This window comes from Marmota flaviventris, chromosome 6, assembly GCF_047511675.1.
Source record: "Marmota flaviventris isolate mMarFla1 chromosome 6, mMarFla1.hap1, whole genome shotgun sequence".
Classification (NCBI taxonomy): domain Eukaryota; kingdom Metazoa; phylum Chordata; class Mammalia; order Rodentia; family Sciuridae; genus Marmota; species Marmota flaviventris.
Window position 1 is genome coordinate 134,030,548 of NC_092503.1, and position 62,554 is coordinate 134,093,101.

The following is a 62,554-nucleotide window of genomic DNA, read 5'->3' on the forward strand; positions in this document are numbered from 1 at the left end:
CCAGGGGCAGCCAAATGGCTGTGTACTCCCAGAAAGAACAGTTCCTCAGGGCTGTGTTATTGGGCAAGCCTCTTGGACCTCAGTGCTCTCAGGATCTCTTTCCTTATCTGTTCAACGGGGCTGAATTCTGGCCATCCTGCCCACAAAGCAGATACCATTGGGGGAATCAAATTAGATAAATTCTGTGACACTTCCCCAAGTGATGAAGTATGATGTAAGTGATAATAAGTATGATGTAAGTGATAAGTCCCGATTTGTTGAATACTCATAAGGCACTATGCAAGCATTACTTTAATACCATAAAACTGCTCGGAAGCAGGAACAATATCCCCCTCACTGAACAAGTAACCCATCCAAGGCCTCACTGGTCTGAACCAGCTCCTGATGACACTCAAGCTCCAATATTTAATCACCAGTAGTAGCACTACCTTCCTGCCATACATGATGTCCTGGTCAATGGTAATAATTAGCATTGCATACACAGATAACCAAAGAGCATTAGAGGAGACACTACCCTGTATGAATTTATTAAAACAGCAGAACATTTTTAGTATTTTCATAATTTTTTACAATAAATTAAAATGTCCTTTAAATTTCTTTTAATAATAGAGTTGCATTGTTTTTAACTATTAATTCCCTTCCCTTTTAAAGAATAAATTAATGAGAAAATAATATTATCCAAAACAAGGTTCCAGTTGTGTGTGTGTGTGTATGTGTGTGTGTGTGTGCTGGGGATGGAACCTCAGGGTCTTGCACATGCTACACAAGTGCTCTACCACTGAGCCACACCATCAGCTCAATCACTTATTTTTTATGTGTCTAATGTTTTTTTTTCTAAAGTATTCTTCTTACACATGAGAGTATAGTTTTAAAAGGTTGATTTTTTAAATGTTGAATTTGGGTACATTCATTTCTCTTACAGTCTAAGATATATGTGAATTGAAAATTGAAATATTCCTTTCTGATCAGGCTCTATTTTCAACAGCACTTCATCTGGATAACTCAATGAAATAACTTTCTTATGGAATATAAGAATCAGCCTTTGTTTGGGGGTAGACATTTAATTAACTGATTTTCCCATTTGTTTTCGTTTTCAGCAAGTTGTTGCATTTGAAGACAAAGGTCTAGTCTTTTACTATGGAACATGTTGATTTTCTCAAGTCTCAGTTTGGAGGTTAGTGTAAGAGGAAGCTCTAACTAAAAAAAAACTGTCATATTTTTGTTTCAACTATGACTAGGATATGTAAGTCCTTGGTGATCAATTAGCAGTACCTACCTGGTCATTCAATCCTCTCCTCCAGGGATAATGAGGACATCAAGAGTTTTAGTGATTCAAATAGCTTACACTTTGTATTCACCTCCTCCTCCTCATCATCAAAAAAAAAAAAAAAAAAAAATCCAGTCTAGGGGATCAATATGATAAACAAGTAAACCAGAAGATGGCGTTGAAGGTTAGCAATCACATTTTAAAGAATGTGGCTGTGTAGAGTCTCAGAAAGTTTCATCAAATGACTGTTGTGAACTTCTAAAAACAGAGGATGTGGATAAGTGAGGAAAATATTGAAACTGACTAAGCCCAATGCACAGCACACGTGTGGGAAAGTGCAAAAAGCTCTACTTTGCCATTTTTGTCCTTAGTGATCTCCTTCTGTCTGGTATGTTAGTGCATATTTTGGAAAAAGGTAATTCACTGATGAAAATGTAATGCAACCTGAAGGCAGCAATCTTTGCTTTGTTCACAGAGGTGTTCCAAGTGCCTAATAATAATTCCTAACAAATAGTAGGTACTCAAAAAAATATTTGGTGGGTGAATAATTCTGAAAGAAGAAAGGAAGCAAAACAGGTTATGACCAGAATTTTTTCTTTGAATGAAACCCTGTTGTTTATTACCTAGACTCTGATAATGGAAAACTTACTTGAGTGAAATAAAAACATGCCATCCTGTAAATTTCTGAGAAAGTCTTTTGGTTTTAGAAATAAGCATATCTATCTGTACCTCCCTCCCAGTCTTGCTCTGGCCTAAACTTAGTTTTTGCTTCAGTTAGGAGACATTGACCCAATACATAAGATTAAAAGAAAAACTGAGAAATAAGTGAAATTAAAAGCTTTTCAAAAGTTGCAAGCTGACCTGGAGTGGTGGTGATCTAAAATCATATAGAAAGTGGTGATCTGACGGTTTACCTGAAAATGCTAAGTAAATAAACATGCTCAGCGAATCCAAGACAATCTGGTGAAAGTTCAGTGGGTGAAAGCTCAGGGAGTGAGTTTTGGAAATCAAAGACAGCTTGGAAAATTAAGTAAAAGCCTAGATCCACTTAAATATTACTCTCATTTGGGGTATTTATACCCGACTATTAAACTGCTTTCCACCAGGCTGAGGTTTAAACTTTATCATTTTTATGTGGGTACTTGGATACTTCGGGGACCCCCCCCCCCCGCATGCTGCCATCTCTTTCATCTTACAGTAATTGAAACTTTGCGGGCCCTGCATGGTCTGAATCACCTCAATTCACCAGTTTAATAGACGAAAAAGTATGCAGGCATTTCAAAGATGTACACAGTATTTGAACCGCGGTTTATGGCTCCAAGGATCCTGGCCATTTCCTATTTTCTTTTAAAAGAGTGCGATGTTCTCTAACACCGCGGAGAGGCAGGGTTCTCCCTTGACAAAGATGCTCCTCCACCCCTCACTCCAGTCTTCAGTAAGTGGACAACCCGGTTACGTGCTCTGAAAACAAAAGTTCTCTTTTCACCAAATTCCTACCACTACACTCCCCCCCACTTCCCGCCCAAGCCACATTGCTGCCGTTTGGTTGTCACTAGTTATTGACGGGACTCGGGGCAGATCCTGGCGGGGAGGTGAGATCCCCATTTCGCGCCTCGCCCTTCGCGGGAAACGGTCCGCAGTGACAGTCCCAGAGATGGGACGCTCCAGGCTCCAAGTGCGCTCTCCGACTAGATGAACAGAGGGTCGCGGAGAGCCACCAGAGTCCCCAACCGGGTCACCAGCTGCCCCTCGCCTCCATCCAGAAGCTGGGGCTCGTCCTCCTAGGCTGCGTCTCCGTTAGCCAGGCGCCCCCCTCCGCGCCGCAGGCGGAGCCTCCCCCGTCCCGCCTCCGCCCCGCCCCCAGCGCGGCTTTCAAGCTCTATAAAGTTCCTCTTTCTCACCTCACTCTCTTAGTTTCACCACTTGAACTTGGGACACACCGCTGCCCTCAGCTCCTAGTACCGGGAGAGGTAAGGACTGGAGTGGGTCAAGAGAAGTGTGAGGCTGTCTTGAGAGGGCAGGGAGCACAAACTAGAAGTCCCGGGTTCCGTCTCAAGGCTACGCAGGGGACCCCAGCTTTGGAGGGGGAAGGGAGCGGGGCCAAGTTAGGGAGCTCAGATTCCCACCCCATCTGCACCGGACCCAGGGAGTTTGTACTGCCTGTCCTGCTGCGGGCTCTCTCAGATCCTGGACCCCACTGCCACTTAGCTGGTCAGCCCGACCTGCGCCCTGGAGGTGCCACGCGCGGCACCAGATGAGCTAACGGGACTGTCTGGGATCCAGGAATGGCTGAGGCCGGGCGGTCAAAGGAAACCACACGGAGCAGCAGGCTCCTCCGCGGGAGGACAACCCCTGACCCTATTGGCTCCTTCCCCTGAATCTCATTCTTAAGGGTCCCAAACTCAACTACCGTCAGCGTGTAACTACCGGGCTGATGAGGAAGGAGGAGCTCCAAATTTGGGCAGCTGGGAGGCCTGAGCGTTACCGCCTCAACCCCTGCTCAGTGCACTCCTTCGCTTCCCAGGCACAGGAGCTGGCCTCGCCTTCCCTGGGTCCCTTCTTGTCCCAACTCTCCCTCACTGGTTTGGGTATCATTCTGACTCTCAACGCGCGGGAATCTCCAGCTGCTGGGCTGCGCTCCTCCAATAGTACACATTTGTTGCTCAGAGGGCCCACTTAATCCTGGTTGGCTGAAGAGAGCTAGGGTTATTTAAAGGACAGAGTTAAAGGTTGCGGGAGAAGAGAACGGGGTGGGGGTGTGGAGCGGCGGGAGAAGTAGGTGCTATGCACCTGGAAACCCCAAACACGGGACAGCCACGTGCGAGGTCCTCCGCGCATGGGAACCACCAAGGGAGTGTGAATGGAGTGAAAAAGAGTGGAAACTAATAGTAAAGGGGAAAATGAGATGGTAATGGCTTTGGAGCGAGCAGAGAGGAGCGGAAACGACAGGTGAGCGGGCAAACGCAGTGTCAAGACTGGTGGCAACTGGATTTGGGAGCGTGCGAAAAGTTGTGTACCTGGGGAGCTTTGGGGATGTGAAATGAGTTAAATTAATAGAGTGCTGGAAGGTGGGGTGAGCAGACGGGCTTCACCGAGGGCGCGCTCAGGAAGCCGCAGAACTGTGCGCGCCAAGGGGATGCTCCGGGGCCTGTCGCAAAGGTACCTTCTCTCAGGGTACTTGGGTGACACTGACATTACATGCACGCGCTTCACAGCGTGGTCACTGCCAAAAGGGTTCAGGACTGGGTGTCCGAGCGCTGTGCAGCGGTGACTGAAGGGCAGCTTTCTTCTCCCCTGCAGCGTGGAGCCAGTACGGGAGGCGAATTCTGGGTGAGCTCCAGGGCGGTGGTCGGCAAACTGGGTATGAACCTAGAGGGCGGCGGCCGAGGTGGAGAGTTCGGCATGAGTGCGGTGAGCTGCGGCAACGGGAAACTCCGCCAGTGGCTGATTGACCAAATCGACAGCGGCAAGTACCCGGGGCTTGTGTGGGAGAACGAAGAGAAGAGCATCTTCCGTATCCCGTGGAAGCACGCGGGCAAGCAGGACTATAACCGCGAGGAGGACGCCGCCCTCTTCAAGGTCACCTGAACGCGGGAATCTTGTGGGCAGGCTTGGGGAGGGTGGCAAAGAGGCCAGTTAGTCTTTGGCCCAGACTCCATCGAGAGTCCAGTCAGTGGCCCCAGTGCAGCGGTTTTCAAAGAAAGGGACTGGCAGGGGCGACAGAATGGGATGAGCCCTGCGGGATAAGTGGCTGGAGCTTTGAAGTTCTCAGGTGATTGCTTAAATGGGGAACTTGGCCCCAATCCTGAGCAAGTGGCATGAGCAATTCCCAGGGAGTCGGTCAGAGGGCTCCAGAAGTAGGGATGTCTTTGAAGGAGGCAGCCTTTAGAGGGCTCTGGGTTGCTTCTCTGTGCCTTCCTCTGTTTTCATCCAAATCTCAGGCCCTATCTCCAAATCCCTGTCTCCTTTGGTCAGTGTAAGCCTCTGACTCTGTGCATCTGTGGGTGCTCTTATCTGTCTCCCTGTTTTTCTGTCTCTGTTTCACTTTTTTCTCTCTGAGTTTCTCTGGTTCCCACTCCCCCACCCCTTTGGTCTCTGCTCTCTGGTTCTAGCTGTCTTTGGATGCATCCATCTCTGTTTCTCACTTTCTGTCTCGGGGTATCTCTGTCTGGCTCTTTTATTCTGAGACTCTGGAAAATTCTCTCTCTCTCTCTCTCTCTCTCTCTCTCTCTCTCTCTCTCTCTCTCCTTCTTTCTGTGTGAGTGCCCCTGTTCATGACTGCTTTCCCCTAGAGCACTTTACTCGGTGAACTGTGAGACCCAGCCCCCACCTGTGGGCAGGGAGGGGAAGGGGACTTCCTCTGGGAATTTGTTCACAGAGTACTTCAGACCTTGTGACTGTCCAGATGTACCCTGTGGGGACTTAATCCTCCACAGCTCTGTCCCTAATCTCAGCCACACTAGCTTCTGGGGCCTCCAAGCCTCATCTCACCTTTTATAAACACCCAGAAATGTTGAAACCACTCACCTTCAATTTGACAATGGTAGGGTTCTAGGTGAGAATATTTTACCTGGAGGACACCTGGTGTCATTACCGTTCACATTTTGAGCAACAGTATAAACCTGAAGCACTAAGCACCTTTTTTTTTTTTCTTTTAGAAAGATTCTTTAAAAAAAAAAAAAAAGAAAGAAAGAAATTGACTTTTCATTCTCTTCATTCTTTCCCACCAGGCTTGGGCTCTATTTAAAGGAAAGTTCCGAGAAGGCATTGATAAACCAGACCCTCCTACCTGGAAGACACGTTTGCGATGCGCTTTGAACAAGAGCAATGACTTTGAGGAATTGGTTGAGAGGAGCCAGCTGGATATCTCTGACCCATACAAAGTGTACAGGATTGTTCCTGAGGGAGCCAAAAAAGGTAGGGGCTTTCCTGAATTTGGGTCACAGAATAGAGGCAGCCTGATACTTATAATGCCTTAATTCCATTCTGAAGGTCACTTTCTATTTCTGCTTTTATATAGCCTGCTGCCTCCTGTCCCATGGTCAAGCCCAGCAGGCTCCTTCCCCAAGTTCTCTGGGTTATAAGTTGAAAACCTTGTGATGTTACTAAGGGATAATTTCTCAGGCTCTAACCCTGTAACATAATGTGTGTGCGCACACTTCAACTGTGTGTTTACCAATTAGTCCATTCAATTATAGTATGAACCAAATTTCCAAACTTGAAGACCCATTAAAACTTTACTTATCTAATAGACTTTGGTAAGTGGCATTTTCCAGAAAGGAAAGCATATGGAACATCTTAAATTGTTACTGCTTACAGTAATAAAAAGGTCCACTTTTAGAGGATAATATAGTCAGCTGGGGTACTTACTGAGTCAGATTCCTGGACAATTCTTTTCAAGATTCTGACCAGTGTGTCCGGAGCAGAGCCCAGAAATCTGCAGTTTATACAAATCATGACCCCACCTGGGATATATCTCACCAGAAGAGCCCCTTAGCTGGTCACAAGGCATGTTAGCACATGGATCTCATTTATTTCTCTACCTGTCATAATATGTCAGATCTTGTTGACATCTGTTCAAATAATATGAACTGCCCAAGGGAATTGCTAAAAATGCCTTATTTGTCAACACTGTGTGCTATGCATTCTAAGAACTAAAGCCTCAGGTATTTTTCCAAGATTTGACGTTTAGTTGAATCAGTTCCTTTTTTCACTCTGTACCATTTCTCTTTTCCTCAAACACACAGGAGCAAAGCAGCTCACCCTGGAGGACCCACAGATGACCATGAGCCACCCCTACCCCATGCCGGCATCTTATACCCCACTCCCGGCCCAGGTACAGGGGAGGGCACTAAGCCTCTGGAAGTCCAGCCTGGGTCTGTGTGTTGGCCCCACACAAAGGGGAAGAAACACAAAACAGCAGGACTTCATGTTTTCCTTGAGAAGTCCAACAGCTAAACAGATTTCCTTGGTGGCTGAGTGAATGTCTCACCACACAGCCTAGATTACCAGTTAGTTTAAATAGGAGAGCTTGGGTGCATCTTGTCTGTTGGAATGTGCTTCTTCTATTGATTCTCAAATCTTCTGGGAACCAGACCTTTTGTAGTAGTTGAAGATTTTGGAAGTTGTGCTTTATCATGTGAAACCACAGGGCAGCTGATCTCTGTAGGCTTTTCTGATTTGAATTACAGCTCTGTTTTCTTCACTTTGGTGGGTAAAAGAAGGCAAGTTTCCTTGCAGTATTTTTGGTGCCAGTCTTAACCATATGATGAAGCCTTAGATAAATCATCGCTTTACAACACTGTCTTCATTGTGCTTTTTGAACTTCTGTGACTGTTTTCCACCTAGTGTAATGAACAGCTCACTCCAGTCTTTTCGAATGTTAAAATGAATTGGCTGCTGGCCGAAGAAGGGGTTCCCTGAGAGTTTGGGAGGATATAAAAACACCCCCTTTTCCCATGCCAATGTTTTTCATCTTAACTCCTCTTGTGTTCCTTTAGCAGGTTCATAACTACATGATGCCACCCCATGATAGAAGCTGGAGGGATTATGTCCCGGATCAGCCTCACCCAGAAATCCCGTATCAGTGTCCAATGACGTTTGGTCCCCGTAGCCATCACTGGCAAGGCCCAGCTTGTGAAAATGGTAAGGCATGTGCCAGGGCATTTGACAGAAGAGCAGACCTAGACATGTGTCCGTGGGGAATTCCGGGTGGTTGTCCTGAGCAACACCATAGGGCTTTCCCCTTCTCAGAGATTGCTAGAAAGATTTCACGTGTATCAGATAGGAGAGGGGGGCGATTTCTCTGTCCTATAGGATGCTAAGCTCCTCAGAACCAGATTTTTCAGGACCCATGTGGCATAACCCTATGTGAGGCCTTAAATACCCCAGAGATTATTCCAGGCAGCAAAAACTGCCCCCCCACACACTTTTTTAACAGAGAAGATCATGGAAACTCGTAGAATGTAAATAATGTGCCCAAGTCACTCAGTAAGAGTAAAGGGCTGGTGTTCAATGTCAGATATCCTAAGCCCAAATCCAACCTTGTACATAAGACAGGGGAGGTCATATATCAAAATGGTCTTCTATATATTTTTAAATTATCTGGTTAATGGGTTAACATTTTTTCATCCTGAGTAACCTTAAGTTTTATTTGTAAACTTAGGCAAAAAAAAAAAAGGGGGGGTGGAGGGATAGATTCTGGCCATCTTACCTCCTGAATTTTCTCTTAGCTGACTGAGGTCACATAATCTCACTAGTCTGTTTCTGTTTACCCATCTGTAAAGTGGGCATACTACAGTCATGCCCAGATCCTCTCCTCTGCAGGGACACTGGGAGATTACTCTATGTCCCTTGAAGAGTAATTATGTTCGTTGGAGCTGTTCTTGGTATTAAAGATGATAATAAGAAGGGAATGGATAAACACTACAAAAAAACAAACAAACAAACAAAAAAAACCCTAAAGGGTCTTTACAGGAGCCTGCTTAGTATTGGGTCCCAAAAGATTTGTGTAATTTGGATTAGATGTGTTCCTGTGACTACAGGGGTTCCTTGGGTATCAAAAGTGAAATCTTTCAGCAGAAGCACTCATTAGCTATGTGCAGAGAAAATTTCACAAAGTATGTTCAATGCAGCAAAATACTAGCTTTTAGGAATTTTGAGTTAGTTATTTAAGCAGAAGTCATGAGATGGGTCCACACACCGATCCTTTTGTGTTTTCTGGGAATATTTACTCTTTTACAATTTGGTCTTTCCCTCCCTGCTTTTTCAAGCGTGTTCAAGTCATTCTTGGCTTTTGGTACTGAATAAAGTCTGTTGAGTAGCATGTTCTTTAAAGAAAAACTTGGGATTCAATTATATTGGCTTTTTAAGAGTGATATTCAGCAAAGGTTGATTTTTCAAACTGTAAGTGAAGAATCCGCTAACATTAAACTGGTTTCTGAAATTCAGACTTGTATCCAATGCATCAGACTCTGTTGAACTAATAAGCATAGCAACACGAGGCAATGTTTTGAACTGGGCAAAAAAAAAAAAAAAAAAAATTGGAATGTCTAGACATATTTCTAAGCATGGGTAACAATAATTGAACTGCTAGCATAATTAGGTTCTGTGACATACTCTTTCTCTTTCTCTCTCTCTTTTTTTTCCCTTTGTATCTGTGGTGTTGGGATCTACTCAGTGACAGAGCACTTTACTAATGAGCTACATCCCTATCCCAGCATATTCTTTCTCTATATGTTTTTAATGTGACACATCGCTACTGGGCTGGCAGGAGATGGGTTCAGTTTTCTCATGAACCCAGAAGTAGCTAGTAAAATAAATATGAACTAAACATTTGTTAGTTTTTAATTGGGTCTTTGGTAATCAAAACTTAGGCAGACCTAATCTCTCAGTCAGCAGTGAACTTGCTTTGTGAACAGGGTCAAATCCTTTAATCTCCTTCTGAGCCTCACTTTCCCTGTTTATGAATAAGAGGGAGAGCTCTGAGTTTTCTTCCAAGGCTGTACAATGGCTCATACCTCCTTTGACTTGCTTTTTTTCTATTGGACTTTGGCTTGTCTTTGCCTCATGAGTATGTGCCCTGCATCAGAGGGTGCTTGCTTTGAGCCTGTTGGGTTTGGGTTAGAAGGTGACTCCATTCCATACTCCATTGCACACTCAGGTGGCCTCCTAATTATTGGACTCTGTGTTTAGACATCTGATTTTTATTTGCAAATGCAGGTTGCCAGGTGACAGGAACCTTTTATGCTTGTGCCCCACCTGAGTCCCAGGCTCCTGGAATCCCCATAGAGCCAAGCATAAGGTCTGCTGAAGCCTTGGCGCTCTCAGGTGAGTGCAATGTTGGGTTTTGGAGGCACCTGCAGGAGGCCAGTCTCTGCTGCTGGCTCCACTCACCTTTGGGTAGATTTGGTGGGGATTTAGACATTTGTTTGGGCCCTCTTGAGTCAGGAGTAGGTGTGGACACATGTTATCACCAGACATTGAGGACACTGAAGTGAATAAGGTACATTATTAGAAAGCCAGCTAGCTTGTCGTTCTGATACAGATCCAAACACAGGTTGAATGGAAGCATTTTAATTTCTCCAATGGCACCTCTCCAAATTTCCAGGAATATGCAAATGCTTGTTTTTCTTTACTGAGAGTCCCCTATCAGCTGACATTCTCACAATGTAGAATATTTTCTTAGGAAATATAAAAGCTTCTCATTTCAAAAAGCTGTTAATTTCTTTTATGTTTAGCTGCAAACTTGTTGTCCCTAACTTGCTTCCTGGGGACATTGGTTCTAGCCCCTGGTCTCATGATGTTTCGTATGTCCAGAAGGAATGCATATTTTGGTCTTCCTCTGAACTTTGATAGGACTTCCAAACAAATACGAATTCAATCTGATTTGTAAACTTCCATTTCTAAAGAATTCCTGCACCACAGAGAGTGTAGCTATTTAAGGAAGATGCTTCATGACTCTTTGTCTATGTTCATTCATTCTTTAGATAATATTTTAATTGTTTTTAAATGGAATTTGTACTTACATTAAAAATAAATAGCTTAAGCTTCAGAGTTCTCACCTTGCCCTCTGACATCTTTAAAAGTCAGTGACAGAAAATACAAACTAACTTCTAAAGATTCAGGAGACCAGAGTTGAGGCGCTTTCCTTGTTCACAGAAAAGCTGCAGTGTTACTGTCTAGTTCCTTGCAGTTCTGAAGTTCTCAGGGAGGTGTGTGCCTTTCTTCTGAGATGCTCATGAATAACTGAGGATCCCCTTTAGGAGGAGCCAGTTCTAAGCAGCAAGAGTTGTATTTGTTTTTAGAGTCTTTCAAAAATTTTTTTCTGAGCACCTCAGACTTGTGTGGGTGCCTGAGGAGTAGGAAATAAACAGCTATTTATATCTCTGCAACCTCGTGATTTCTGATGACATTAAATGAAATGAAACCTGCCCTGCCAGTCACCTCCAATGGCCAACACCCACTCTCATCCGTGCACCACCTTACTCAGTCTGTTTACAGTGGCAGAAATTGAAGAGACAGTGACGTGGGTTAAGAATCAAAATCTACCTTTGAGGAATAAGAGGGTTTTGTGGGTTCCTTTTTTTTTTCTTGGTATGCATAATACAGATTAATGATCAACCTTGAATACATTTATCAGAGAACTATGATTCCCAGTCATTGTTAAATCCCAGGCAGTCACCTCTGGATAGCTGTCCCCTGCCTGGGTTGCCCTCTTATATTTTATTTAAGGAACTCTTTGCAAAACTAACTGGGTCCTTTAACCTTTTGAGTGGTGTTCTAAAGAGGGTTCTGAAAGCAGTAAAACTTTTGTAAATGAATTAATTTTTTAGTTTCAAAAAGCACAGATTTAGAGTTCTTTTTTTAAAAATGCAAAGATTAGGGGAATTTAAGCAGATTTTACATTAACTGTTGGCTCTTAGAGAATTTTTTTTTCATTGATTCCTTTGAAAAAAAATTGCTGTGCAGGGGATTGAATCCAGGGCCTTGGGCAAGTGCTGTACCACTGAGCTACCTCCCCAGCCTAGATTCTTTTTTTTTTTCCATAAGAATTAATTTTATGATAAAAGAAGTACATACCCACTGTAGAAAACTAATTTCAAGATTAGAAAAACAAAAAAAGAAAATGAAAATCACTTTCTATCACTTAGGAATCACTACACTTAGGGCCTTCCTGCTGATGCTTCAAAGTGTCTATGTATGTATATTTACCTAAAAAATGTTATATTAATAATTTAGGAAGTTTCAGATGTTGGATGTAATTGCTTTTTTTTTAATTCACACACACACACACACACTCACAAACAAACATTTGTTTGTTTTTTGCTAGTAGAAATTAAACATATTGTTCAACTCCTCCAAAGTCAAAATTGATTTACTTAAAGATGAATTCTCTTTCAGTGACACATGACTCAGTATTTTAGATGTAAACATGGTCATCAGTATCATAATCAACTTCATCTAAAAAACATGACTTTGTAAGTCTTTCTTTTAAGATATTTTAATTTTTGTGGTTCTGGCAATTGACCCTAGGGTCTCTCTCAAATGCTAAGCAACCTGAGCTGCATCACCAGCCTAGAATTTGTAACTTCATAACAGAGAGGCTTTCAGCTATCACTTAAACATATTTTGCAGAAAATTAATGAAGGATATGCTCCTCCAGCTCTTGAAATAAAAAAGAATCCATGGCCACATATATTTGGAAGCTGCTGGGTTAGACAAATTAAATAGGTGTCTTCTGAGGGCTTCTCTAAGTAAAACATGCTCACGGGGGAATCTTCAGCAATGAGAGAAAGACATGCAGCATTTCCTAGATATTCTTGACCCTGAAATATACTTGTTCATGGTACATCTGGGGACACTCATATTCTACCCAATATGCTTTGTTTGGGGCAAGTCGAGTGGTGGGTCTGATAGCACTGACTCCTGAGCTCTGTGTTTGCAGACTGTCGACTGCATATCTGCCTGTACTACCGGGAAATCCTGGTAAAGGAGCTGACCACATCTAGCCCTGAAGGCTGCAGGATCTCCCATGGACACACCTACGATGCCAGCAACCTGGACCAGGTCCTGTTCCCCTACCCAGAGGACAATGGGCAGAGGAAGAACATTGAGAAGCTGCTGAGCCACCTGGAGAGGGGTGTGGTCCTCTGGATGGCTCCAGATGGACTTTATGCCAAAAGACTATGCCAGAGCAGGATCTACTGGGACGGGCCCCTGGCACTGTGTAGCGACCGGCCCAACAAACTGGAGAGAGATCAGACCTGCAAGCTCTTTGACACGCAGCAGTTTCTGTCAGGTAATGCACTTTATGTCTTCTAGAATGGAGGTAGTGGTGGCATGTGACCGCAGGAGTCAGAAATGACAGGTGCCTCCTACCCCAAGCAGAGTTCTTCCTGTTAGCCCCAGAGCCCAGTGGGCTTTGTTCCAGAATAGGTTACTTGACTGGTTCACAGGTCATCTCTGCCTCTATCATCTGTTCCCCTCATTGTCAAAGAATGTCTGGATGAGAAGGCCCAGGTGGACCGTGGCTCAGGCTGATATCTCAGGGTTTTGGTTTTCAAAAGTAGTCACCTCTTAACAAGGTTCCGTTTTGGGGGGCTGGGTGATCTTAACAAGCTTAATTGGTGATGTTTCCGGGTTCCTAGAAAAAACTGTGAAGGTTAGAAGCATACTGTTCTTGGTTATGAGATGTCTCATCCTTAAGCACATGCCACCCTGCAGGTGGGACCAAGGATAGGAGTGTACTGAATTGATTTGTCAAGGGGGAAATGATGGGAAGGTTTTGTATTTTCTCTGTCCCATGAGTGTTTCTAATCATATTTTCCAGAACCAGTGTGTTTTCTTTTCCTAGTTTTGATTTCATGTCAGTTAAAATAGCCCTGGGTGGATTTTTGGGAAATCATTGAACATGTCATTGTGGGGGCCTCATACAGTGTTCTATTTGTTGTCTAGATGGAGGATGCTTTGGGGACAGAAGGGCTGCTCTGCTTGCCAACTCCTTGCTGGTTCTTACCTTATCTTAAACTTATTCTTCCACTAGGCCCCCCTTTCAAAATACCTCCTGTCTTTGTTTTTTAAAGTGCCTCTTCCTTTTCACCAAGCATATTCCTCTGCCTGGCCCACTGTTTTGAAATATGTTCACATTGTAAAATGGCTAAATTGAGCCAATTTACATAGACAGTACCTCACATATCTGTCATTTTTTGGTGGTGCGAACTCTTCTTAAAACTTCAGGTATATTATATACTTGAAAATAGTTGAACTCAGAAAAGTGTCGAGTTCAGCTACCATAATTAACTGTTGTCATGGTGCTATACGATGAACCTCTTGAATTTAGGGCTCCTAACTGAAATTTTGTGTCCTTTTACCTCCATCTCTCTCCCCTCCCCCAGCTTCTGAACCACAATTCTACTCTTTACTCCTGTAAGTTCAGCTATTTTGGGTTCTACATATAGGTGAGGTCATGTGGTTCTTGGTCTTATCTGTTCCCGGCTTATTTCACTTAATATATCCTCCAGGCATATCCATGTTGTCACAAATGACAGGATTTTATTCTTTTTTTTAATGCTTGAACAGTATTCTTTTGTATAAGTATGCCACATTTTCTCTATCCATCTGCTGTTGGACAGGTCATTCCCTATCTTGACTATTATGAATAATCTGCAGTGAATATAGGAGCATAGATGTCTCTTCAACATACTAATTTCATTCCTTTGGATATTATTCAGAAGTAGTGGATTGCCAAATGCTGAACCTGCCTCTTGAAAAAAAAATATACATATGTATATATAATGTATATGTAATTTATATAAAAATATATATGTAAAGACATATAAATATATTAAAATATAAATATATTAAAATTTACATATGTATATATATATATATATATATATATATATATATATATATATATATATATGTCATCTATGTGCCATTTACATGAACTTTCTGTTAAAGAGGCCCAAATTTGTATAAACCCATCCAAATTATTTTTTGGTACCCAAAACAAATATATCCCTAGGTAATCACCCTTCCCACAGAGGTGGGACACAAGGAAGAGGAAGCACCATCTCTGGTTGTCTGAGGTAGCTGTAGGATGATGAAGAAGACACATGAGGTTGGGATACCCCTTGATCTAAGAGCAGAAATGTCTCCAGGCTGGACCATCCTCACTGTCTTGGGTCTGGCATGGTATTCATGGTGACAGGCAGGGGAAATACAATGAGCCTCTGACAGGCACCTGTCTATATCTCTTATGTCTATCTTGTAGTCTGAAGGGTCATGTACCCTGGAAGGCTGGTGCTCCCTAGGTTGGGTTTTCCTAAGAGATTGCAGATCTTGGCATCTTTAGATTCAGAGGTTACTCCAGGGTGAGGGCTTTCTAATTAAGGCATCCTGGAAAAAAATGGCACTTGCTTCTCTCAGTTCCTCTTGCCATGCCTGTTTTAGGGAGGTGGAATGTCTTCACTGTGAGCTGTAAGGTACACTTTGAGTCAGAGCTGACAGGTGAGAGGTAGCCACAGATAAGAAGCTGGAGCAAGAGTCGAGTGGGTGTCCTGAGGATGTGAATTTTCTTGCCTAGAATTTCATATTTCATATTTATCTGTGAGCAAGAATCGTTCTTTTTTTTTTTTAATTTTTTTGTCTTCCTTTGTAACAGAAGCCTGTGCTTTTTGTCCACTGCAACCTCTGAGGTTCAGGAAGGATGCTGTGAACTTTAAAACTGCAGCTGTGCAGACCAGCTTCTGCATAATTAAGGATTCCCAGTGAACATTCTTGTATTAGCAATCATTTGAGGCATGACTTTTTCAGAGAATTGTGCCAACTTGCTACTCTGATTAACTTGTGTAGGTGTGCTCCCAGGCCACAACAGTGTGAATGTGTTTTACACATTCTGACTAAGTCAGTTGAGTTTGATTAGAATTCTGGAAGAAGAAAGGGGGAAAAAACAGAGCAGGAAGTTAAAATAGTTGTGTGAGTTAGCTAGAAACCTTAGTTGCAGAGAGCAGTGGAAATCTTTGATATCTACCCATTCAGGATTTGTACCCTGCTTAGGGACAGTCCCGAAAGGCATGGCCTAAGGGTGTGTATCTGATAAGGATGCATTGCTTTGCTGCTCTGCAGAAGCCTTAACAGCTCCTGTGTAAATTTACTTCTTTTTTTTTTTTCAGACATGACATTAAACTCTAGAGTTTTTCTTTGAGTCTGGGTAAGGGGAAAAGAGTTAATGCCAGGGACTGGATGATTTGACGCATGTCTTTCTTTTCTTTTTTAAAAATTCTTCATTTAATTTTTTTTTTTTTTTGGCTGAGTTGGGGATCAAACTCAGGCCCTTGTACATGCTAGGCAAGTGCTCTACCACTGAGCTACACCCCAACCCTGGACACATGTCTTTCCAACAGTGTTCCTATCTGTTTTATATTGTTCAGATAAGAGCAGTGGCTTCAGGATATGTATATCCACAAGAGGGGCGGCCAGTGGAACATCATCATGCCCTTTTCAAGTCATCATTCTGTTCTCAAGGTGTCCTCAAGTCTGCTCAGAGTTCCACAGTTTGGGGTTCACACCTAGTGCCAAGTGGGACAAGCTGCTGTTAGCAAGTGTCTGAGCCACGGAGATGTCACCAGTAGCACAGACACTGGATTAATGTCTCTTTCATAGTCAAGGCATGAGTTTTTAAAATAATTCTGGGATGTTGAAACATTCTGATTTTTTTAAAAAAATGAAACTGTCATCTTTGTATAAGACATTATTCTTTTGCTTCAACATGACATTTCATTTTCATGACATTTCATTTTCTTCTTCACCCTCTTTCTCTCCTCTCTTCAATCACTTGCATCCTGATGGGTTTGGTGCTGCACAGCAATGATCTTCAGCTTAGGCCATATTCCCCTGAAAAGAATGGAGGAAAAATGACGAAACACACACATATATGAACTTGTACATGTGATTTTGTTTCTGGAGTCTGCATGATAAGGGACCCTATTTAGGGAAATGAAGAGTGACTGTTCTTCTCATAGTGAAGAATCACAGAAAGCCCTTACTTCCTGTTTAACCTGGTTTGCTTTTGTGGGTTTCCTCAGAGCTGCAAGCATTCGCACACCATGGCCGTCCCCTGCCAAGATTCCAAGTGACCCTGTGCTTCGGGGAGGAGTTTCCAGACCCTCAGAGGCAAAGGAAGCTCATCACGGCTCACGTGAGTCTGCAGTTACATCATCATTGAATCGAGTTTTCCTGTTCTTGAGGGCAAAGTGCTACTTAGAGAAATCTGAAAAGTAAATGTCAAACCACCTGGGAAAATAAGTGGAACCCTTAAAATAGAGGAGGAAGCATGGTCCAGTGCACAGCAAAGCCCAAGGAACCACGTGCTGTTTCCACCCTTGAGACCCACTCATCACAGAACCAGGGCACAAAGCTCAGACCAAGGGCTCCACTTGTCCCATCTTTTTTTTTTTCTCTTTCTTTTTCAAATTGTCATACTCTCATTTTATAGGGATTTTAAAGTATTGATACTCAAAGTTGCCCTTCAAAATTCTCCATGCCTAATAGGACTTTAAAAATACTGCCAGGTTAGTGGATCTTCCCTAGAGAGAGAAATTTTTCTCCATTTAGGAAGCTTTCTTTCATTTGTGTATCTTTTAAATTTTACTCATTTAGGTCCCAGAGATTGAACCCAGGGGCACTTAACCACTGAGACACATGCCCAGCCCTTTTTTAAAAAATATGTTTTATTTTGAGATAGGTCTCACTATAAGTTGTTTAGGGCTTCATTAAGTTACTGAGGCTGGCTTTGAACTCACAATCCTGCCTCAGCCTTACAAGCTACTGGGATTACAGGCGTGGGCCACCATGACGGACTTCATTTGTGTATTTTGTAGGTCCCCTCCAAATGTTGCCCAAGCCCCTTTACTTCTAGATTTTGGGGGAATTATTTGATTATGAATATGTGCTATTTGAAAGAGGGTATATCTTTCAAGAAGTCCAAGTAGATTGATCCCTTTTTATGGGATCACAGCAAGAGGAGTGTCACTGTGGCAAGTAAACATTGTTTCATAAAAAAAGAACACAGGTTTATATAGATAGCATTTAACATTCATTCATCATAGAAAACCATCTTGAATACTAAGATGCTTGAATATGAAAACTTACATTACTACACACCCAGATATTACCAGGAAAAATGTTACATTCCACAATACCAATTCAGATGAAATTTTTAGCTCTGAGATGATATTTTGTATTGAAAATTGAGGGCTCTGGGTGTAGCTCACTGGTAGAGAGCTTGCCTAGCATGTACAAGGCATTGGGTTTGATCCTCAGTACTGAAAAAGAAATTGAAGTAAAACACCTCTAATCCTGAACATATGAATCTCCCTTCTTGATTGTAAAACCCAACCAACTAACCAAAATATAAGCCCATAGACTTTAGAATTTTCTCCTGAATTATCTCCAGTGATTGATATGCTAATGATAGAATCACTAATATCTCTTGTTTTCAATAGAGAGTGTTAATAAATAAATAAGTAAACCTGGTCTTGATAAGCAACATTTAAAGAGTAGATGTTAAAATACTACATGGATCTGATTTGCAGGATGTATGAAGGGAATGGCCTAGAGTAGGTGGTTGCTCAGGCAAGACACCCCTCAAAATGGTACTGTATGACCCATAAAGGGAAGATATACATGAATCTACTTTTTGATTATGGACTTAATTCATTTCAGTTACTTACAAAGGAGTTATGCAAGTGACTGTATAGCAAATATCAAAATGGTTCAACTTAATAGAAAATAGCAAAATTGATGAGAGCTTTCATCTTGTCTTAAATTCTATAAAGTCAGGAAAAGCTGACTATTGACTTTGGTTCTGGTGAATATGATTCACACTAATAACCAAACTATGTCAATCTGGGGCAAATTAGCCTCTCTTTTCCCATAAAGGCAGTCTGCGGCTGTTGTTTTTGTTGTTGTTGTTGTTGTTTTCCTTTACCTTTGGTTTAGAATTATTCAAAATGAAATCTTAAGTCATTCAGAATAATCCCTTCACACTGTCAAAGAGCAATGGTGGAAAAACAAATTCACTAGCTTACATTATCCTGAAATTTACCTGACTTATTAATTTGATTATTTTGTCAGATAATATACATTCTTAAATGTAAATCTGTAAATTGCAAGTGTAGTTGATTCGAAAGTACCATCTTTAACTTTAGTCTCAATTGAAACCCAGAACTAAGTAGATTCTGTTTACATGTTGCTCTATATAAGAACTAACAAAAATTCAGATAGCTCCAAATATGAAATGCTTTGATGTGTTATAGCATATAACTTTAGACTTATTTAGAATTTAACCATTAGGATTTGAGTGTTATTTCATGATAAGCCAATTGCATGATGTTAAAACGAATATCTCAGTAATATTTTTTAAAATATCTTATTAGGTGGAACCTCTGCTAGCCAGACAACTATATTATTTTGCTCAACAAAACAGTGGACATTTCCTAAGGGGCTACGATTTACCAGAACACATTAGCAGTCCAGAGGATTACCACAGATCTATCCGACATTCCTCCATCCAAGAGTGAAAAAACTGTCAAAACAACTAAGTTTGTTTCATGATAAGTACCAAGCTTTGACAAGGACAGCTAATTGACCACCCTCTTCTTCTTTTGAGCTCATCAAGAATATGTACAGCAACCCAGCAGTATCTGATTGACAGATGCACTTATGCATCTACCAGATCAAGCAGATTTTTCCTGTGTTTCTATTGACTGTCATCATTGGCAATAACTGTGAAAATTACCAAGTAATGTGTTTACATTTACTTCAATGCTGGGTTACTTCTTACTTGAAGACTGAGAAAACTTGTATTTCAGCATCGAACTACCAATTCTTGTGAGAAAAGCACTTAAGTGCTCTATCATTTCTCAGGGAAATAAAGTCTAAATTAGAGACTACTCTAACCGATCCCCCCGCCACCCCCCCCCCCCCCCCCCCCCCCGCAAGAAGTGTATTCATGTGTGCAGTAGCTGTAATTCTCATGGGAAATGATTGCTGAATGAATGGACCAGAATCTTGGCCTGAGGCTGAGCCATAGTGCTCCGGGCTGACCCATCTCCCCATCTGTGTGGGGTCTTCTCAGGGTGGGCCCTGGGGTCTTCTCAGGGTGGGCTCCACCCTGCATCACATTTGCTTCCTCTCCTGGCTTCCCCTGGAAGCCAGTTGGTAGTCTCTGTTGCCATTTTCTTGAGCCAAAAAGCATTAGGGCTACTCTTGGATGGGAGATTTTTGTCTGTCCTACATTCTAGTAATAATGACTGATTACATTTTTTTTTCAGTTTGTCTTTTTATTCTTTGTATTTCATTCTTTTGAAATTGCTAAACATTTTTCTTAAAGAAGAAGGAAAAAGGCAGACTATTAATAATCTGAGTGCCAAAAAGAATACATTTTCAAAGCTCCATGACATTTCCCCTCTTTTGTTTGTTTTGTTTGTCTCTTGGATGGTATCCATGGCGATACTAAGGAGGAGGAGCCAGTGGCCCAGGTTGTGAACTTGTCAGGACACCCGACCAACTGATTGCATAACTGCAGACTCAGTGGGCTGTTTCTGCTTATTTTGTGTATTAGATGCTTCCTCATGCCAACAGTAGTTTGACAAGGCCTTAAAATCACTGAGCTTTTTCTAAATACTTTTTTTTAAGTGAGAATTCCAAAGATCCCCACTTGCTTTTGCAAACCTCACTCCTTACTTTCTTGCTTTTTCATTAGACTGGAGTGCTCCCATATTTTTTTTCTCCTTCTACAAAATAATTGCTTTTATTTCCAGGCTCAGAGTTGATAGTTCTCAAATAATGTGCCAATCCTCCCCTAATGTTTAGTCTTTTAATTCATTCAACAACATATTAAATGCCTGCTGTATCCCTTGTGTTACACAGATTATAGCATTTATCAAGTTCAGGAAGCAATCAAGTATTGGGGTGCATTTTTAAAAATTTTTACAAAAGGGATTTTTAGTACTAAAATGATACATATTAACTACAGAAAATGTGAGCAATCTAGAAGAAGAAAAAACAAAAGCTTTTTTTTTTTTCAAACCAAATCCCCCTCCCTAGAAGCAGCCACAAAGAAGAATTCAATTTATTCTTCCAACACACTTCAGTTTTCTATAAGTATACATAAACTTAAGAATCGTTGTGGGATTCCAGTGCAATGTCCTCAGTTTGGTTTAAGATATCTCAGTAGCCCCACAGCAAGGATTTGTTGGTCAGCCAATATAGGCTCCACAAACTGCAGCAATTTATACATCTCATAGATGCATAGTATTTTGGGATATATTATCCTAGGAGGATAGGAAATAAAATTAGAAACTGCTGTTTTCCAGGGCACCCAGCCTGTGGTCTTGCTCACTGGATGATATTTAACCCACTGCACCTCCCTGAAGCTCCTTAGAGTCTCTCTCAAGTGAAGTAGATACTGGATTTTTAATTACTGTGTGAAATATATATAGTTCATATATATATGTGTGTGTGTGTGTCTGCTTTAACAGGGGAGTTGCATTTTCTGGAAAATGCTTGTTGGCTCAGGCAATGATCTCCAATCTCATCTTTATGTCCAGGTGTGTGTCCTTTTAATCTTGAGGGGATCTATAGGAAGTGAACTATGAAGTGACCAATCAGGTGAAGAATCCTGACAATTGTCTCAGGCCTTTGGAAATGAATGGCTTCCTCATTTCTTGTCTCCATAAAGTGGATTCACAGACTAGAATTTAGTTTGTCCTCAGTGGGAAGACCCTGTTAAAGGGTTCAGATACTTGTCGTGTGCTAAAGAGCACTGGATTGCAGAGTAAGAAATCTTCAGGTACCATTGGTGCATGTTTGTAGCGTATTTCTTGTTCTTGGGTGTCATTTGTTTAGTAAAACTTCGGGACAGTGTGTTCTGGAACACTATGGAGAACCAAGTGAACGACTCCTTTAAAACAGAAACCTTGAACCATTCTCTCTGTGTTTGGATAGAAGTGGGTCCTGGACTAAGGCACAAATGAGGATTCCTTGCCATGCCGTGTCATTGGGTATGAACCCCAGCATCGGGGGATTCTGGGAACCTTAGGTGCCCGCACATTCCGCATTGGTTAATGTGCTGCACCTGGAAGAGAAATTATTATTATTATTTGGTATTAGTTACTGTTTTAGTAAAAATCCAGCCGTGTTTTAAATCCCTTTTTATTCCTTTCCAATGACAGTCTTTCCCTTCCCCACCAGCAATTGCTTTACTGATATAGTGAGATTTCTTAAGATCTCTATTTTTATCACCTATCTCCCTAAATTATTTGTAGCTGGCTGCATCCATTTTAAAGTTGCAATAAGGCTACCATACTATTCGCACTTACTGTGCCATACTTATCATATGGCTAGTTGCTTCTTCGCCTGGCCCAGGAATCAAGCCTTGTGGATATAGGTTTTGGATCTCCATTTCTTTTTTGTATTGCAGACTAGTCTGTGATGTGAATGCAGTAAAGGTCAATTTTCCTGGTATTTATTTTCACTGCTTTATGGAATATGTGCATGAATGTAGTGGAAATGTAGGGGAAGAGAAGGGAGATGTGGAGGAGAAAAGAAAAGATCAAGAGTTATTCCTTCTCTAAGGGATATACCATATTTCTGTAAATATATTTCATGAATTTTTATGTAAATTTCCTTTTTAAAAATATTGATGTGTATGATAATAAGTGGTCAATAAATAAAGACTTTTTAAAAAAATCTGCTATGGAACATGTGTGTTATTAATACTCATCAAGACAGCTCTTTAAATACTTCCTTCTTCTGTTAGGTCTTTTCAGTAAGGCTGTTTCAGCAGCCTACTTCCTTCCTGGTAGTTGTATGTGTCCCTGAAATCAGATCTCAAAGTGCTCCGCTTGTTAAAAAAAAAAAAAAAAAAACAAAAAAGCTATAGGTTTTAAATCACACTTTGCCTGCCTGCCTTGCATCTGCTTCCTCTTCCCTATACCTATATTTTTAAGGGTCCAGTAGGACCCAGAAATTTGTTTTTTGTTTCCTTTTATATTCAAAACTCCTCTGATTTTTTTTGTTGTTATTGTTGTTCTTAAAGGGGAAGACATATAGATTAACCACTGTTTGTGGGTAAAGGCTCTGGGAGTACATGGAGTACCTTGGGGGGTCCTTTTAGCTCAGATCCAATTTCTTCTGCTCTGAGCAGCTGGGCATGGGAGTCTCCTTTCTTGGCTTTATTGTTCATTACTTATGTGGCTGGGCCCCTCTGGACTCACTAACTTTCAGTCTAACAGGAAGACTGCCAAGCAGCAAGGCTGCAGCCCGAGCATGGTGACACATGTCTGTAATCCTAGCCACTCAAGAGATAGAATCAGGAAGATCACAAGTTCGAGGCCAGCCTCAAGCAATTTAGCAAGAGCCCCAGCACCATAGTGAGACCCTGTCTCAAAATAACAAAAATAAAAGGGCTGGGATGTAGCCCATTGGTAAAATACCCATGGATTCAATCACCAGTATCATTTAAAAAAAAAAATACTAGTTGAAGATCACATGGAGTTGTCAGAGAATTTATAGATTGGACATAGGATAATTTTGAATATTGGGATAATTTTGAATTTGCTAAATGGTAATCAAAAAGAAATAATGAAAAATAAACTATTACACTACTTTGGGGGGCTCTATTTTCTCCACAAATATGGATGACTCAAGTCAGTATACATGGGAGATATTTTTTCAAATAATATATTGACTGCTTACTAGTATCTAAAAAAGTGTCTCAAAGGGATTTTGAACCCTTGAGCTTCTTCTTAAGTAATTTATGCCTCTTTAGGGTACCAGTGTTTTCCACCTTTCTTTATAGTGCCAGTTTGTGTTGTATTCAATCTTCTACAAGTGGTTGTTACCATGACAATTCAATACATTTATATCAAGCACATGGGCAATGCTCATCTATGCCAGAAAAACACTGAGGGTTGGTACTTCATTTTTTTTCCTAGGACAGGTTATACCTAAATTAATCCAGCATAATAGATAGCCTCTAAATCAGTATCGATTAATTATATGGTATTTGAGAGCATCCAGGGTATTACTTTCCTTAAACTCTGGCTCCACCAGTCTGACCATGTATGGGCAAATGGCTGTCCTCAAGATGTCCTCAGAAGCAGTCCCCTCCCCTCCCCTGGGAGACTTCCCCTGCTGCTATCTGCTCACCTGGCTAGTGCCCTCATCTATGAAGTCTCAGCTGATATGTCCACTCTTTCTAGAAGCATCTCTTCACTTCTCATGCATGCACTCTATGAAGAATGACATTTCTTTTTTTTTTTTTAATTTATTTTTTTTATTGGTTGTTCAAAACATTATAAAGCTATTGACATATCATATTTCATACAATAGATTCAAGTTGGTTATGAACTCCCAATTTTACCCCAAATACAGATTGCAGAATCACATCGGTTACACATCCACATTTTTACATAATGCCCTATTAGTAACTGTTGTATTCTGCTACCTTTGAAGAATGACATTTCTGAGGCATCAAGAAATAATTTCCCCACTCTGTCCACCCCTACACTTCCTCCCCATGCATTTGGGCCTTTGGGGCCCAGGCATCAAATATTGTGCCCACCTGGTCTCCTTCCTGAGACTAGAGAAACAGTCTGGGGAGAGCAGAGGAGAGAAGAGAAATCTTCACAAGTCATGAGTGAGAAAGTTCTAGCATCTCCCTATTAATAGGGGGATCGTCATTGATTCCAGGGAAAAGACTTGGGGGACAGTGAACCTGAGAAAAATTTGTTGGAAGGAATGGTGAGAAACACAGGTTATGAAGGGGACAGGCACAGAAGACTGATGGGTGACCCCATTGGTTGCTCAGGTGGACCAATGAGTATTACATGGAGTGACCCTGGGAGTGAGGTCTGAGTACAGACAGAATGGAGGGGAAGATCTCTCCAAAATAAAGGTGCACACACACACACACACACACACAAACACACAGGCCCCAGTGTTATAGAAGCTGTACAAAACTTATTCCCAACTCAAGAAAAGGAGAGGGATCCAAAATGAATTTAACTATCACTCTAGTAGAATAGAGATTAAAATAAAAATTATATTGTTAAAAGAAAATACGAATATTTCTTGAAAATTTGAGCTATTAGTCAGTTTTTCATCACTATGACAAAATACTTGAGGGAATCAATTCATAAGAAAGAAAAGTTTGTTTTGGCTGATGGTTTCAGAGGTTTCAGTCCATTGTTGGCCCATTGCTCTTGGACCTGTGGTAAGACAGCATAACACGGACGGAGTGAGCAGTAGAGTAGCTGCTCACCTCATGACTACCAGAAAGCAAAAAGAGAGGGAAGAAGGGGCAGGGTCCCAATATCCACTTGAAGGGCACATCTCCAGTGACCTAACTTCCTCCCACTTGGTCCTTGTTGTGGTTTGAATATGAGGTATCCCCCTAAGCCTCCTGTAATTAGATTATGGGAGCTGTGACCTAATCAGATCATCCTAGTTTGAAAGGGCTGAGTGAGTGTGAACTATAGGCAGGTGGGGTGTGGCTGGAGGAGATGGGTCCCTGGGGCAGCGGCCCCTTCTCTGTCTGCTCTCTGCTTCCTGACCACCATGGAGTGAAGTGCTTTCCTCCACCCCGGGATGTGCTGCCTCACCTTGGGCCCAGAGCCATGGCATCAGCTTTCTATGAACTGAGACCTCTGAAATTGTGAGCCCAAAATAAACTTTTCCTCCTGTAAGTGTTCTTGGGTATTTTGGTCACAGAGACAAAAAAAAAAAAAAAAAAAAAGCTAACTAAAACAGCCTGCCTGCCTCCTGAAGATCCCACCACCTCCCACGAGTGCCAGGGACTGGTGGCCTTCAACACGTGAGCCTTTGGGGAATAGTTATCCAAACCCTTAGTAGCTATGTCCTTAGATTTGTACAAACTTGCATCTGTAGCATCACACTGGTCATTCTTTACTGTAATTGTCTGTTTGTTGTTTATTATTCGTCCTTCTGACTATAAACTCCTTGAAGACAGGAACTAGGTTTGACGTTATACACCTAGTATCTGCAACAGTGCCTGGTCTATAGCACCACACACACACACACACACACACACACACACACACACACACAAGATGGGAAATGACGGAACTGTTGAACTCTCTTATGGATAGCAGTGTCAAGAAGAAGACTGGCTAAATGAGGGTCCATCTATATAATGAAAGGTTGAGTAACCATTAAAAATTGCACAGTATACAAGAACTTTATGATATGGGACAATAGATATTATTTTAAGTGAAAAGAAAGGTCTCAAAACAACATGATACATATTTTAAAAGTTTAATGAAATTTGTGCCTAAAACTTTTTAAAGGAACCGTCAACAGTATAAATTATAACCCTGAATGTTCAGGTTATATAGTGATTATTAATTTTCTTGTATGTCTTTTTTTTTTGTATTTTTCAAAATTTCTGCATTGACCACAGATTTTGTTGCTGGAAGGGAGGAAAAATCACAAATGTAATATTCCTATGTTGGTATGTGCCTTTAATTTTTTTTTTTTTGGTGTTTTTCCAGTTTCTTAGGTTTTTTCATGGGGTCCCCAGGAATCAGGGTCACCCTCCTCTGCAACATGAGGGGGAGGTTCCAAGGGATAAAGGCTAAGGGGACCTGCCTCTCTTCCTTGGCCTAATTTCTTTTCCCTGCCATCTCCTCCATGGATATCATGGCTAGCTCATCTTTTTTCCAGGATGGATTCTCTGTCCTCTGAGCTAGCACATTGCAGATGAACCCTCTCTTGGTTTTCTAGCTGAAGTCCCATTCATGGGGGGACCTTCTGGGGCCTGCAGATTTCCCTCATCCACCCTCACCCCATGCAGGGAACTCCCTCAGTCATCCTTGTTTCTCTTTACCTCAGTTAGCCCAATCTTTGCTTCTGGTCCCATTCTTTCGCTTCCTGCTAATGTCAGCACTTGCTTGGAAACAGAGGAAGGACAAGAACATTGAGTTTCTTTGCAAATATGCATAACATAAAATGTGCCATCTTAACCATTTTTCAGTTAAGGGTCATTATGTGCATTCTTAGTGTTGTGCAACCATCAGCACCATTCACCTTTGGATCTTTCTCATCTTCCCAAACTGAAACTCTGTACCCCTTAAGCACCGACTTTCCAGTGCTCTCTCTCCTGTATCTCATGGCCACCACCTTTCTGTCTCTATGAATTTGACTACCCTAAGTTCCTCATATGAGTGGAATCATACAGTATTTGTCCTTTTGTGACTGGCTTATTTTACTCAGCATAATGTCCTCAAGGTTCATCTATGTTGTAGCCTGTGTCAGAATTTTCTTCCTTTTTCAGGCTGAATAATATTTGGTTATATGCATGACCACATTTTGTTTATCTATTCGCCCATTGATGAACAATCAAGTTGCTTCTATATTTGGCTCTTGTAAATTACGCTGCTGGTAGGTGTTTGAAGCCTTTTTGAGACCTTACTAACAATCCATTAGACTACGTACCCAGAAGTGAAATTGCTGGAGCATACAGGTAACTTTTTTAAAGAGCCACCACACTCTTTTCCCTAGTGATGCACCATGGTACACTGCCACCAACAGAACACAATTGCTCCAATTTCTCCACATCCTCACTGTTATGGTTTGGATGTGAGGTGTCCCCAAAAAACTTTTGTGTGAGAAAATGCAAGAAGGTTCAGAGGAGAAAAGGTTGGGTCATAAGAGTCTTAACCCAATCAGTGAATTAATCCCCCATAGGTATTAACTGATCGGTAATTGAAATGGTAGGGTGTGGCTTTGGGGTACATATTTATATCCCGTAAGTGGAGGCCTCTCTCTGTTTCCTGATCAACACATGAGCTGTTTCCCTCTGCCACACCCTTCCACCATGATATCCTGCCTCACCTCAAGCCCTGAGGAATGGAATCAGCTTTCTATGGACTGAGACCTCTGAAACCTTGAGCCCTTAAGTAAACTTATCCTCCTCTACAATTGTTCTGGTCAGGCTATTTATTCACAGCAGCAAATAGCTGACTCAAACACTCACCCAAACTTGCTATTTTCTGAAGAACATTGACTTTAAAAAATGTATTTATTCATTGGACATAACTTTTCTATGTTTATATATGAATATAAAAACCAGTGTAATTCCACATCATGTACAACCACAAGAATAGGAAGTTATAATTCATGTATGTATGATATGTCAAAATACATTCCACTATCATGTATAACTAGAAAGAAGAAGTACAATTAAAAAAATATTCATTTAAGAAACATCTACTGAAGATCCACTGTGTCCATGATCTTCTGTAGCACTACTCCTGGGCTAGTGCAGGAATGAGCAAGTATTGAGACAGATGCTGTGGGAAGGACATCTCCAGAAGGAAATACGTTCATTCTTTACTTATAAAGTGAAGAAACTGAAGCTCGGAAACAAAGTATTAGCCTAGGGCTGAACAACTACTAAAAAAAAAAAAAAAATCAGGATTCTAATCCAGGTGTTTCTGGTTTCCAAATCTTCATCTCTTGATTCTGATGCCAATCTGCCTTCTCCTCTGTTGCTGAGGGGACTGAGACTCAAGAGAGATGGAGAGTGTGCTGGTAAGCAGCCTTCAGCATCAAGTGCAGGCTTGCTAAGATGCCCAGCCTCTTTGGAAAGAGGTCAATCCACTTAGATGGGGAAAGAGTCTGAGAGTAGAAACAGAGAGCCCAGAACTGTTCCACAAAGAGAGCAAAAGAGCCAAGGGATTGAGAGAAGGCATTAAGGTCTGGTTAACTCTCAGTTAAACCTGCTTTAAATAAAAATGTATTGGATGCTAAATGCTTTGACCAGCAGAGGGTCAGGAACATGGTGGGTCCTCACAAGATGTTTGTTAAATGAATACATATTTTAACAATTAGTGTTATCATGTAATCTTTGACATAATCCTCAAGACTGACATTGCATTTCACACCTTCTAGATGGTACACTGAAGGAAGGGACTAAGTTCTTCCTGAGGGTTTCTAGGCAGCCTGTGTTGGGGAGGTGATGTGATCCCTGCTGGTGCTACCCAGGGGTTCTATTCCTGCTATAAAACTCTCTGTACTTCACTTCAGTTTCTCCTGTAATATGGGACACCTACTTCATAGGATTTTTTGTCAGGATTAGTGAGGAAAGTCCTGAAGTCGTATGGGGCATAGTTAGTGCTTTATAAATATTGGCTATTATTAGTAAAAACTTGGTATTCATTGTAAGAGTCTTATCTTATTCATTGTAAGTGTCTTCTCAATTTTAGTCACATATATCCAGCCTCCAAAACTTTTGTTTTTAATTATTTATTTCAATGTTATGTGATTAAAATGTATGACAATATTATTTACTTAATAATTAAAGTAAATGATTTATTAACTATTGAAAATATTATTCATAAAGTACTTTTAAAAGAATTATTTTTGAGACCTTAAAGTAGGATCACTTTTTAGATTTAAATATCTGCTTTAGCATCGTGCTAAGCAATAAACATTTGTAATTTGTTTTACAAAGCGTGATATCCCTGAAATAATATGCATTTCCTGATATCCATTTTAAATGAATAACAATTGAAATAAAACACCCATTGATGTGCCATCTAAAATCCTTTCTACTCTAACAGGTGGCAGGGATGCCATTACTTGGGGAGAGACTGATGCCTTTGTCTTCCATGGTGCTTTGCAGTCATGGTCTTTTAAATAAAGAATGGAAAATTTGATTGATTAAGAAGAATGAAGTTCTTAATTGATTATTGGCTTCTAAGAGATATTTTTCCATTTTTATCCTCTACTTTTAATCAGTAATATGTAAACTCTGTTGATGAAGATGATGTAATATATAATACATTTTTAAAAGGAGAAAAATTTGAAGAAGTTTCAAGGATTATATTGCCAAAATGAAAAATGCAGGTCCAGAAGAGAATCCCCTACATGAAGACCAAGCATGGTCCCTGCCAGATGAAACCAGAGTGTTCACTACTCTTCCTATTTTCACTGGCTGGCAGGCTGTGAGTGGTCAGCTCCAGTGGTCAGCTCCTCAGCTAGAAGGAGGACATTATACTTTAGGAAACATTCTCTCCGAACAGTCAATATAACAATATATCTCCAACCGATGTGAGGACTCAAGCCTGTAATCCCAGTGACTGTGGAGGCTGAGGTAGGAGGATTTCAAATTCAAGCCTCAGCAACTTAGTGAGACTCCATCTCAAAATAAAAAATAAAAAGTACCGGGGATACAACTCAGTGGTAGAACATTCCTGGGTTCAATCCCCAGTACAAAATACACACATACACACATACATGTGTGTGTGGTGTGTGTGCGTATGTGTGTGTACATGTGTGTGTACGTGATATATATATATGCATGCAAATTCCTCTTTGACACCTGGTAATTAGATTTCATTCTACAATGTCATAGTCTCAGTAGGAAACTCTGCCTTCCATCTTGATAAGGAACATCAAGTGAGAGACTTCATACATGTGGACTTTTGGGTTGTTCATATTGCTGAAATGTGATGCTTCTTTGTAAATGGTTACATGTTAGAGCATTTTTCCTCACCAAAAAAGAAAAGGAGAGAGAGAGAGAGAGAGAGAGAGAGAGAGAGAGAGAGAGAGAGAGAGATAAGAAATGCAAACACTAAAGCTGAGATGCTCAATTCAGAGGCGTTCCAACATTTAGTCTCCTGGATGCCTGTATGGACTTGGGCAATCTTGCACAGTGTTTAATCACCACCTGGTTACTTTGTTGCTCCATTGCTCCTGCTGGTGGTGCTTTAGACATTTGTGTGATACAGCTCTGTGGCCTGCTCCCCATCAGAGGCGTAAGTAGGGGTGAGGCTCAACTTATGGGATTTTGACATTCAGGACCTCAGTCATCATACCCAATATTAAACTTGAAAAAAAATGTTTAAATTGAGGTAAAAATATATCTTTATCATCTACTTTTGAAGAAAAAGGGAAAAGCAATAGAATGAGTAACATTCCCTCTGTGTATGTGTATATCCTTGACCTATCAATCACTTGATTCAGGGTCTCCTGAGGCAGGCTGGCTGCCTGGGTGATCTGCAGTTCCTTCCAGGTCAAAAGACTATGACATTGTAGTCATGCCTCTGATCACTATGATGTGGCTACCAAAACGGATAACAGAAGAAGGAAATTTCTTAACCAAGTTCTTTCCCACTGAAGGATGTAACATGCATGGAGAAGACTGGCTTGTGCTCTTCATTAGGGGCAGGTTTGTAGCTCTGAGTATGGTCTTTGCTCTGTTCAAAGACTATGGTGAGGAGCAGGGAAACACTAATGCCCTCCTGCTTCTGATTCCAGATTCTCTCTCTAGTCCCTAATTTTCTTTCTATTTTCCACCTACTCTTTAGGATGAAGGCAGGAGCCCTCAGAAAGTCCTTTTTGAAGTACTGAAGGAAAACTCAGCTACTAGGTAGAGAAGGGAAAGGCATTTGAATGAGAACTGGGTGGATCGTGAACATTCAGGATGGCAGTTTTGTCAGGGAGATGTTAGAAGGTGAATGAATGGTGTCCCCTGAAGGTTGGGCATGGTCCAAGGGAAACTGAGTGTGGGGTAGTGAATGGAAGGATTCTGGGGCAATTGTGGGAGAAAGGGGGCTTCCAAGACAAGCTCTGTCCTTCCCATAATTTTGCATTCTGAGTTCAGTGGAACGTCCAGTATTTGCCATTGGCACAGGGTGGGAGGTATTTGGCAGCTGTGACTCATGATAGTTAAGACCTGGGCAGGCCCCATGCCACTCCTCTCCAACCAGTTCATCAGCGTGCTCCCGAAGGGTTCACAGGAGGTGCAGAGTGCGTAACAGTTTGTGGAGGGTATAGCACTACTGGGTATGGAATTACGTGAGTTTTGCTTACCTGTCCTGAACACGGAAGAGGGAAGATTTCCCAGGGCCTCATCTTGTTGCAGGCCTAGGCTAGCGCATGAGCCACAGCCAGCAAGTTCTGGGTAAGCCCAGCAAAAAAGTCCCCACTAGTCCAGAAAAGATGAATAACCACTTTGCAATTAGAGCCCAACACCACCAGCAAAAGCAAAAGCTCTGGTCAGGGGAAAAACAGACCTTTACTCATCTGACAACTGAGGTCTTGGGGCTCTCCAGTGTGGTGGTGTTGGTGCCTGCTGTGTTCACGTCCCTGGGGTTACTGCTGCAGGTTTACTGCTCTGGCCCCTATTAAGCCAGGGGCCAGAGTCAGCCCTTCCCTTGCCTGTTGACTAAAGCATGCTCCAGGCAATGTGCTCTTGGTCCCCCCGACCCCGCCAATGCCTCCTTCCCTCCCTGTCGGGGTGTTCTCCAGGCAGCATGTCAGCTGACCTCCTCCTGCAGAGGTAGCAAGTGTCAGAGGAACTTCTCAGGCTTCTTCCAGCTCTGTGGCTTCCCACAGTGGTGCTTCGATTGGCTCCAGTTTTCCTGGTAGCTACAGCAGGAAACCCTCACACATGAAAGGCTGGGAGGTTGTGGGGGGCACTGGACAGAAGGGAGCCCCGCTTGGTGGGGATGTGCATAGGGGAAGTGAAAGGCCTTTGGAGAGGACAAAGGTAGCTCCAAAGAGGGACTGAAGCTTGGATATAAGTGAGACATGTTGGGTGGGTTTCTAGGGGGCTGGCAGAGGATCCCAGGGCAGATGGACTTAGGCAAAGCTCAACATTTGGGGCCAAAGTCTGAAAGCCATTATGTGGAAGTTCTGGAAGCATGTTCTGCTGAACGGAAATCAGAAGACTCCTGGATTTGTTTCCTAGAGTGCATCTTTGCAACTCTCCCAGTGCCAGTGGGGACTCTTGGCAGGTAGAAAAAGAGATGGCTGCAAAGCAGGGTTTCCCCATGTGTCAGGTGCCTCCTGTTCTGCCGTGGGAAGAGCCCCTGAGCTCTGCACTGTGTGTGTGGCCGGGAGGACACAGCGGGAGGAGGCTGACCACATAAAATGCCCTCAGCCAAAATACTGGACATAACTGTGACCCAGCTCATCCTGCCTGCCCGGTTGCAGCATGCATCAGGAAGGGCCCCCTAGGGGTTGAAGATAAGTGTCTCTTTATCAGTCCTTATTCAACAAAGTCATTATAAAAATTAAATTATATAAACACAATCAATTATATTAGAAACACAATTAACAGACTCAAAATACTCATGACTTCCTAAGTTTTTTATTACATTTTACTATTATCTCTATTTTTTTAATTTTAATTTTTTAAATGACACAAACGATACATATTTACAGAGTCCGTGTGATATTTCAATATATGTATACATCAAATAATGTCCAAATCAGGAAAAGCACATCTATCTACCCAAACATTTATCATTTCTTTGTGATGGAAACATTCAAAATCCTTTCTTCTAGCTTTTTTTGAAATATGTGGTACATTATCTATAGTTGCTCTATTGGGTAATAAAACACAAGGGAACTTATTTCTCCTGTAACTGTAGCTGAGTACCCCTTGACCAGTCTTGCCCCATGCCTGCCTCCCCCGTCCTACCCAGCCTCTGGTAACCACCACTCTATTCTCAACTTCTGTGAGATCGGCTTTGTTAGATTCCACATATGGGTAAGGTCATGTGGGACTTGTCTTTCCGTGCCTGGCTTATTGCACTTAACATAACATCCTTCAGCTCCATTCCTGTGGTAGCCACTGATAGGACCTCACCCTTTCTTTGAGGCTGCTTGCATACACAGCCCCTGGGTGGGAAAGTGTTGAGCCACTGCCTGTGTCTCCAGTCCTGCGTTCAGTGGCGTCACCAGGGCAGCTTGAGATCAGTAGACACCACAAATCAGGGCTTCCCTCTTCCTCCTCCTGACTGCTGGTGATGAAATGCTTATCAGCACAGCACTGAGTAGAGTTTGGTTTGCTGTTTCACTCCTGTTCTTCCCACTTCTGGTTTTAGCTGCTTTTGGAGTCTCTGGGTGAGAGGAAGCCTGGCTGAGATGGCAAGGGACCCTTGCTCTCAGGTGAGAGTGCAGCGCAGCCTTTCCTTGGTGAACCCTGGCTGACCACAGGCTCCCAAATGCTGGCCTATAAAATAAGTCCCAGGTGAGTAGGGAGGAAGGTCACCATGACCTTGTTTGGGGGATGGGAAGAAAGCTCTGGGAATCTGTCTTCATAGTTCCTACCCAAGGTACTTGTTGTGGGGCTGGTCCTATGACTTCTGCTGGGTCCACTTTTGCAGCCACTTACATTTGCCTGTGTCTCGCTGGCCTGTTCCTTCAGTCCCTCTCTCCCACTCTCAGATAAGCCAGTGGCCAAGGAGAGGAGCATGTGTCCCGCCTTGAGCACTCTTCTTTGGAGGGGCCCAGAAGGAGCATGCCACCCACACAACACTCTGAGCCCTTTCTCCCCTCTCCAGCGTCTTCCCGGACTGACCAGGATGCAGGTGCTGACACTTGGTCTGAGAAGGGGTCTGATCTCCCACAGTCTTCAGGTGTTTTAAATGTGGGCTTTTCCTTGAGCCTTTGGCTTTGGCCATGGCTTTCGTGGACTGTGTGTGATTCCTGAGCAACAGCTGAGTCTCCTGCACCGTCCCAGCACACCACAAACATAGGACTGACTCAGGGGTGATGGAGTGCAGCTGTGTCTGCTTCTGTGTGGGGCCGGCCTACTGCCCCTGCCTTCCAGGGCCACGGAGTTGCCCACGCAGTCAGTGATGGTAAGATGGGGCCTGGGCAATTTGTGTGCTACATTTCCTCTCCAGGGAATGGGGACATGAATACAAAGTGCCCTGCCACAGGCTTAGTCAGCGGAACCAAAGGAAGGGCTTTGCACAGCACCCAGCACAGAGCAAGTTCGCAATAAACTTTACCCATATTTACCATTCAAAAAGGGGAGCTAAGGGAAGCTAGGGCCCTGTTTGTGCACCCTCTGGGGGAGGGGACATGCTGAGCAGGTTCCTGTGGCTGTTTCTGTCATTTAGGGACCATGCTGCCACACAGCTGGGAGGAAACACCCACCCATTCATTCTCTGTGCACACAGCTCACACACAGCCACATTCTTGCAGACTCAGCAGTCCAATAGGGAAGGGTCCAAGCTGGGCTTTTGTCTGATAGGTCAAGGATCTCAGGTAAGGTGGGGTGGGGGAGGAAAGACTTGAGTTCCCTACCTGCTGATATACCTGCTTCACCTAGGTAGGAAATTCCACCCGCTAGAGGGAAGCCCGGCAAATTCTTCCCCTCAGAGCAGCCCTTCAAATACTCTGTCCCTGATGCTCCTGTTCTGGCAGAGCCTCCTCATCTCCAAACCTAACATTTTAACCTCATTAAGGGAAAGGCAGGAGGAATCAATGAAAAATAATATTCAAGCGAAAGATGACCCAAATGGTAGGCTCTTCCCCCATCTCCCTTTGCTGCTACCATCACAGTGTGGCTCCATTAACCCGCCTGGTTGAATATTTCATCTATTCACTTTCGTGTGCATGTCATTCAAGCTTGAGAAAAATTCATTTGGTACCATAGATGTCACACTGAAATGACACCTTTGTGGGGGAGACAGTGGTCTCAGACCTATGTCCTTTATCCCAAGATAAGCAGCCATCATCAAGGGAGGTGTGTGGAGTGCAGGAAGGAAACTGGCACCGTCCCCTCTCTGTGTGTCCTGTTCTTAAACCACTTGTCATCAAACAATTCTCCAGGTGTTAGTTGGACGGACCTTGCTGTTTTCTAGAGACTGTATTTTTACTGAGGCAGCAAAGATAACATGCAAAGGACTGTGTATTGACAGGGCACTGTTTTGGAAGATCTGTGATTGGAAACAAATGGAAAATGTTGCAATGGGTTTAATTTGTTATTCTACATCTTTATTCCAATGATGTTATTCTCTTAATTTAGACCTCTTAAACTCCACTGTTATGTCATTATTAGTAATTCCAATCTCTTGTTTAATTTCCATGCAAGATAGGGCCTGCCTGTAAAATGCATTGATACAGGCAGTATTCTATATTTAGTGAAAGAGATGTTATCTCCAAATTACAGGGAACCGATTACATCAAGGTCCTCTGTTGATGAAATAAACCACAAGAAAGAAATGAAGAGTAGAAGAGAAACATCCTAAAAGTCACTGAGAACCAAAGCTACTTGGCACCAATGTAGGATGATTCCTTCATCCCAAGCATCCTCCCCGTGAAGGCTGGACTTAGCTCCCTCAGGAACTAAAGGAACAGTAATAGCATCACATTAGCTCCTCTAAGATGACCCAGAGAGAAGGGTTATCTGCCTCATTGACAGTCACATCTCCGAACCACAAACCGCTGGCCTATCTGGATATTCTCAGGAAGGACCAGAAGCAGGGCACAATGTCTCTTTGGTTTGCCTAAGCCTGGGAGTTGGGAGCAAGCTTCCTGCCACTTACCCAGGACATCCTTTCACTCTCCTAAAAAAGAAAATTGAAGAACAGAAAAGGACAGGGGCCTGCCCAGGACCCCAGGACTGACTGAGGTCTTGTTTTCGACATCCCTATCATGTTCTTCCCATTCAGAATATGGAACTCTTTCTGGGGGTCTCCTAGCAGTTAGTTTGCCCCATAGAACCAGTGCTATGACTTAAAAATTCCTCGTAACCACATTTTAAAAAGTAGAAAGAAATGAGCAGAATTAATTTTGATAATATATTCTATGTAAGCCACTATGGCCCTTTCCACATATACTCAATACGAAACAATTTCTGATGAGACATTTTATTTTCTTCCTTTTTCTAATCTGAGTGTGTATTCCACACTGACTGCATCTCTCAATGCAGACTGGCCCATATCTCAGTGCTCAGTGGGGCCTGTGAATGCCGTGCTGGACTGATGTAGCTTTAGGTCAGGAGTTGTGGCCCTGGGTTCTGTGGTTTGAGACAATATCCTATCTTCCTGGAGTCCAGGTTTTCTTGAGCATTAAATGAGGACGTGAATACCTATTCCATCAAATGTGAGAATTAAAAAAATCCTATAAAGTCCAAGATGTCCAGGAAGCTTCTTGCTTGATGTCTGGCCCACAGCAAGTGCCTAAATCTCTCACTGTCAGTTAAAAGTAGTGTAACTGATTAGCAAAACTTCCTTCCAGCTGGACATGGTGGCACAAGCCTGTAATCCCAGCGGCTGGGAGGCTGAGACAGGAGGATCACAAGTTTAAGATCAGCTTCAGCAATTTATCGCGACCCTAAGCAACTCAGTGAGACTGTGTCTCAAAATTTTAAAAATAAATAAATTAAAAATTAAAAAAAGGTTGAGGATGTAGCTCAGTGGTAAAAGGCTCCTGAGTTAAATCTCCAGTACCGAATAAATAAATAAACACACAATAAAAAATTCCTTCCAAGGTTTCTGGGAAATAAATTCTTTCTCAGATTGTCATTTGGGGTAATTTAGGACCACATGCTGGCAGAAATCACCAGTAGTTAGTAACCTGATTCAATTTTTTAAAATGCATTCAAAATCTCCTGTGCAGCAGAGATGGGGCTTAGATATGACAGCCTGGTGTTTAAAGAAACATGTGGACTGGGTAGAGTGCCACTGAAGCATGCTGTACTTTCTGCATATCTTTTTTCCTATAAACCTAAAACTACTCTAAGACATAAACTCTAAAACAACTAGAATTTTCTTCTAGTTGATTACAGTCAGTACCATCATTAGCCTGACTGGACTTTAGTACAAACAAAATGAAGTCACCTTTTTCTTAAAGCAGTTTTATTGTTAACAACCAGAAAAAGTCATTCTGAGTAAATATATAACTATTATCTATATGCATATATTTATATAAAAACATATACAGTGACTACAATGTGAATGGTGACCCTAGAGTCGTGCAGTATAAAACCTACAACAGTGCATTGCAGCACTATGGTACTGTCAGTCCAACTGGGGGAGCCACACACAAATCAGTTTCTAGACTAAAAGGCAGGATGAAAAAACTCCAATAACAGGGAAACAAATAACAACAACAAAAATAAAACATGGGAAGGCAGAGGATAAAGAAGGAAATGAGCTTGGGAAGAAAAAGGAATGAAAGATGTCAGGAAAGAAATGGGGGACCTGGGAAAATGGAATGAATGACTGTCACGTGTGTCGGACACCAACTTTGCCCTTCCCTGGTCGCTGTGTCTCTTCCATGTGCTGGCATTTCTTTTCTGTGAGTTGAGTATCTGTTGATGTGCTCCTGGGCCTATCTCCAAGGACCCAGGATACCCCATTGGAACCCTATGGTCTTGTGAAGCTCTTGAGTTGAGCTTCATTATAACTCTCCTGGGGCAACACATATGAAAGTGAGTCTTCCCCCCAGTAGCAGTGCACTCTTGGCTCATGTAAGGAGATAATCCATTGACCTGCCCACAGCACAGCACAAACAGAGTTGTATTCTCAGTGTGGGGTGCCTGGAGTTGCTCCATCTAACTTTGTGCCCAGGTGCCCATAAAAACACGTTTTAAAGATGGCTGACTCCCAGCAGGTGTCCATTGGACTCAATGTCAAGGCATTGGGCTTTCTAAGTCAATCTCAGAGTCACGGCGAGCTGCCACCATGGGCCATGACCATATGGATCTTCATATGAGTTACAAAATGCAGGACTGAGGCAGCCAAGGCAGAGGTGACTCTCCACATCTGGGTCCTACCTGCAGGGCAGTGGAGTGGGTCAAAGGAGAGTACCAGAGAAGTGCTCCACCTTTAGCTTCATGGAGTCAGTGTCAAATCCAGGAGCTACCTCAAACCACACCCTCACAAGAACAGCCATGGGTTTGCAAAGAAGTGAGAAAGAGACAGTGGGTGTGACCACATCCACCAGAGGTTACACTCACATCCCAGCCTGCAGACAGAGAGACCACAGGAGAAAGGTCAAGCTGCCAAGCAGCAGAGCAGATACTCCTTGCCAGGCTCATGGACCTTTAGAAGAGGGGGGTGGAAGAGTCAGATCTTTAAAATTGGTGGAAATCTCCAATTCCATTGTATTTTTTTTTCCAGAAATATCCTATTTCTTCTTCTCTCTCTCTCCCTCCCTCCCTCCCTCCCTCTCTCTCTCATTATTGAGTACCTAGTTAGTAATAAATGAACAAAAAAAGTCATTGGAATTGCACGTATCAACTTCAGGACAGTGGCTAAATCTTTCAGATGATAGTGGTTAGTGGGCAGACGGGTGCCATATTTTTATGTTTGAATTATTTCATTAGCTACTAAACCCCCACCAAAGAAGACATATGGATGGTCCATGGACACATGGAAAGCTCAATATCATTATTCACTAGGGAAATTCAACCTGTAGAGACTTCTACAGTCCTATTAGAATGGCTGAAAATGAAAGAACAAAACCTGAGGAGGCTTCAGAGCGGCCAGAACCCTCATAGGTTACTCACAAGAGTGCAAAATGGTAAACCAGTGTGGGAAACTGTTTGGTAGGGTCTTATAAACATGGGGCTGCTAAGTTTTTATCCAAGAAAAAAAAATGAAAGGCTCACGTAAGCATGCATTCATCTTAAATGTATTTTATAAAATGGAAGAAGCCAGAGTCAACTCAAAGTCTGCCTACTAGATGGTGCTGCTTGTATGACATTCTGGACAAGGCCCCAAAATGGTGGGGACCAAGAACAGCTCAGGGTATGCCATGGTCTGATGGACATTTTGGGGAAAGGTGAGATAGGCAGAGCTTGTGTGGCTGTGACCACCCAGCTCCATGCTTCTGCCAAATTCCCAGAAATGTACACTGGGAGGAGTGACTTTTACTGCATGTAATTTTTTGAAAATGTCCTCAAGAGTAGTCATTTTCTGGTGGTTTCAGATCTAAGAAAAAAAAAATCATCTTCCCTTCTGAGAATGCTATAACATTCTATTTTTCCAACAGATGATGCTCTTAGAAGAGCCAAACCTAAATTTTAAAAAAGAAAAACAAGTCAAAAAAGAGGAGGTGATATCAGTGGCAACTTTTATAGAGTTTCAACCTTTCAAAGTGAAGAGAAAGTCAAAAAGAAGACAGTATCCAGGCAGGTCACCGCAGAGACCCTTAGTCGCCGCAGGTTTGATTAGAAGACACATTTCATCTGCAGTTGGCCCTGGATATTAACTCTACCTGGCCAAGTCTTTGCCCTGTGAAAAAATGAGATGCTCTTATCACATACATCTTCAACTACCTCCCCTTTCATTTCTATAAAACCCAGTTTCCCTTCAGGACATTTTCCTGCACTTGTGGATAGTTCCTGCTATTTCAGAACCAGGATCCAGGCGGTGTGCCGAGGGGTGGCTCAGGAAAGGAACAGGAACACTAGAGGACAGGTGTCCACAAGGGGTGCTGAAGACAAACTTTCTACCTGGTCAGGGTTTCTCTGTGTCAGTCTCTAAACTTTTCATGGCTCTTCCCTTGGTGTTTTCTCTCTTTCTGGATATGTTTCAAAAGGCCAGGCCCAAGAGGTCTTCAGTAGCCCCAGAATCCTCAGCGCACATCAGAACACAGTCAAGGCAAAATCCCATAGTCCTCCTCTCCTTGGTCCTTCCCAACACCAGAGGCTTCCTGAGCTTCTTTGAGGATGTGATAGGTGGCAGGAGCCTCATGGGTGTTCAGGACCTTCCCCCACCCTCACACTTGGAGCTGCTGGTGGGATGAGCTGTGTCTTGTTCATGTTGTGTCCCCAGGGACCAACAAATGCTTTGGGATACCACTGATGATTCATAAAGATGTGCTTAAAATAATTCAGGGCACAGTAACCTGACTTGGACCGTCACCAGCTCTACCTCTCAAAGAAGGGAGCAGAAACTCCAAAGACACAAAAATAGGGTCTTTTAGCCAGATATGGTGGTGCACACCTGTCATCCCAGTGGCTCGGGAGGCTGAGACAGGAGGATCACGAGTTCAAAGCCAGCCTCGGCAACTTAGCGAGGCTGTAAGCAACTTAGGGAGACCCTGTCTTTAAATAAAATACAAAATAGGGCTGGGGATGTGGCTCAGTGGTTGAGTGCCCTTGGTTCAATCCCTAGTACCCCCCTAAAATATTGAGGGTCTTTTGAAGGAGAGTTTAATAGTTGAGATGGTTTACCTGGCACCTCAGATGACACACTCTGAGTAAACATTGCAGGATCGCAGTGAGTGTAACCCTCATTGTTAGATCTGGCAGGTCTATTTTTAAATGGAGTAAGTTCTGTTCGCTTGGGCCCAGCAACCTGAGGCAGGGACCCTCTGTGTGTTTACTCTTTCCATCCTTTACAAAGTAGGTGCCAAAGCCTTTACAGTTGTGCTGAGCAGCAAAGGCAGAGGATCCTCAGAACAGACACAGCCCCGCGGGCCAAGAAGGAGGAAAAGGAGCTGTGACTCATATCCCCACCGATGCTCATTTTTCATTCTCTGCAGGCTTGATCAATTGTCAGCTTTTAGGGGAGAAACGCCCAGGTCAAACACAGTTCTCCAGTTATTAGAAATGCTATGTGGTTCCCCCAAATCCTTGGCTTTAGCCACTGGCATGAACTGAAACATGAGAGGCGATTGGCCCACAGTCTGGCCTCATTTGTTTTTGATTAAGAAGGGAAAGACACAAGGTTCTATCAATTCAAGGTATTCCATAATAGGCTGGTCCAGCCTCAGGGGCTCAAGACGGGGGGCGTAGTCAGGGCCAGTACATCAATACAATCGTTCCCCCACCACCACATGGTGCTCTGTGACCTTCGTGGGGACAGATCTCTGGTCCTCATGAGCATCGACCTTCAGAACCACCGAGGGACAGGCCTGGGCTTCATCCTGATCATGAGTTGGAAAGCCCTCCAGGAAGAGCCTGTGGCCTTTGGCCTCTGTCCTAGCCCAGCCCTGACCTAAGCTCCCAGCTCAGGAGACACCTGTCACCTGAACAGTGTTGCTATCTTGCAGATATTTGGGGGTTGTCACGTATGGAAGCTTACTTTCTGGTCTTCCCAGGCAAACAGGAACATCCTGAACAAATCCCTGTCTGTTGATCTGACCCTGAGTAATGTTTGGCTGCTTCCCCACATCAATTTCATTGGCAACTGGTTTGAACATTCAAGAGAATGTGTTACATTCTACTCTGGAACAGAGTCTAGGAGAGCGTACCAAGCTCTGAGCTGGATGCAGGGAATAGAAGAAGAAGGGAACAGAGACTTAGTGTTTTTGAATATGCATACAACATAAAAATCTATCGTCTCAACCATTTTTAGGTGCACAGTTCAGTTGCATAAAGTATAATCACATGGCCGTACAGCCATCGCCATCATCCATCTCCAGGATTTTTTATCTTCTAAAAGAAACTCTGTATCCACTAAACAACTTCTCCATCTTACTCCAGACCTGGAAACCCCCATTTGAATTTTTGTTTCTGTGACTTTGACTATCCTAGGTACCTTCCATGAGTGGAATCACGCAGTAGTTTTTCATATCAAGCCCTTCAGTTTCCTTCATGTGCCAGAATTTCCTTCTTTTTAATGGTTGAATAATTTTCCATTGTATGAATATACTACATTTTGTTTATCCATTGGTCCATGGACGGACACTTGGTCTGCTTCCACCTTTTGGCTATTGGTAATAATGCTCTATCAGCAGAGGTGGCCAAACATCTCAAGTCTCTACTTTCAGTTCTTTTGAGTGTATGCTCAGAAGTGGAATAGCTGGATCACAGGTGATTCTGTTTAACTTTAAGGAATTGTTTATGTTATACTGCTTTCCATAGCAGCTGCTTCATTTTACATTCCCACCACACTTTGTTGTTGGTTTTAACAGAGGCAGGAGCGTGATATGAGAGCTGCAGTTCTGAACCTGATAAGAGGTGGAGAATTTGGAGAATTGGAGAATTCACTATTCCTTTAGGACAAATCAGACTGGTTTTTTGGTTGTTGTTGGTGTTTTGTTTTGTTGGTATAGAGGATAGGTCTAGAGAAATCAATGAATGGGTTGTTGAGTTCTGCATTCATAAAGGGAAGGAGATCCACTGATGTGAATTCAAACTGCAGTAAGAGAGAAAATCATAGTAACATAAATAGTTTTCATTTACTGGTATTGCTGATTCATTAAACAAGTCTATGAGGGAGGTACTCCATAACATCCCATCTCACAGGCCTAATACAGAGAGGTTAAATAAATCACCCAAGGCTGCACAGCTTACGAGGAAAAATTTGGATTCCATTCCTGGGAGCCTGAAATGTGTTTTACTATCCTTTCTGCAGATGCCTGCCCTCAGGTGTTTGTGATATAGTTCAGGATACAGATAATAATAAATAAATAAACAAATAAGCATATACATCTATGATGTAGCACAGAGAGTGGCTAACATTTTCTCTGAAGGAGTTAGCACCACCCCAATAAAATCTCCTTAAGACACTCAAGTGTTTGGTGGTCCTGGGTGACAGGTGGGTCTGCCACGCTGATATGGTGCCTCTGCCTCCCCTTTTAGGTCTGTCAGATATGCTCACCACTATCTGATATCTAGTCAGGGGTCTGCACCCTACAGACTGTGGATCAAATCCAGGGTTTTTTTTTCCCAACAATTAAAAACTATTCTGTCCTCCACAGTATTTGACCTCAATAAACAGTTTTTTCATTGTCAGCTGCATCAGTAGTATTTTGTTTTTGTTTAGGTATGAGATTGAACCCAGGGAAGCTTAAACAGTGAGCCACATTTCCAGCCTTTTTCACTTTGAGACAGGGTCTTGCTAAGTTTCTCAGGGCCTCAGTAAGTTACTGAGTCTGGTCTTGAACCTGCAATCCTCCTGCCTCAGCCTCCAGAGCCACTGGGATTACAGGTATGTGCCATTGTGCCAGCAAATTCTTCTAATTCCTTACACTTTAATTGCTTTATATTTGTCTGCTCAAAGTGTAAATAAAGTGACTTTTAAACCATTTATCACATTTCAAGCACAGAGAACGGTACAGTGATCATCAACAAATCCAATAATTCTCAACTCATGGCCAGTGTTTTTTCATCTATGACCTGCCCACTGCCCCTCCCCTAGGACTACTTGGAAATAAATCCTAGGTGCCATGCCAAAAAAAAAATCACATTAAAAGCACATATGGCTTAGAAAGCTTTTTATTTTATATAAATATATCATGCAAATCAATTAAGAATTGTAATAAACACCTGTCATTTTGCATCATTTAGGTGCATCTGAATTTGTAGGGGGGGGGAGCTCAATATTTCCTGAGACAAATGCACCAAATATATCTTACTGATTTAGTTGCACTTGAAAATCAGATGTTTTCCATGCATATTCATCATCCCCCAAAAATGGCCAAAAGAATATCACGCAATATTAGAAAACATAAGAAAGTTTAATTTCCCAGGAGAGCTCTATTGATCTGCTGATAGGGGTGGAACAAAGTCACACCCTGCCAGCGAGGGCGGTGGAAAGTGAAGAAAGCCGAGGAGAGAGTAGTGTTCAGCAGCTATTCTAAGAAGACGTTGGACAAGACGGTCTCAACATAGTCACAGCCAGCATGGCCGTCCGTGATCAAGCCTCTGGTAAAGCCAGCATTGTGTAACCTGTAACCTGCCACCTGGGTAACAGTGAAGTTCCTAACACCTGTGCCACACTTTCCGGTCAGCCAAATATTCCACTTCCTTCATTTCACAGTGCATCCCTGTTTCCATTCCTTGTGGTTCACAGAACAAATCCTGTGGCCAAACGGCAGACCTTGGTAACATGGGAGCGTTTGGGATCAAGCCTCCTTGTCTGAGCATGTCCTGTTCTCTCTGCTGAGAATGTCCTGTCCTTTTAAAAAAAATTTAAATTTGTTTTAATTAGTTATACATGATAGTTGGAATCGTTTATGCACTTTGATATGTCATACATAGTTGGGGTATAATTTCTCATTTTTATGATTATACTTGTTGTAGAATCACATTGGTCATGCAGTTATATATATATATATATATATATATATATATATATATATATATATATATATATATATATATATATAAAATGTCTTTTTCAGTCTACTATCCTTTCTTTCCCCATATCCCCTCCCCCCCCTCCCCTCCTTCCACTCTCCTCTACCTAATCAAGGTAACGCTATTGTTCCCTAGTGCACCCTTATTGTGAATTGGTACCTGCATATCAGAGGAAACATTCAGAAGTTAGTTTTTGGGGATTGGCTTATTTGGCTTAACATGGTATTCTCCAACTCGATCCATTTACCGACAAATGTCATAATTTCATTCTTCTATAAACCTGAGTAATATTTCATTGAATCTATATACCACATTTTCTTTATCCATTCATCTACTGAAGGACACCTAGGTCGGTTCCATAGTTTAGCTATTGTGAATTGAGCTGCTATGAACACTGACATGGCTTCATCACTATAGTATGCTGATTTTAAGTCTTTGGGTATAAATTAAGGAGTGGGATAGTTGGGTCAAATGGTGGTTCCATTCCAAGTTTTCTGAGGAAACTCCATACTGCTTTCCATAGTGGTTGCACCAATTTTGCAGTCCCACCAGTAATGTATGAGTGTACCTTTTCCCCCACATCCTCGCCAACATTATTGATGACTATATTCTTGATAATTGCCATTCTGACTGGAGTGAGATGAAATCTCAGTATAGTTTTGATTTGTGTTTCTGTAATTACTAGAGCTGTTGATCATATACTTGTTGATTGATTGTATTTCTTCTTCTGTGAAGTGTCTGTTCACTTCCTTAGCCCATTTATTGATTGGATTATTTGTTTTGTTTTGGTGTTTTATAGTTCTTTATATGTCCTAGGGATTAATGCTTTATTTGAGGTGCATGTGGTAAAGATTTTCTCCCATTCTGTAGGCTCTCTCTTCACATTATTGATTGTTTTCTTTGCTGAAAAGAAGCTTTTTAGTTTGAATCCACCCCATTTATTGATTCTTTATTCCCTTTTCCTGGCGAACAACCTTTGCCCCAAACTCCAGAAATTGGCCTTTGTCTTTCTGGGGTTGAGATGGAGGCCAGTAGTGTCAGGGTCTTGGACAGGAATGATCTGGCCCAGCATGTCAGTCCTGGGCTGGGAGCTTGGTTGGGCCACCGCCACCTGGGGAGCAGACCCCATCCTGTCCCATCAACCCATCCTTCCTGTTCCCACCCATCTCTCCCCATCTCAGCATTCTACTCCTCCTCTTCTCATCTGTGTTATTCAGCTTTCTCTCACTATAACAATAACTATGATAATTATAAAGACAAAATATTTACTTTGGCTCAGTGTCGGAGTTTCCAGGCCATGACTGACTGACCCCATTGCTTTGGGCCTGTGGTGAGGCAGCAGGTCATGGTGGGAGCACACTGTACAGCAAAGCTGCTCACCTCATAGCCAGGAAGCAGAGGGAAAGAGGATGGGGCTGGGGTCCCACAATCCCCTTAAAGGGCACACCCCCTGTGATCTCAGGCTTCCCTAAGGCCCACCTCCTGAAGGTTCCAATACCTCCCAAGAGTGCTACTCGGGGACCAAGGCTGTAACACATGGACTTTCGTGAGACATTCAAGATCCAAACTGTAGTACCATCTCTTTGACTCCATCCCTTCCCCTTCCACTGTTCTGGATGGCAGCATTCCATCCTGTCCTGTCCAATCCCCCCCCCTTTCCATCCTATTGGATTCTAGTGTTCTATCCCATCACTTTATCCTACCCCATCCCAACTCTCATCTTATCCCACCGCATCCCATTCCTGGAGAAGCCAGGTGACTGTTGGGGCTATGGACACCTTGTTACCTACAGCATCAAAGCACTGCCTTTACCTTTTCACAAACCGTTCCCATTGCTAAAGACCACACTCATTTCCCTTTATGGGAAGCATCAGGTCATTCACAAACATCTGGGTAAGATGGCATACCCTTACTTTCTCAGGTAAGCTCAACCCCGTCACCGACTTTGAGGGGTGAAATGTGAGAGGTTGCCTTTATACAGACACTTTAAAGGGCTGGTACACGTTGGACCATATTCCCCTTCCCCTCACCAAGGGGCCACATGTGTCAGAGGAACCAAATTCCCCTGCCAGCTCATGGCACGGCCCCTGCCTCTCTCCCACTCCCCTCCAGCCCACCCACCTCATACCCTTGCACACTACAGGGCTCTTCCTCCCACTGCCAATGCGCCGTCTACCTCTGACACAGAGGGTTAAGAGTGAATGAGCACATCATTTGGGAGGGTTTGAAAGGCAGGCTGGGCCACATGGAAGTCAGAGAGCAGGTGCCTGCCTTTGTGTTGCAGGTGTGGGACACAGCAGCCACGCCCTGGGCAAGCTTTCACTCCCTGTTGGCACTTGGACCATGTTGAGACAGCCCCACTGGGCTCTCCCAGAGGTGTGGGGTGGCCACCGTCCTTGTTTGCCCAGGACAAATCAAGTGGCTTTCTTCATTTATTCTGCACTCCCAACCCCTATGTCTCCAATCTCAAGCAGCATGCATTGCTGCCCTTGGATCTTCATTGCTTTACAGTTCTAATGTCAGGACCAGCCTGTCTACATGGGCTGGGTGATTAGTCATATCCTGTTTGGGGTGCAGGTGGGATGCAGGCTCTGAAGAGGCAGAGGAGGAGACACGTGCCACATGTATCTGGAGGCCCTCCTGGGAAAGGCCCAGGCCCTGGATGTGTATGGGGCTGGCAAAAGCAAGTGTTTCTGATTCTCCCCTTGGTGACTCATCTGGGGCAAGTTATTGCAGCTCTTTCCAGTTATGCCCATCTCCAAGGAGTCATCACTGTCTCAAGGAAAGCCAATGCATGAAAGGAAGTAGAAATTACTTCAGCAAAACTCCATCTCTACCACCTCCACCAACTGAAATCACCAGTGAGTAGTCATGCTGCCTGGGCCCAGGGACAGAAACCCTGGGGGTTGGGGGAGCCCTATCTGGATGCACCTACTGTCCCACTGACCATCCCAGCTCAGGACTGTGTGTAGTGAAGACCCCAAGGCAGCTTGCAAAGATTCAGGACTTTTATGTGGTTAGCTTCCAGGTTCAAGGACACCCCATGCTCCCAGACCCATCCATGTGCAAGGAAAACGGGAGGGATCTCTAGCAGCTGTCTCAGATAAGACCAAATCAAAGCAGAAGATAAAGATTCCTGGCTCCTGGGGGTGGGAGTGGCCTTTCTCCAGTGTCCTAACACCACAGATGAATCCAGTGTTGGTCACTGTTCTCAAAGCCTTGGCACCATACTTGCATATTCATTTTCTAGAACCCATGGAGCAAATAAGGCTCATAAATCACTATTTATCTTGTGAAATAAACTTTCCAAAATTCATCTTTCCAGTCTTCATTTGCATGTCTACTTCTGTGACTTCTGAATCATGGTGATAGCCATATCTCAGTCTTTGAGGTTCCCAATTAAAGACTCCTTTAAAAAGTATTGTGAATGAAATGTCATGACATCATCATTGCACGTGTATGTATGCCTTTTGCACATGACACAACTCCTATTCAACATAGTCCTTGAAACCCTAACCAGAGCAAAAGCAGGCTAGAGAAGGAAATTAAAGGGATACAAATAGAAAATGTCAAATTAGCTCCATTTTCTGATGTCATTCTCCTATATTTAGAAGACCTAAAAACTCCACCAGAAGACTTCAAGAACTGATAATCAAATTTAGTAAAGTAGCATAATACAAGATCAACACATATGAATAAATCACTTTGCTATACTCCAATAATGAATTTGCTGAAAAGAAAAAAAAACATTGGGAATTAATCCAATGAAGGGGGTTAAGGACCTCTACAACCCAAACTATAGAACACTGAAGAAAGAAATTGAAGAAAACCTTAGAAGATGGAAATATCTTCCATGTTCTTGGATAGCAGAATTAATATTGTCAAAATGGTCATACTACCAAAAGAATTATACAGATTCAATGCAGTCCCTATCAAAATACCAATGATAATATTCACAGAATTAGAAAAAAAGTTCTAAAATTCGTTTGGAAGAATATGAGACCCAGAATTGCCAAAGCAAACCTGAGCAAAAAAAGACATAATCATAATACAGGACCCCAAATTATGCTACAGAGCTATAGTAACAAAAACAGCATGGTACTGGCACCAAAACAGACACGAAGACCAAAGGAACAGAACAGAAGACACAGAGACAAACCCAAATAAATACAGTCATCTGAAACTCAACAAAGGTGCCAAAAACATACATTGGAGGAAAAAAATGCCTTTTCAACAAATGGTGCTGAGAAAACTGCATATCCATATGTAGAAGAATAAAACTTGATCCTTATCTCTCACCTTGCACAAAGGTCAACTCAAAGTATATCAAAGACCTAGGAATCAGACCAGGAACTCTGCAAATGCTAGAAGAAAATGTAAGTTCAACCCTCTAACATGTTGGTACAGGAATCAACTTCCTTAGCAAAATTCCTAAAGTGCAAAAAAATAAAGCTAAGAGTCAATAAGTGCATCATATGAAAAGCTTCTGCACAGCAAAGGAAAAGAGCCTGAAGAGAGAGCCTATAGAATGAGAGATCTTTGCCACCTGCATCCCAGAAAAGGCATTAACCACCAGAATATATAAGAACTAAAAAAAATAAATGAATAAATGAATGAATGAATAAATAAATAAATAAATAACATCCAAACACAAATAACCTAATTAATAAATGAGCAAAAGAACTAAACAAACACTTCTCAAAAGAAGAAATAAATGGCCAATAAATATATAAAAAATGTTCAATATCTATAGCAAATCAAAACTACATTGAGATTTCATCTTACTCCAATCAGAACAGCAATTATCAAGAATACAAATAATAATAAATGTTGGAAAAGATGTGGGGAAAAGGAACACTCATAAACTGTTTGTGGGACTATAAATTGGTGCAACCACTCTGAAAAGCAGTGGAGAGGTATTTCAAAAAACTAGGAAAGGAACCATCATATGACCCAGTTATCCTACTCCTCAGTATATATCCAAAGGATATAAAATCAGCAAACTATAGGGATGCAGCCACATCAATGTTTCTAAAAGCACAATTCACAGTAGCTAAGTTATGGAATCAATCTATCTTCCCATCAACAGATAAATGGACAAAGAAAATGTGGTATATGTATACACAATGGAATATTACTCAGCCATAAAGAAGAGTGATATTATGGCATTTGTCAGTAAATGGATGGAACCACCATGCTAAGTGAAATAAGCAAGGCTCAGAAGATCAACAATCAAATATTTTCTCTGACATGCAGAAGCTACACCAAAATAAGGTGGGGAGGGGGAGAAAAAAAGATAAAAAGAGGGAAGAGGATTATATGAAAATAAAAGAGAGATCAGTAGAGGAAGGGGATTGAAGGACAGGTAAAGGGAACAGTGGAATGAATCTGACCAAACTCTCCCATGTACATATATAAATATACCACAGTGGATTACATCTTTATGTATATCCACAAAGAATTAATTTTAAAAATCTATAAACAGAAGATCAGTAGAGGGGGAAAAAACAGAGGGAGGTAGAAGGGGAGGGAAAGGAGAAGTACTGGGGACTGAATTAGAGCAAATTATATTCCATGCTTGCATAATTATGTCAAAATGAAACCTATCATGTATAGCTAAAATGAATAAAATATGCAAAACAAGTTATTGTAACTAAAATTCTATGACATCATCATTGTGCATGTGTGCATTTTGCACAATTTCAATGGCATAAGAGTTGTATTATTGTGCTCTCAGCTCTAGGAGGATGGGCATTGTGTTGGGCTTCACACAGTGCCTGGGACATCCCAGGGTACAAATGGATTATTGAATGAAAGAAAATATGAAAAGTCAGAAGTCATTGTCCACTATACACTTCCTAGACACTTCCTAACACAACAAATTTGCAGTTTTCTTCATTCTTTTCCAATTCCTGTGCTTGTTCACTGATTCTTACACAGCTATAATACTGTAAATGCCAGTTTGTCTGCTGGCAAAATAATGAACATTTCCCATGTTGCTATAGAGTATAACATATGTGACAACAGAAGTAAATGCCACACTGTATTATTTATTTCTCTATTGATGACATTGAAATGGGCTCTGTCAAACATTTTCAAGTTGCATTAGTCAGTTTACTGTTACTATAATGAAATGCCTGAGGCAACTAGTGTTTTCAAGGTTTATTTAGTTTATTTAGCAGAAGTTTATTTAGTTCACATTTTGGAAGTTCAAGGGCATGGTTCCTGCATTGACTCAGTTCTCCCAGCTGCAATCACCTCATAGCAGATGCATTGGACACATGTGTGTGTTTGAGAAAGAGTTTACATCAACAGACAGGAAATCAGAGAAACTGGGGTCCCACAATCCCCTTCAAAGGCATGCTCCCAATGACCTAAGAACCTCCAACAAAGCCTCACCTCCCAAAGGTTCCACCACCTCCAAACAGCTTCATGCTGGGGACCAAACCTTTAATCATAACAGACCCTTGGCAGACACTCAGACCACCCCAAACCATATAGCATGGGTATATCAATAATTATTTCCAGAGTATCCTTTTTCAGAACTAGAGTGAGTAGGTCCAGGGCATGACTGTTAGAATAATTGTGTGTGTAAGACAGCAGGTTTGCTTCCTAAGGGGCAAGCCATCCTCACTGCATACAATTAACACTTCTGTGATACACACTTGTCCTATCTTTGCAGGCCTCAGATTTTCTCTTATAAACATTCTCTTTCCATTTAAATAATGTTGCATGGCTCTCGTGACTGTCTTAATTTATTTTTATTTTAGGGCTTTTTAAATATTTTTCCTCCCCTTTTAAAGAATAATAATAGTGTGAGAATACTGTACTATGATTATTTACTTGCAATACAGCTTAATAAATACCTAAATATCTTCCTTGAGCTTCAAGATGACTCTTTGGAGGGACACGACATGGATTTCATTATCCACAGGGAAAGAAACTAACACCAGTCAAGAGACCAAGGAAAGAATCCATCTTCTCTAATTCTTGGTTCAAAGGTCTTCAGAAAGAAATTATGGCTGGTCACAGTGGCACATGCCTGTAATCCCAGTGACTTGGGAGGCTGAGGCAGGAGGAGCACAAGTTCAAGGCCAGCCTCAGCAACTTAGCAAGACCCTCAGCAATTTAGTGAGAACCTGTCTCAAAAATTAAAAAAATAAAAAATAAAAAAGGCCAAGGATGTGGCTCAGTGGTTAAATACCCCTGGGTTCAATTGCCAGTACAAAAAAAAAAAAAAGGAAGAAAGATATTGTGGAGGTAATTATATTGGTAAACTGTGAAATCATACATACAGGCTCATATGGAAAGGGATAGATCCCAGCCACAGCCAGAATGTGGCATTCCCTCACGAGTCCACTGTTCTCTGCATTCTTAATTTTAAGCATGACCTACCAACTTCTGCAGTGTGCAAGAAGACTGCTGCCCAGTCTCCCTCTCTCCTGTGCTCCCATCACTGTCCCAGCTGACCCACTGGCTGCCCTTCTTTCCTCTCCTTGATGGCATCTTCTGTTCCTCTCACCAGCTCTTGCTCTTTCTGTGAGCAGCAGAGTCAGTTTTAGGGAGTGAAACTGGAACACGTTCACCATCTATCTGTGACCAAACTGCCGCTGATGACATGGGCTTTCTGCTCTGAGACTGTAACCAGGCTTTCTGTGTTTTGCGGTTTGTGCAAGCTAAGAAACTGATGCAGAGCTCACATCCCTGTGGCTCCACGAGACCCTTCCCTGCAGGAGCTGGAGCAATATTTCTTTTCTTGTATAAAGAGTCTTGCTTCCTTAGAGTTTCTAACTCACTGACTGGGGGCCTGAACTAAAGCAAAGAAAGTGAGAGGAAAAAGTAAAGGGGAGGGAAAAAGACCTTCAAAAGATGGTCTTTTATTTCATCTTCCCCAGGGTGACAGAGATGCGGCAAGCCCTGTCTTGCCCTCCAGCAAAGGAGATGAGGCCAAGCTAGGAAGATCAAAGGAAAGCAGAACAGGGTGAGTGTGTCAGGGAGGCTGGGGGGATGACTGTCAGGGCCCAGGCCCTCTCTAGCACAAGGCTGGCCCAAAGCCTGGGGATGGAAAGTCAGGAGGACATCTGTAGAGGGACCTGAAAGAAGAGGTGCTGCCAGGTCAGGTGACCCTGAACGTGCTAGCATTTAGCACAGGAGTCAGAGTGTGGAGGCTGTGGACCTCTGCCTGCCCTGGAACCCTTGGCCTTCAGCCTACCTCCCCAGGGTAAAACTGTCCACGCCGCCAGCAACAACCCTCCTTCCATGTGATGATTCTGACCATCCGAGAGTGTCTCCTTTTCTTGAACTGAAATTCCACTCTTTTCTATACTTTTGGCCTTTAGGACTCCAGACATATCCCCCCTCCAACATGAAACCTCCCCAGTTGCCCAGGCCATCGTACTACCTAGAAATTGACTCCATTGCGTCTAGTGGCTTGGATTTGACCTCTGCATGATTCGACTTGTTCTGTGTCTGTCCTTGTCTCCTTTATGTCATGGTGAAGTCTTTGTACAGTCTGAGTTCCACAGCTGATGAGCTAGGCACTTGGGGGCCCCTTAGTTTTCATTAGCTGTTGAAGGGGGATGGTAGGTACATGATTTGGCTTATAGGGCTGCTGCAAGCACTGAGTCAAAGCAGGCAAAATCTGCAGAGGTCTGGAATATGGCAAGTGCTTAAGAAAGATTAGTTTGGAGCTTCATTTGGGCCTTTTCAACTTTGACCCACTGAACACTTAGCAAGGACCCAAGAGGTGGCCCTAGTAGGAACACCCACTCTCAAGGACCCCCAGGCTATGAAGAAAGACGGGTGCTAGCAGAGCCAGCAGGGTGCAGAGAGGCACAGAGGCCTTTGGGTATTCAGATGGACACACAGCCAGACAGATGGCCAGGAAATATTTGGTGAATCACTTTGATAATGTGCTCTGTAAAATTTTGCTGAATGAATGTTGAATGAATTTGAAATCAAAGACCAAACCACAACACCACACCCGTGAGGAGGAAACTAGACGGTTCTAGAGAGGGTGAGGGCTACAGTGTGGCAGACAATGGAAAAGCTGCCGCCCCACAGGGCCCAGAAACCCCAGACTGTGAAGAGGGCTTTGTGTGCTCTTGTTTTTCCTTTTCAGATGACAATGATGTGTGTGTGTGTGTGTGTGTGTGTGTGTGTATTTTCTTTCTCTGGTTTTTCAGAGCTTAAAGCACTAAGGGGAGGATGGGGGAATTCATCAGAATAATTGTAAATAAACAGAGTACAACACATCCTCACTTTGGTTTCTGTGGTTTGTAACTTTGTCGTTATGAAATGGAATATCTGGAACAAAAACAGGTGAAAGGATTAAAAAGCCATGCTTAGGGCCCAGGTATGGACATTTTCAGAGTTGCCATAAGAGCCATTCAAGACATAGTTTAAAGAGAAACAGAAGCACAGAGGCCCACAGGCCCCTCGGGAGGTAAAAATGGATTGACCCTGACAAACAAATGTAACACATAATAAACGGAATTTCAAAGATCCAAGTAGGAAAAGAGCAGGGCCTTGCAGTCCAAAGGTAGGGAAGATGGCCCAGGGCATCACGGGGAGCAGACAGTCACTTCTCTCTGGCAGTCAGAATGGACAGTTTTCTTCCAACTCCAAGGCCCTCACTTTGGTCACCAGCATTACAGGAAGCTGAGGACAGCGGTTGACTTTGGAATTTATTAAAAAAAAAAAAAGCTCTGGATATGGTCCTTTGTGCCTCTACCCCTAAAGGAGGAGACCAAAGGAATTTACAAATGAAGCCACACTTGTTGTACACATTGGTGACATGGAAACACTCCGGTTGCTTTGAGTTATCTGGAAGGCCCAGAATGAGAACACAGGCTGTGGTTCAAGAAAGGGGCAGATGAGCAGACAGGAATGAGACAAAGATGTGGTACAGGGAGAGGAAGCAGGGGACAGCCAGCCTGGCAGGTCCCTGGGAGATGCCACTCCATCCAGGGTGAAAAAGCCATGGTTGCTAGCATGGGCTCTAGCTGGGCCTACTGAGGAAGCCCCTGGAGAGTCTCTGTCTCCCAGAAGATCTGGCTCAATGCCAAGTCACATTTTTTTTTAAAGTATTTTGGAGGGGAAAGTGAAATCTTTATAGTTTATTTATTTTTTTATATGGTGCTGAGGATCAAACCCAGTGCCTCACATGTGCAAGGTGAGTGCTCTACCACTGTGCTGTAGCACCAGCCTCCAAGTCACATTTTTAATGAAAATATTTGGAGCTTGTCCCTGCTTGTCCTGCTGCAGACTCCTTCCCTGGACTCTGGGCTTGAGCTTCCAAAACCTTCCCCACAGGATTCCCAGGACTTGCCTGCCTGACCACTGGCAGGCCTTGTCCAACCCAGCCTACCTGGCTCTTTACAGGGCTGCATGTTGGGAAGGGTGGAGAATGAGAAGATGCAAATGGGAGGAGAGATGGTGCACAAGGCAGGGTAACTCCTGAAGGGGAAATTGAGATAGATATCGCCCATTCATGGGCAAGGATGAAGGGCCCTGAGCAGGGGCCAACATGAGAGAGAGAATTCCTGTCCAGCTGCAGCACCTGAGCAGTTCTAGAACCTACAGAATTTGGCAAAAAGGAAGGCATACATGATTGAAAATGACGAGAAGGGGCCCCTGCATCCCCTCTTGCCAAGCTGCCTGTCCTGCTCCCCATCTCTTGCACTTCCTGGCTTGTCTCCCGGCTCAACTTTTGCTTATACTTCCCGTTTCCCAATTTGGACTGAAACAGTTACATCCAGGAGTCTCCTGAGTGGGGAGTGCTGGTGAGACGGCCAGGGCTGCCTAGGGGTGTGAAGAGCAGTGAGCACATCTACTTCACCTCTTTTAGTCTATTTAGTGACTTATGCAATTTGAAAAAAACCCCAAACCAAACAATAACAACAAAACACCAACCCACAGCCTTTTCAATGATTGAGTTCCACCAGGAGAGTGAAGTTTCTTAGTGGAAACAGTGATGTGTGATCCTGTTTAGCTGGCACCAGGCAGCTGCCGGGACGGCTCTGCAAGAGGGAGGCGCAGCCGGCCTGACTCAGTGGAAGGAAGTGGTGTGTTTCCATCGCAGAGCTCAAAAACAAGGTGGTTTGAGGAACGGCTTGCGTGTCATTGGCATTTCCCTGTTGTGTTTATGAAATAAGGTGGGAATAAACTTCGAGGTTACTAGAATCTCATCTTTTACAAGAAACCAAGAAGCCCCCAGTGGAACACAGGCAGGGGGCTGAGCTAGGACAGAGGCACTGGGGAAACCTGAGGGGGCTGGGCCAGGGAGGGAAGGAGGGAGGCCTGAGAGGCACTGCCTGGCTCTCCAACACTCCATTTTATGGATGGACACCTGAGGGTTGCCTCTGCCTTCCCAAGTCTTCCCAACATGTGCCCTGAGCTGTTTCCTTCCCTAGATTGGGTGTGGGTGCAAAGCACAGGCCCTTATGATTGGTGCTGAGTGTCCAGGCCAGGGAGAGGCAGCAAGGTCCAGAGGGAGGTGTCTTGTAAGATGGAGATGTGGGCCAGGTGAGGTGGCATATGCTTGCAGCTCCAGTTATCCAGGGGTTTGTGGGAGGAGGATTACATTACTTGTGCCCAAGAGTTTAAGGCCAGCCTGGGCAGCAAGACTCTGTCTAAAAAAAAAAAAAAAAAGTGAATTTGCAAACAGAGAATGTGCAAGCTACTGTCCAGCACATGCCCTTTGTCCCTCCAGAGCTGGGGTTAGAGGAGGACTCTTACAGAAGGTGTAAATTATATCTCCCAAGAAGTGAGCTTACACAAGGAGGGATGAGGGCTTATGGACCACAGAGCTCCGTGCACATAGCAAAGAGAGAAATGGTCCTGTATGGGCTGGATGGATTGATACAGCAGGAAACCAGGTTGCATTCCCAAAGGAAGTGCTAGGGAAGGATGTGGACACAGAGAGCTACGGCCATCGGCAGGTGGTAAGCTCTTCTGTCCTTCACCGTTATATCTCAATCTAAGCATCCCCAGAGAGGAGGCTGCCCTTGGAGTAATATAGCAGGGGCTCATTTTCATATTTAAGCTGAGTGAAAGAAAATAGTGGGAGCAGAATACACACCAAGTATAGTAAATACAGAGGAAGTGCAGTGAGACCAATGTTCCACTCACCTGTTTGGGTTGCTGTCAGAGAGCAAAACAATGGGAGAAAAAAATCCCCATATTTTCACAAGGAGGTTTACTGGAAAATCTAATAAATAGAGTCGGAAGTCTAAGCACAGCAATCTTGAAACCACCTTCTCATCATTCAAAAGTTGTTTTCAGAATCAGCTCTTCCTTGGCTAATGCCATCCAGGTCTGGGCTCAAAGTCCTCCCAGAGACCATGTGGCTGTGATGACATTAACATCTGTTTTTGGCTGAATTGTGTCCATAGTGCTTCTGTCCTTTGCACACCCTCCCAGGCTAGGGAAGGAAGCAGCTCACGGCTTGTGAAGAGTCAGGCAGGTAGAGGCAACTGCCAGATGTCTGTCCCAAGTCTATGTGCTGAAGTCCTAAACCCCAGTACCTCCAAATGTGACTGTATTTGGAGACTGTCTTTAGAGAGGTGATGAAGGTAAAATGAGTCCTTTGGGATGGGCTATGATCCATCAGGACCGGTGTGCTTATAAGAAGGGGACATTAGGACAGACACATGCACAGAGAAGCCAAGGAGATGGATCTCAGGAAAAACCAACCTGGATGATACCTTGATCTTGGACTTCAGCCTCCAGAACTGTAAGAAAAGCAATTGCTATTGTCTGTTATGTAGTCTGTGGTGTTTGTTGTGGTAGCTGGAGCTATTTAATACAGCGTTTTCCTACAGACATTTTTTTTTTAAAAGGAGGTTGGAAGTCATTGAGCTTGTGTCATTTCATAGCTGAAGAAACTGAGGATCCACAACATGGTCACATAGTTCAAGAGCAGTTGACCACAATTCCCTAGCATCCGGTGGGTGCTGGGTACTGTTTGAGCCAAAGTTTTGCATCAAGGAAAATCAAGGAGTGAGGGGAACATTTGTTTTCAGTATCATGGGAGGAAAATAAAGCCCATAAATGCAGCAGTTCTTGGTGAGTTCCAGGAGTGGGGAGGAAGGTACAGTAGGAATGGAGCCCAAAGGGAGGGGTGAAGGGAAAGAGGTGAGATCAAGTGGACAGCCCCTTTGCTGCAGATGCCAAGGGTTCTGAGCATTGGCCTGACCAGATTCCATTTCTACCATCTGGGGACCGCCTGGACTCACCAGGAGGTAGAAATTGGACAGGGAGTAGTTAGGGGGCTATGGCAGGTTACAGGTGAGAACTGGGAACAAGGGTCAGTGAGAAAATTTCAGACCAACTTTAAGGAGGAGTAAGCAACACATGGATAGATTAGATATGGGTGCAGGATAGAAAGGGAATAGTCAAGAAGAATTCCAAAGGTGTGGGCAGAGCATTCATAGATGCAAACACCTGTCAGACACTCCAGGAGACTTAGCAAGAGAGCTGTGGCTGGAGTCTGGAGCCAGAAACAGGAAACCTCGCCAGCCAGCAGTCAGCATAGAGACCGTGTTTGAGATCCTCAGTCTGTGTGTGTGATCTCCTTATGAGTAAGGAACGACTGAGATCTGAGAAACGAACCTGGGTATCCTCCAGGAAATAGAGTCAGGAGGAAAAGGAGAAACCAGTGGGAAGAGGAGACCAGGAAGCCCATATGGGTGGCATAAACCAGAGTGCATACTGCCAGGACTCTGGGTGATGCAAACTGAGAATCTGCCTTCACTTTGGCCATGGCAGGAGCTGCTTTGGTGGAGATGGAGAGAAGAATGTCTGAGTTAAAGAGAAGATGAGTGAACAGATGATGAGTATAGTATGGTGATTCAATGATTGTCCCCACAAAGGAGTGTGGAGAAACGCAGCAGTGGTTATGGGGCACTTGGGAGAAGGGGAGGATTTTCTTAAGCCAGGAATAGTACAACCTGTTTGTATGCTGAGAGGAGACATTTGTCAATGCATGGGTGAGAGACAACATGGACACAGATGAAGCAGATGTCCCTGGAGGACAGGAGGAATCTGGGTGCAGACAGTCACTGGTGCAGAGGGACTGAGATGCACTGGGCCACTCCTACACTTCCTCTTGCTCACAGGCCCAGGATTTTGTTCACCCGATCCCAAAACCCACATTCTCAGGGTAGCATCTAAGAGTCATGGCCATCTCAGTCCTCTCAACAGAACAGGGCATTGACATTGCAGATTAGGTTCCAGGAGGGGGCCTCACACTCTTATAAGGGTGGAAAAAGAAGAGCACAATACAAAAGTGCCCTTCTTTCTCCTGCCCCTGGATTTCCCCTCTGCTTGTAGAAGATGTCTTTAGATCTTGAGGAGACAATTTTAAAAGGAAAAGCCTACAAGTTGAGCATGACCATACCCTGGGTTCTTGTTGTCAATGGTTACTTGGAACCAGCTTCCAGCCTTCTCATTTAATCATATATAAGTGCCAACATGTCTAGGACTGGGGTTTTAAATTTGCTCTTGGCAAACAGGCTTGGAAGTTTTAAGCTCAGCCCAGAAAAATCTTTGCTGGTTCTACAGTCAGTTACAGGCAGTTTTGGGGTTATCAGCCTCAAGGGAGTGTGAATGAGACCAAGAATTATGACATGCAGTCAAGTGACTGCCAAGCTGTGGGCAAAGGGCAGCCCCAAACCATGGGACATTATGTCAGTGGTGCAGAAGTGTACACAGCACCCACTAGATCCCTTCCATGGAATCCTGGACAGTTAGATTCTTCATGCATCAATTTCCTTAACTGTAAAATGGAGATTATCTGCCAAGCACAGTGGCACCTACAATTTGGGCTACTCAGGAGGCTGAGTTAGGAGGATCACCTTGAACCCAGGAGTTCAAGGTCACTCTGGGCAACACAGTGAGGTCACATCTTAAAAGACAGAGAGAGAGAGAGAGAGAGAGAGATTGATTATTATAGTACCTGCCTGTGTCATGGAGTTTCCATGAGGATTAAATTAATTCATACATGCAAAGCAGTCTAAACAGTGGTATATTGTGAGTGCTAGGAGCTATTATAAATTGACCTGTGGCCATTTTTTCCCTATTATAAGAAATTAAAAAAAACAATTAAAGCTTACTAAAGATTTGTTTTGTACCAGGCATCACATAACATGCTTGATAAGTGTTGTTTCATTAATCCAATTTAGTCACTATTTTCAGAGGCCTACTATCAAGTTAGAGCTACCCAAAGTCTTCATTTTGAGCCTATTCCCAGAGACTCCCTGCATTTCTCAGGCAGGTCATGGTCACTAGCTGAGCTCCAACAAATGCATAAATGCTCCAGTCAATGTCCCAGAAGATTTCTGTTCCAGCCACTGATGAACACTTGGTAGGTGACCCAAGCTTTTTCCCCTTACACCCTCAAATAGAAAAGACTAGGACAAAGTATTTCCAAAACAAAGGGCCATTGTTTGAGGAAGCAAAACATTTAATGGAAGGGGCAGCAATGTTGTCAATGTCACTGGCCTTGGAACACCCCTATGGGTGACCCATGTATGCCTTTCATATCCCTTCATATGGTTGACCAAAGATAAGGACCCAGATTCTGAGGGATCCCCTTCCCTCTGACAATTAAACAGGCCTATGCAAGAAAACAGAGAACAAGAAAACATAGCAGGTCATAGTCTGCTATGGTTAAAGGCCATGCATGATTCTGGTCAGAGCTGGGGATGTCGGAAGCCAAGGGTGTGTTTCCCCGGGCAGCACTCATTGGTGAGCTCAGCATCTTCATCTCCCCAGTCCCAGATCAGTGTTGCAACCAATACATGCACAATCCAAATTTCCAGTAACAACTCTCAACACTTCTGCGGACATCAGTCTCTCCTCAGAAACCTCCCAGGGCTCCCTGTGGCTTGCTGAGTTAAGCGCAGCCTCCAATAGGATTTTGAAACAGGTGATGCAGCTGCCACTGGCAAACGTCAGATACACAGTGGCTGCCCTTTACACACAGAGTTCACGATCAGCAGCCCACATGAGCTAAATAGCCCTGTCTTGTTTCTGAAACAGACTCACTCTGTTTCTACCAGTAGCAGAGCCTAATGTGGCCTCAGGGGTTCTGTGGTGTGGGGGCTTGCTTTTCAAGCCCTCAAGGACACTGTACCACCATCACCATGGATCCTCACTGCAACATGGAAGGACAACCTAACTCTGCCTGGTAACGACATGAGGATGGAGTTTCTCAGCAAAGCTAGTCATTTGGTGATATCTATCCACTGGTAATCAGTAAAAACAGAATTTGAGCTGAAGTCAGACTCCAAAGCCAAAATCTTTGTCCTGCACCTATAGAAATGATTGTGCAATATTTCTTTTCTATTATCCCTTCAGATGAATTACATCAACTCATTTTCAAACATTGAACCAAGTGTTCACTTTGGGATGAACCCTGTTTGGTCATATTTTATCCTTTTTATATATTCCTAGATTCAGTTTGCTAATATTGCATTGAGTTCACTGTTAATGCTCATGAGGGATATGGGTCAGTTATTTTCTTTTCTTGTAATGTCTTTTTCTGGTTTTTGTATCAGGATGATGTAAGAATCAGAAAATAAATTACAAAGCATTTTCTCCTGCTTTTAAAAAGAGTTCTCTTAGCTCTCTGTCACTGTCACAATTACCTGAGATAATGAACTTGTAAACAGAAAAGATTTATTTGGGCTCACAGTTTTGGAAACTGTAATTGTTTGGCTCCACTGCTTTGGGACTGTGGCAAGGCCACACATCATGGCAGGAACATGTGGTAGAAAAAAGCTGCTCACTCCCCTCATGGCTGGGAAGTTGCAGAGAGAGGAAGGAATAGGGATCCCCTTCATGGGCATGCCCCAGTGACCTATGACCTCCCTCTAGGCTCCACCTCTTAAATGTTCTACCACCTCCCAATAGTGCCATTTTGGGCACAAAGCCTTTAACACATGGGCCTTTAGGCCATATTCCAGACCTAGACTACATTAAGTTATATATTCTAAAATAATTTCATTATTCTTTAAATGTTTAGACTTTACCAGACCTGGAGGTTTCATTATGGAAGAATTTTTAAACAGTTTTAACTGTTTAGTTTATCTAATTCTTGATTGGGCTTAGGTAGTTTGTTTTTCGAGGAAGCTTATCCATTTCATACATGGTATCAAATTTGTTGGCATATGTACAGAAAAATAAAATTATGTCATTTGCAAGAAAATGGATGGAACTGGATACTATTATGCTAAGTGAAATAAACCAAACTCAGGTCAACAGTCATATATTTTCCCTTATATGTGGAAGCTAGAGAGGAAAAAGGGGAAGAAAGGTGGAGTGGAGAGGTTTCATGAAAACCAAAGGGAGACCAGTAAAACAGAAAAAAGAGACTAGGGAGAAGGAGGAGTTGGAGGGAAAGGGGAAATACTGGAGAATGATACTGGCCAAATTATATTGTTACATTGTGTGAATGTACAAATATGTAACACAAATGCCACCATATGTACAACTATAATATACCAACAAGAAATATGGGAACATTTGTTGGCATAAAGTTGTTCATAATATGCCCTTATTATCCTATTAATATCTATAGAATCAGGAGCCATATTCTCCTCTCACCCTTGATCAATCATTCGAGTCTTTTTCTTTATATCACTCTGGCTAGGTTTTACCAATTTCTTTTGAAGAATTAGATTTTGATTTAATGCTTTTCTTGTTTTCATTCATTTATGTTCTCTTAATTATTATTAACTAACTGTTCTTACTCTGGATTTGATTTGTTTATCTTATTTGCTCAGGGTAGAAGCGTTTGAGCTGAGACTTTTAGTGTTTTCTTATAAAAGCTTTCATAGCTCTTCATTCTTTCAACATGGCCGTAGAGGCCTCACACAGTTTTTGATATATTGTATTTTTTCTTG

The 62,554-nt window shown here is 42.9% G+C and overlaps 1 protein-coding gene across 3 annotated transcripts; it reads left to right on the plus strand.

The window, feature by feature from the left end:
* Positions 1-3,195: 3,195 nt before the first annotated feature.
* Positions 3,196-22,525, plus strand: Irf4 (interferon regulatory factor 4). Of its 3 annotated transcripts, none has more exons than XM_027954813.2 (9): positions 3,196-3,237; positions 4,568-4,846; positions 5,998-6,184; positions 7,015-7,103; positions 7,768-7,912; positions 9,989-10,096; positions 12,714-13,067; positions 16,858-16,970; positions 19,210-22,525. In XM_027954813.2, the coding sequence occupies exons 2-9, from the start codon at positions 4,631-4,633 to the stop codon at positions 19,351-19,353; spliced, it is 1,356 nt and encodes a 451-aa protein (XP_027810614.1). In that variant the 5' UTR covers positions 3,196-3,237; positions 4,568-4,630; the 3' UTR covers positions 19,354-22,525. The 3 variants fall into 3 exon arrangements, with proteins under 3 accessions (XP_027810614.1, XP_027810615.1, XP_071469718.1); XM_027954814.2 differs by having other exon boundaries at positions 7,771-7,912; XM_071613617.1 differs by lacking the exon at positions 9,989-10,096.
* The last annotated feature ends 40,029 nt before the right edge of the window (positions 22,526-62,554 follow it).

What these genes read in the sequence shown, in the direction of transcription:
- Irf4 (XM_027954813.2), top strand. Translation starts at nt 4,631, where the DNA reads ATGAACCTAGAGGGCGGCGGCCGAGGTGGAGAGTTCGGCATGAGTGCG. An exon ending in AGGACGCCGCCCTCTTCAAG is followed by an intron (nt 4,847 to 5,997) that starts GTCACCTGAACG and finishes CTTTCCCACCAG; the next exon opens with GCTTGGGCTCTATTTAAAGG. An exon ending in GGAAGCTCATCACGGCTCAC is followed by an intron (nt 16,971 to 19,209) that starts GTGAGTCTGCAG and finishes ATATCTTATTAG; the next exon opens with GTGGAACCTCTGCTAGCCAG.